Source organism: Xyrauchen texanus, chromosome 48 (genome assembly GCF_025860055.1).
Source record: "Xyrauchen texanus isolate HMW12.3.18 chromosome 48, RBS_HiC_50CHRs, whole genome shotgun sequence".
Classification (NCBI taxonomy): domain Eukaryota; kingdom Metazoa; phylum Chordata; class Actinopteri; order Cypriniformes; family Catostomidae; genus Xyrauchen; species Xyrauchen texanus.
The window spans coordinates 24179112-24234143 of NC_068323.1; the positions used below are offsets into that span (position 1 = coordinate 24179112).

General features: G+C 37.8%; 1 protein-coding gene across 1 annotated transcript; it reads left to right on the forward strand.

Annotated features, from left to right (window-relative positions):
• Window positions 1-676: 676 nt before the first annotated feature.
• LOC127639837 (inactive tyrosine-protein kinase 7-like) lies at window positions 677-54720 on the forward strand. The gene is made up of 20 exons (XM_052122110.1): window positions 677-982; window positions 29012-29308; window positions 30141-30243; window positions 31193-31377; window positions 31952-32099; window positions 32477-32607; window positions 33027-33293; window positions 34489-34622; window positions 39381-39516; window positions 40095-40214; window positions 42372-42521; window positions 42642-42786; window positions 44422-44549; window positions 47113-47310; window positions 47395-47547; window positions 49098-49327; window positions 51383-51463; window positions 51556-51707; window positions 51910-52088; window positions 53765-54720. The coding sequence occupies exons 1-20, from the start codon at window positions 907-909 to the stop codon at window positions 53923-53925; spliced, it is 3174 nt and encodes a 1057-aa protein (XP_051978070.1). The 5' UTR covers window positions 677-906; the 3' UTR covers window positions 53926-54720.
• The last annotated feature ends 312 nt before the right edge of the window (window positions 54721-55032 follow it).

Genomic DNA, 55032 nt, shown 5'->3' on the forward strand with positions numbered 1-55032 from the left:
GAAGTAAAGAAGCACAATTTATGATTCCAATATTATAAAATTGTATTGCTGATTTGAAATATGTTTTTATTGTAATCTCGACAAACCGTTTTTGAGATTTCGGTCTTTTCCGATTCAAGTATAGGAGCTGCAATGACATGACTGGATAAAGTCTCCTGAGAGCGTTCCAAAAATGTCCGACAGTGGACTGTGACTTACTAGACATACTTTGGTTGAGTTCAAAGCTGTGTTTTCAAAGGTGTGTTCAAACATTGAGATTTCAAAGTTGCGATTCAAAAGTCTTACTTCAAAGTGTATTTATAATAGCATTACTATCATTAAAACGATCTGTTTTCATTTGTTTATAAAAATAAATAAATAAATTATTTTTTATAAGTGCGCCTCAGCACCAGCCAGACTGCTGTAAAAGTCGAACAGTCCGGCCAATAGAGGGCGTAGAGTACACAAAAATCATGATATTAGAGATCAGTTGCTAATTTTGAACACTTGTGTTACCTATGCAGCTATTTAAAGCTCTAAAAATGATTGAGATTAAAACGAATTAGAGACTTTGGGTTAAACTGAGTGAAACCACGTACATCATAGCGAATCACCTCACCTTTCCCCCCCAGTAAAGCCCACCCATCCATCCACTCCCACAGGAGGGAGAAACTCGACTCCTGCTCCCTCATACAAACCCCCAGCTCGGCATACAGCACAGCGGCAGCGGGGCTCTTTGTCTCTATTTCGAGGAGTTTTCTGATTAATTCAGTATGGAGAACTTGACACATCCACAGCCAAAAGAAGGAGAAATCCTGAAGGGAACTGGATTTTAATGCGTACACAACATACCTTAATTTCAGTCTTTGCACATAGTTGAACTTTCGAGCCTTTAATTTTACAACCATCGAGTTTTCTACATCAAACATGGCTTTATGGACCAGAAAACACGAATGCGAACTTTTAAACGCCGTTTTCCTAGTGTGTACTCTCATGTGTGAAGGTAAGAAGAATGGATCCATCCCTCCATGAGTGCTGCTTTACGTGCCATATTTGATACAATGCAACACATGAAACATGTTTGTAGTTTTAGCACTGAAACTTCATATTCGCTTTGTTGTCCGTGTTTTCCAAACGTATTAAGCGTTTATACGTGGATGTGCACGCGACTATCAAAGCTGCTTTACGACTGGTATCTCGAAACTTTTGCACGAGCTTTACCGAAGCTTTCCGTTTGTTGTGTTCTAATCATCTATTTCAAAGCGTACACTTATCAAAATAAAATATCTTTAGTTATTCTTCGGTTGAGCGAACCCTCAAGCACCCTTCTGATAAAGAATCGTTTTTGGCTGTACACGGTTCTTGACTTGGCTACATGAATCTATTAGTTTTTTTTTTTCTTCATTAAAGTTTCTTGAAAATAAGTTAAATTTGAGAAACTTTCTACGGTTCTCCAATGGTATCAGGCTATAAAATCCCTCATTGTTTTAAGTGGCTGCTTTATTTTTCCGTTTTGAAAGTGAATCTTCAACATTGTTACAACCAAACTCCTGAAGACTCGTGTTTGTCGGTGAATGAATGATTAAGTCAACCCACTGACTCAAAGTGAAGTACAGTAAACGCTGCGGAGGCCTTTGAAATTGGCATGCTAGTTTGTAAAAGGAGCCCAAGATCAAAGAAATAGGCTGTATGCAAATATATAAATTATGTAGAAACTTATTGTGAACTTGAGTGAACTTCATGAAGAACGTCTATCACTGAGGTAAAACATGACCTGAATATCAATTACATGAAGCCAAACCACTTGAATATTAACTGGACTTTGCTTGAGTCCAAGTTTATTCATGAAACGCACAATAATACAGCATGTTACAGTCATTTCTGACAGAGAAATGTTAATTCTGCAAGCTCCAGAGAAAGAAAATGAAGATAAAAGCAGAGAGCTAGCTAAAGAATAGCTTAAATGTGTATAAACGGGTAATGTAAGAGACTGTCCTCAATTGAAAAGTGTACTTTAACTTGATTTAAGCATACATGTTCCTATATGGCAGTGGTTCTCAAGCTTTTTTTGATGAACGCCCCCCTACTTAATTCCTCAATATCTGTGGGGGCCTGGTTAGCTCAGCGAGTACAGATGTTGACTACCACACCTGGAGTGGTGACTTTGAATCCAGGGTGTGCTGAGGGACTCTCAGTCTGGCTTCCTAAGCAACCAATTGGCCCAGTTGCTAGGGTGGGTAGAGTCATGTTGGATTAGCTTCCGGTTGCTATAATGTGGTTGCCATGGAGAATAGGTTGAGGCCTCCACATGCACTAGGTCTCCGCAGTAACGTGCTCAACAAGGCACGTGATAAGATGCGTGGGTTGACGGCCTCAGACGCGGAGGCAACTGAGATTTGTCCTCCACCACCCAGATTTAGGCGAGTCACTATGCCACCACACGGACTTGGAGCCTGTTGGGAATTGGGCATGCCAAATTGGGGAGAACCCCTGCTCTATGGCCTTCTCTAGGAGTCCTGAACAATCACATCTATGATTACTTGAGTATGAGTACTACGAATATGAAACTTGTGGTTTATTTGCAGGGAGTGTTGAGGAGGTATTGTAGATTGTTAGACCTGAAGTTTCTCTGTTGTGGTCCATAAAGTTAGACATCTTATAAGAGAAATTCCCAATTGGATGCGTTAAAATTGCCTTTTGAGATAAAAGTGGTCATTGTTTGAGTGGGCGATGGCCTCAGGGTCCATTGAAGATACTGAGGCATTTGCATGAAGACTTCAAAGATAAATGCTGTCATACAGAAACATTTCACAGGTACTTGAGGGCCCTGCTTGATGTCGAGGATGTAGGGGAGCTATCTCCTGGCTTTATTATGCTAATCATGGACTCTGCAATGCTGAGGTGTGACTTGGCAGTTATCTCATGACTATTTGTATATTAGGGTATGGTTTACATGTATTTTACCTGTTGTTTTGTTTTAGTATATTTGATTTGATGCTTGTCAGTTTATTTGCATTAAGCATTTGATTTTGCATTTATTTCATGGTCTTTTTAAATGTCACTCAAAAGGAGAAACGCCAAAACAATACCTCATAAATTATGAATGAGGTTTAAGACTATGGATGAACCGATACAAATTTTGTGTCATCAGATTATTTAGAGCAACACCTGTCATAGCGTTACTGATAGTTTTGGTGGTTGAATGTTCTTCACTTATTGAATTCTAATTCTAAAGTTTGTCCTTTTTTAGATTAAGCTGTTTTAAAACAATTGGCCAGTGTCTGAAAGTGCAGTTAACTGCTTTTATCGGCCAATACTAATGTTTGATCTCTTTTCAACACCTCAACTGAGTCAAATAATTTTGTCAAAAGATAACTTAATGGTAAACAGTTTTGAGGAGTCTGAAAGTTATTTTGTCAAAATTGCTAAATAAAGTATTCGCAATTCTTTTGTTGCGTATAAAAATATAATTTATAGTTTACGGTTGATTGACAGGTGCTTCTTCAACTTTAGCCGTACTTTTATATTTAAAGCTTCAAATTGATTCTTGTTTGCTGAGCGATTTACAAAAAGTACTTAATTTTATTTATTTTTTATTTTTATTGGCAAAATCTGAATGTAGCTTATTTGAAATTGTTATCAACATTCCTATGAGTTATAGTTTGCACTTTTAGGACAAGTTTTCCATGAAAATTAATCAACTCATTATTGTAAAAAAAAATCTCATAATACAACAATAAAACATTTTTTTTTTTTTATTAGAATAAAGAAATTACATTTAGGCCACATCCACACTGTTTTCGTTTGAAAATGCATTCATGAAAAATGTTGCTATGTTCACGTCTCCATTTCTGTACATTTTGGAAAAAGTGAAGTTGGGAAGCCGAAAACTGAGTTTCAACAAAAACTGATTGGTGTGGATGTGGCCCCTGTACAATGAATACTTCCATGATGTATACTAACAATTGTAGTTTACAGCTCCACAATGCAAAAAATCTTAATGGTCCCAAACAGGGTTTGTTTTCTTTATGCAAAATATAATTTCTCTCTTTTTTAAAGGCCTATCACCCACCACTATATATGACCCATCCACTAGACGTCGACTGATATATTGGTTTAACCGATTAATCTATGCCGATAATTGCTTTTCAGAATTGTCGTCATCTGCAAAAATCCACGGTGATGGATGCTGGTAGTTTTTATTTTATATCCAATAAAGTGATTTTAAAAACTATCGGCTGATTAATCAGTAATTGGTCTTTTTCACTATCGTAGTAATCGGTATCAGCCAAATCCGGTATTGTCGACCTCTACCATCCACGGTGAACTGTTGTTGTTTTTTCCCCCTAATGGTTCTTGTTATCATGCTAAAGCTAAGCATCCACATACTTCAAGTGCACTAAGGTCATGAATAATATTTAAGTGGTCAGGTCATCATGAATGGCCTTTTCTCAGTTGTGGCATAGCCACCTGTTGTTGCGGGTTACATTTTTAAATCTTTCATTTGAAAGGGAAGGAGAGAGGTCAGCTCCACTGGAGATGTGCTGATGGACAGTACAGCTGCTTACACATGTGGCCACATGTGACAGAACAATCACAGAATGGTGTGTCGAAGCATGTCTTTAATTTAAAATCCTCCCTGTTGTTGAGATCACATATGGATTTACAGGAAGTTTATGGAGTTGGAGCGCTTTGTAATGTCACTCATTGACCCTTTGTTTGCAAGTGATATGAATCTCATTAAAACATTATTTTCAGCCCAAAAGAAATATGAAATGCTGCCTCGATCACCTCGAATAAACTCAGCGAAGATCGTGTCAAAGCATGTCCCAACAGGATTTGAGGCTGATTAAACGTCTCCATGTTTGGCATACGGCCATATGAAAATGGGTGGGGGGCAGCTGACAGCTCCTTAATTAACTTCTGTAACGACAGCCGCTGTGATATCTTACCGTCACATTCTCTGCTGCATTCTGCCACTCTGAATGGCGGTGATGAAATGCAGTGGACTTGGCATAAAAGTGGAGGCGCGTTTATCTTGGAGTCCTTTCCAGAAATGTGAGCTTGGCTGGTTTTATGATAATGCTTTGCTCATATGATCATTAGCTCACAGTTAAAATGCAAGACTTTTATCAAAGAGTTCAGTTAGACCTGAAAGATCTAAAAGGAACATGTTTAAGATCTGAATTAATCCATCCAAAATAATGGAACTCAAAGTTAATGGAGGGTTCTGGGTTCAGCATAAGTTCAATACAAGCTGTAACGATAGCATTTGTGGCATGTCTATTGCCACAGAAAATCATTTTGACTCGTCTCTCAGTTTAAAAAAAAATATATTTTTGGTTACCGGAATTTACTTATAATGGAAAAAAAACGGGCAACCCAATGAACAATAAAAAACAGTGTTTATACAAGACTTTATAACAGTGTATGGAAATATCTTTATAATACTGTTTACAATGGTGTGATTAAATCACTTACTGACCTTTTCTGTGTACAGTAATATCCTGTCATGATTTTGTAAAAACCAGTAAACCTGGTAAAGGATACAAGAGATGGACTTTGTCAGTTTCAGTGACACATAACTAGAAGTTTGTCTGCCTAGAAATTTAACAATTTACAATTTAAGCATTTTTATAGCTCATTAGTGAACATTTTTGTATGGAGGAATGGGGTGGGTTATATTTTATTTATATATATATATATATATTACAGAGTTGTAAGTTACCGAAAATAGTAATCCACTACAAATAACTAATTATCTAAAATTATAAGCGGATTACATTTCTGATTACTTAATGGGAAAAGTAATCACTGTGACGAGGAGGAGGGCGTGGCCTGGCCGTGATGGTGCATGGTTGGCGCGGAGTAACCTAATTAGCTGGGAGGGGGATAAAGATGAGCCGGAGGCGCCAGTTCGAGAGCGAGACATACGCGGCTGCTGTGTGTGTTTTTATGTTATGTTTAAGTTTTTTTGTGTAATTTAAGTTATATTGACTGTTCTGCCGGTTCCCGCCTCCTTGCCCATCCTTTATCCATTACAATCATATTTCTAGTTACTTTATTTTTACAAAAATTGTATTACAGAATATAAATTTTGCCCTGATTTTTTTTTTTTATTATTTGTTAATTATTTTTTTTTCTTTAACTTAAGTCAATTATGGACGTTGGTTCCACACAATGAAAATGTGTTTGCTTAATATGAAATTAAAATGTAGGCTCCACTCACATGCTTTTGTGTTGCAAAAACCTAAACGAATTGAGTTAACCTCAACAATACACCTTAGCATATCATTTATCTCTTTTTTTTTTTTTTACAGATGACAAGTGTGGTGCTTCTGATTGTTTACTGATCTTTCAGTATGTACCTCATGATTAGAGCAATAACCTCTGTCAGTAGTCATTTTCCTATCAGAGGCCTAACTATTAGCTCTACTCTTCTTCACAACGATAACCTTCTAAAAAAATACAACATGACAGAAACTCCTCTATATCCCAACATAAACAGAACATTAAACACTAACAAACCACTTTTTTCATTTAGCATAGAAATACATTAAAATAACACAAAATCTACTTCCTCAAATCAATCCAGGCAAAGCATGATGGGAAATGTAAATCCCTGCCCAGTTTCAGAAATAGATGAATGACAAATATTTTTCACATAGTCGCAACACAAATGAATAAAAACATGTGACTCAAAAACTGAAAAGTACATTTATTTAAAAGTAAATAATGAAAAGTATAATGAAAGCACTTTCATCAAAGACTGAGATTTAGGCAATTTAATGCAAAAAAAAATTATAAGCAATATAATGATTATTTGTATAGTGCGACCTAGTCCCATCCTAAATTTACCCCATTGGTTGAGCCAGTGTCGTTACGCTGGCCCAGTCGGGCGCTCAAACAAATAGATTGCAGTTCTCTTGCTGCAGACATTATACACTTCACCTTGTTTTCACAGTTCTTTACCTGTTGTCCTAATGTTGTTCCACCCATCCACTGAAACCCAGTGAAGCAGAAGAACCAGCTGTCTGCTCTCATGTTTTACTGTAAATCAGGTTTTGCCAAATCTTACAAGGATTCTCCAGTGGTCTGTCACAAGCCAGTGATTTAATCCAAAACCATAATTAAATAATTCCATCATCAGGAAAATTTGTTTGACCAAATTATTATCTGGTCATGATGCATACAGCATATGTGAAAGTTTCCTATCAACTGTATGTGATGCCACAAAGAGATTTATTTTTTATTTTTTTACTAAACCATAAACCGTAATGAACTGTTCTTTGCTAGTAATATTGAATGAGTTATGGTTGATTTTTGGGCAAATCTCACAAAAAAAACATGCCAGGTCATATTTCACCCCAAATGCGATGGAAAAAAATAAAGACAATGAAGCAGATTTTTTGGTCCATTAAGATTAGGGCTGGGCGATTATGTCTTAAAAAATTATATCTCTATATTTTTCAGCCTATTGACGATTTTCAATATCTCAATAATTATATATTTTCTCTGAAATGACTCAAAAGTGTTTTTCTTTTATTTATTTTTTGGCATTTCAACCAAAAAGCCATTGTATCCAAGTAGATTCAGTATTTTAAAGACATTAAATGAAAATCTATTAAAAAATAATTAGTTTTTCACTAAATAAACAAAAGGGAGAATGAACTTCGATGATTTTCATTGATATGCGCACTTATATTTAGATTTCATATACAATGATGACATAGTAGCTCAATAAAAAGCCTTATTTACCTTCATATGTTTTATTTATTCCTTCACTGACTATTTTTGAAACCCCAGTTGAACATTTCATAATACTAAGTTACTACTGTGGGACACGACAGGTTGATTATTATAATATAATACTGAATTATCATTATTATTCTGATTATTAGATTGGAGTTATAGACACTGAGGAAAGCCATGAGGCTGTGTTCTCCTGTTCTGTGAGATATAAAATGAAATGTAAATAAAGTCAGAAAAAGGTGTGCAGATTATTTAGTTTTTGAGACTGTGTAAGGTTTGAACTAGTAGAGCGGAGTGATTCCGTGTCTTTGATTTAGATTTGCGTTATACAAAAGTAATATATCTGTCGTATTTACTTCAGCTTCACCTGGGGGCTTTTATTTTGATACAGACAAGGGAACGTGTTTGACCTTTTGCAATGTTCTGCTTTTCCTGAAATGCTGTAATCTACTTTTCTGTTATTCTGTGCTGCATTTGAAGATTTGTATAATAACTTGTGACTCTTACTAATGTTTGGAATTGTGCGAATGCTTGAACCTGCATTACTTTGATTTCACAATTCATGTGAACTGATCTGAGAGCGCCGCCATGCACGTGCACACCGATCAGCGCATCACAGACCCCTTTTATCTGTCTTTAAATCACAGCCTTTTGTGGATTAATAATCGCATATGAACAACTCGCCATTTGGATGTTATTTTGAGTAATTGTGCAGCCCTGAAGGATTGTGAATTACTGTAATGATGCGCTCTTCATGAATCTTAATGACCAAATGAAATCACATTAAATCACGATATTGGTAATTGTTTTTGCCCAGCACTAATTAAGATGTTTTACAATGGGACATTTCTTCATGGGATTCCCTTTTAAATGTTTTTATTTGTGATACTATTGAAGTGTGAAAATAATGAATTTTCCTTTAAAAACACCATTCTATGTAGATGCAGGGCTCCTCAGTGCAAACATTTGCCAGTAAAAATTATGTGCGAGTGACAGCTGATCTAACACCCAAATTTATAAACTTAAAATCTCCCTAATGCAGCTTATCACATATGCAAAGTACTTTAAAAAGAGGCACATTAGATAATTTTGCATTAAAAGTGCCCTCGCTCTCTCACAGAGACCGAGAGAGAATGAAGCTGCATAACAGATATACCTTGTAAAGATGGTTTAAGCTGAGTTTCTTGCTTGTTTTTATCTGTCAGAATGACGACCAGCATTTTGATTAATGGAGGATTGACGGATGTTTTAAAACCATGTTCCAGATTCAGAGAAAAATAGCACAACGCAGCGCAATATGCTTTGTGCCAGTCAAAGATCCATCAAATGTGTGATACCAGTAAGACTTTTATAGAAGAGAAGTTCAACTGAGGGGTTTGAGCCTGTGTGCAGTTGAGTGGTATCATGTCGAGTGGTTCTTTAGTTTTGATACGAGAACGAGAGTGATTACATTGAAAGTGCATATGCTTTACATTACCGTCACTGGTGCCCTCCCCCCATTCTGAATTTAGAATCTCCCTCCTTCACCACAAAGCCAACCAGATGATATTTAATGAAACAAATGTGTGTGGATTTCTCCAGTGGTACTTTTGTACTTTACACTGGTTTCTACCCTCTAATACACACGTCAATCTTTGAACAATTAATGAATGGCACTTATGCCTTATTTTGTTCATATTTAATGAAAAAGTTCATGTTTAGTTTGACCTTCTCAAGGGAACAAGTTTTGTTTAATCCTAACAATAGTTTGAGATTTTTAGTTTATCTCATTGTTTTATTCTGGATGATCTGTTTGTAATGGGGCTCCATTCTGTCTCAGAATCACATCATCAGACGATCTCACTGTTTAAAGTTTGAGTGCAGCATTGCATGTGTGTGAATATCGCACCATATTCCACCACAAATGATCCTGTTGTAATGGGGAATGGTTAATTGCATCAAATTCCACGTCTCACACTGTAAACACGTAGATGGTTATGGGAGGCTGCTAGACTTCCTGTAGACTCTCTGTAGTGAGCCACGACCCCCAGGACTGTTCCACATTCCCACAATGAGTTTTTAGTGAGTCATGTTTGCCCTTGCAGTTAATTAAACAGCTGTTTGCCGAATGTAGTGTGTTTCTTGTCCTATTTATTGTTGTGAGCCTTATTCGGATCGGATTCGTTTTCTAAAAGGCCTCTGTGATTTCATGTACTCAGGGCGGGATTGGGAACGTTGGCAAAAAAGGTCCACGTCCAAAATAAAAGGCGTCCCAATAAGAAATTTAGTTGGGTATTGCAGAAGATTCACATAAATAATATGTACCGCAAATCAGACAATACTGTCCGCTTGGTCATTTTTACCGAGGTTGTGCGAGAAAAACGCAGACATGTTTGGTCAGGACAGGATTAAAAGCACAAAGTATAGATCTATTTGGACGGTAATTGTTTTGCTTGGGGACATGAGGTAATTCCAGCTTTTACAGGAGGTAGTGAGTGATTTTATTGTAGTTTGAATCTAAATTGTAAGTGTTTTTCTCCCACTACCAGCGAGAAAATTTCCGGTAGAATTACCTACATATTTTTATTTTTGGGAAAAGTTTGTGTGGTAATTCATGAAGAGTTTTAAAGCAGGAATCAATCCAAAAGCCATATGGTTACTATTTGACAAGATTCAGTGAAATGTGTGTATTCAATGGAGGCATGTATCAGAGAAATGTTGGATAGTAATCACATTAGTAAAGTTACTACGCAGTGAGAGTGGGTTCTTATGTTGTAGTAAAAGCGAAAAAGTTGTTGTGTTGACCAAACATTTTTTCCCGATATGTTTCACACTTTGTTTTTTCAATTGTTCTTAGTATATGTGGGGCTTCTCTCTCTGCCAAATGTGCTTGGGTTTGTGAGTTTTTGAATGTTTGAGTGAGTGTGAAAGAAAGAGAAATAGCACAACTGAAATGAAACACAAAAGCATGAGCAAAGCGCTCTGTGTTGACTCTTTGCACCTTAGTGTAATTCCAAATATATTTGCATAGCCTATATTTTTAAATGTATTTGCACAAAATACACAGGAAGCAGTTTGTAGACTGAAGAATTTTCCTCCACTATCACCATATGGAACAAACAACTGAAATCATGTCATCCACGACTAGTAGGCACGGACGCAACGTGTTGACTCATGGCAGAACTAGGCAATTGGTCAAATAGATGGTGCAACCCCTATTACAAACATTACATTTGACTGACCATGTGAGAAACAAATTCCCGAATTTTGTACGATTGCAGAACTCTCATCCACTGTGAACTAATAGGCATTCGGATGCTTGAGTTTTATCACAGAGGAGCCATGGAAATGTTCCTCTACAGATGTCACCCTGAGAAACAATTACTGTCCGAATAGAGTTAAGGTCTGTAAAACACAAATTTACCTAATGTCAGGGAGCACTAGTCCTTCGAATAGGGACCTTCAATGGATTAAGGATCCGGACAACCAAAAAAGTAACCCTGAAGTCCTATTAAAACAGTAGTCAAGCTTGCTTGCACCAAATACAATCATAATTGAGTGTTTCCCAACCCTCTTTCTGAAAAGCCTTTTATTTTATTTTTTTGGTCTATTAATGTGAATGAATGTTTTGACACCATTTTCATTTTTTAAATTAAGGATTTGAGGGTTTACATAAGAATATTCACAATCACTATAGTTAGACACAATGTCAAATCACCAGTATCAAAAAATGTGCAGACCCCCTGCTTGATGCCACCACAAATCTGATCAGTTGCCCACATGTGTGCTCTCCAAATGACTCTAAAGTAGGTTAACAACATGGAGACTGAAGGCTCTTCACATCAGGATGACCTTGTGTAAAAGACTCTAGTGTTTCTTCAGTGATTTGGAAATGGCTTGGATTTGAGAGGTCAGATGTTGAACAAATTTAAAATGTAAATGTGAAATGTAATTTTTGTCAAAACTCAGTTGCGGCTAGAAGTGTCCGAGGCTTACAACTAAACGGATTGTTTTTGCTAATTTATCTTTAACTTGTATATTTTGTATTAGCTCTGTTATGATTGGCTAATGTATTTTCATGTTAATTGAGTATTGGCATTTATTTTTTTGTCACGTGCAATTAGCCTAGTTGGTGCTGCCCCATCATACATTAACTAGATTAACTATTGTTCAGTTTAGTTGCATTTTATGTGTATAGTGTTTTTGCAATACATATTTTACCAAAAGCTTTTCAGAAAATAAGAAGAAAAGAAAATAATTGCCCAGTGGGCAAGCCAAAGGAAACAGTGACAAAAAATTCTGTAAGATGTTGAATAGATGAGGAAGGAACTTTTTTGAGTGTTTCAACATGTAAACTGCAAAAAACGCCACTAAGTATAGAAAAACTAAAATATGTAACAGAGGTCCCAAAACATGTCCTGGGGGACCCCCAACAGTACATTCTCTACTACACTCTTCTAATGAGATGATGAGTTGAATCAGCTGGGTTTGATTACGAAGACGTCCAAAATTGTATTGTTCAGGGACCTCCTGGAGAGGTTGTATGAAACGACTTGCCACCATCATGTCGGACAGTTCTGAGCATGGTTCGGTATAATACAATTACCAGCCATTTTTCGTTGCAAAATTTGTTCTACTTGTATCTGGACTTCAGATCTCATTTTTGTATATTTTTTTAAAAATATAACAACTTAAATATTGTTATTACTAATATTATTGACTTTTAGAGTTTTAAATTACAACAGTAATATATTTCAATTGTGCACCTTTAACTTTTAAACCCTCAAGCTTTTATTTTGACATTCTGAACTCTCCAGGAAGTCCTTGCTGTGTCTGTTTGTAGGCAAGTTTACAGTAGTTTAATTTACTTTTTATTCAGTTTCTGGTAAAAAATGCACCCCCGGTGCTGTTCTAAATGCATATTATAAGTGAACCAAACTATTGATCATCTACATCTGAGATGTTGGTAATGTTTAGCGCTCAAATATTGTGTATAATAGCCATGTATAGCAGCTGCAGGTTGTGTGTGCTTACGTTTGAATAAAATGCAAATGAGTCATATGATCTACTGTCTTTACAGTTCTTTATGTAATTTTTGGTAAACTGTGTTTACCAAACATAGATAAACCTTCACTGGTGCCGCCCCCCTTAAACTTAATAGCTTTAGCAGCAACAACTGCAACCAAATGCTTCTGATTACTGGAGATCAGTCTTTCACAATGCTGTGGTGGAATTTTGGCCCACTCTTCTTTGCAGAACTGCTTTCATTGGAGGGATTTCGAGCATGAACTGCCCGTTTAAGGTCCTGCTACAGCATCTCAATTGGGTTCAAGTCAGGACTTTGACTAGGTCACTCCAAAACTTCTTTTGAGCCATTCAGAGGTGGACTTACTCCTAAATTGAAAGACATCAGTTCTACACATGGGTACCAAATGTCAAGTCAATTGGCTCTACGGTTCAAGAGAAGAGTTTTGTAAGTTTCCCCAAATTTTCACTGTACTGGAAAATCCATTTATGTTTTGGATCATTGTCTGGCTGCATAATCCAGCGCTTGAGCTTTAACTCATGCACTGATGACTGGACGCTCTCCTATAGGATTTTCTGATAGAGAGCAGAATTCATGTTTCCTTCAACTATTGCAAGTCACCCTGGCCCTGAAGCAGCAAAGTATCCCAACACCATCACACTACCATCACCATGCTTGACTGTAGGTATGAAGTTCTTTTTGTCAAATTTTTTTGTTTGATTTACAGCAGAAGTAAAAGGATTCCTGTCTTCCAAACAGTTCCACTTTGGACTCATCAGTCCACAGAACATTCTCCCAAAAGCTTTGAGGATCATCAGGGTGTGTTTTAGCAAAATTCAGACAAGCCTTAATGTTCTTCTGGGTTAGCACTCGCCACTCTTCTATGGATGGCATTTTTGGCTAGTGTCTTTCTGATGTGGAGTCATGAACAGTGACCTTTATTGATGCGAGAGAGGTCTGCAGTTGCTTGGATGTTGTCCTTGGCTTTTTTGTGACTTCTTAGTTGAGTTGTCGCTGTGCTCTTGGATGAATATTTGAAGGTTGGCCACTTCTGGGAAGGTTCACTACTGTGCCAATTTCTCTCCATTTGGAGATAATGGCTCTCACCGTGATTTATTTTTTTGGTGTCCCAGAGCCTTAGAAATAGCTTTGTTACCCTTCACAGACTGATGTATTTTAATCACCTTTTTTCTAATTTCTGGAATTTCTTTCAACCGTGAGAGCTTTTAGCCAAATTCATGTTGCTGAAAAAGTTCTGTTTAGGTTTTGATTTGATTGTACAGGGCTGGCAGTAATCAGGCCTGGGTGTGTCTTGTCCAGCTGAACCACATTATGAATGCAGTTTTATAGATTTGGGGATTTAGTAACTAAGGGGTCAAATACTTTTTCCACACAGGCCCAGTTGGTATTGGATAACTTGTTTTGCTTCAATAAATAATATTCTTATTTAAAAACTGTGTTTTGTGTTTACTCAGATCGCAGTTGATTGTTAGATTTAGTTAGAATTTTTGGAACAATTTAAAAACACAAACTCAGTATGAAAATCAGTATGGGGCAAATACTTTTTCACAGCACTGAATTTAAATGGCTTCCAATAAAAAATCTGAATCCTTTAAAGTCCAGATACAAGTTGAAACAATTTTGCAAAGAAAACTGCTTCTTTTCTACTGATGACTTATACTGGAATTGCAGCACAACTGGAATTGAGCTGCAACATTATCCTGTAGACTAGTTAACAATAAAGTTTTTCTTAAGCTATAAATTTATATTGAAATAATGTGTAGTTAGAGGTTTGTGTTTCTTTACTTATTAAAAGAGTACACTCAATTAGTTCCACACAATAATGTAAAGATATTCTAAAATGAACAACAACACTTGTATTGGATCGGTATCAGCCGATACTGAGACTTCAGATATCGGAAGAGAAAAAGTGGTATCGGTGCATCACTAGTCGCTACGTGTCTCAAAGTGATCATTAAACCACAAAAGCAAAGCCTTTGTGATAGGGAAGCCTACTAGCATAGATTAGCATAATGCAGCCATTCCATAATCATTCAATGGTGGTACACTGGGAAAGAGACAAGAGGATGTTCTTTTTGAATGCATGCCTGTGGAGGAGATGCTTCACAATGCTGAATTAATTATTTTGTGAGGAAACGGTTCAAAATTGTATGTCCGCTAATCTTTAACATGTATTTCACTAAACAATTATTTTGGAATGAACTATGTGTAGTTTAATATGATAAAATTGTGGTTTTATAAAAGAAGTCCCGGACAATTTTTCGACCGGAAGGTGTCGTTTACGACTCTCTCCATTCACTTGTAAAGCTTCAGTAAAATTGTCGTAAAATGCTATTGGACTGTTACAGCCGTTACACTCTTTCCAATGATAGAACCACGAAGGTTGTTATCTCAGTACTATAACATCTCTGGCAAAAGGCTGCTATTTAATTAAATAAGTATGCACTCCTGTATGTGCCTCACGCTACAACGTGAAATCTCACTTTTGAATTACATGCAAACTATATACTTATCTCATTAAATCACAGCTTTTGCAGTTAAATAATCTCACAAGGACATAACGTAATTTTAATTTGTGGGCTGAATGTTTACACAATGACATTTGTACGTCAGATAGGATCGGTTTTTGGTATCGGAGCATTTTTACGAGTACCAGTACATGAGCGTGGTATCGGACCCGATACCAGTATCGTTATGGTGTCATCCCTTGCCGTAACTGTAACATGTTGGATGACAAGTTGACTATCGTTAACCACCCCCAGTTGAATTATTCATTACTTGGAAGGTAAAAAGATTAAAGTTGACCCCCGCTTGCCTTTTGCCAGATAAGAGCTTTCTGAAACATGCTGCAGTTCATCATATATTGATTGTGGCTCACAGAAGCTTAAGGGTTTTACCTTAGAGAGACAAAATGTATCCCTCAAATGTTGTAAGAACTTGAGCCGCCCTTGTGACTGCCTGTATAGTGTCTATAAACATGCCTCTTGTTATTCTCAGGGCTCCACTGCATTAGACCCCCTCTATCCCACCACCCATCACCACACATATAAACACTGTCCTTTTCTTTTGCATGTAAGGCCACTTGTCCTGCTAATGATGTAAGGTGTTGGGTTTCCACAAGTGTGCAGGCTCAGTATGACCTTTCAGTCCTTCTCGTGAATAGCAGTGAACAGTGAATGGAGCACAGTGACAAACTGTGTAATGGGTTTCAGCACTCAATGATTGCTGAGGGCTACATCGGACAAAACATTCAAGGATAATTTTCCCCATACATAAACCAAGTATGGGTGAATCCATCTTAAGACACTCAAGACAGTAGAATGTTTTCCGAACATCTTTGAAGACCTAGATCAGTGTTTCTTTATCTTGCTCTTGGAGATCCTGCAAGACTGCACATTTTGGATGTCTTCCTTGACTGAAAATGTGCAAAGATTGGACCAATAGGGCTACAACAGCTTGCAACTGAGGCAAAACCCTCAAATATACACCCACTGATGGTGCTAATATGTACACTTTTTTTTGTCAAGGTACAATTTTTGCTATTATATGATACTTCAGGACCAGAATTGGGAAACAATGATCCAGTAGGTCAACAGGTCAAGACCAATAGAAAAACACATTGAACTCATGGGCAAATACATCTGCAAACTACGTTTAGGCCTACTATAGCCTTCCTCAGAGAATGCTGTCAATGTATTGATTTAAATAGGAACGGTACATTGCAAGGACATAGAGGAAAAGTGCAAGGCTTTGGAAAGTGCAACCAAAGCTGAAATGGACTCTGATGGTCCTAATCTAAATGGCAGCCTTGACGTGAGGTCGGTGTGCATTTTTGCAGAGCCTGCATTGGTACAGTCTTCACAGCAAACTATTGCCTAACAATCCATGCAAAGTGTAGATTTTGAGGTCAGTTTGAATTTCTGCTTGATTTCAAACTGACCCGATTCTTTCCATAACCTCAAAAGCAATATTATGAATTCCTTTCGGTCAAACACTCATCAGAATTCAGAACTTTCTCCAGTGTGTAGGCAACCTAATTGCAATAACACAAATGCAATCGTAAAGCCACTGTTTCAAGATTTCGATGATAAATCTGCCTCACTATGACTGTATATTTTTCCACATTTGTTTTAACTTAAAATGTTGTTGTCACACTCAAGTCTGTTTATAATTCTTGTCTCTTAAGATACTGTGTCCATCAATAACTGCAAATAATTGTACATAAATAATGAATCCCAAATCAGCACCATGGGTTTCTAATGTTCTGTAAATAATTCCATCTTGGCGCCTGGCACCTCCACCAGCCAACCCAACCCTAATCAGACTGTATTTACTGTGACTATTTCATTAACCCCACCCCATACTGCGAGTGCCCATGCATGCATCAAGACATGCTGCAAAATGAAAGCTGCTTCTCATGGATGGAGCGACACCTGTTGGGCCATATCCGAGCAGAATAGGACGACTGTGATTTGGAGAACAGCTGCAAAAACAGCTAGCTTCCAGCATGAAATGAATCTCCTACCTATTTAATGGGTGATGGAGCACCTTGCAAATCTCCCTGTTTTGGACCAGGCAGTTTAGAGCCAACAGCCATTGATATCTGGTTTCCCTTTGGGAGGGAAACATCTAGACACCAATTATGTCTGTAAATGCTCATGGCTACACAGCCCTTTTTTGCATTAAGTTTCCTTGTCTTTGAGTAGCAATTGCTTTTTACATTTTAATGAGCACCAATACGCTAATAACGCTATGCCAAAAATCAGCTTATTCAAAACATTTCAAGAACAATATAAGAAAATCACGTATACATGAGACTTAAAGTTAATGGGTTATTTTCTTCTTTTGACATCAAAACAAATACTTGCACTCTTTGGATAAACCGGTAATAATGTTGGTAAAGGTGTTTACATGCAGATCGAAATCAGGATAATAGGCAATAACATACATATGCCAAATGGTTTTTGCTTAAACCGTTTGATATTACATGACCTAATACGTTGTTGGCTTAAGTATAATCAGTATAAGATTACGCATGTAAACATGCTCATCGTTGAGACTGTATATATGGTCTTTTCTTAGGATTTCCAAAACTGTACTCTTGTGTACTAAGTAGTGGTTTACCGATGGTATCCACAGGCTATTTAATCCGATAAAAATTTTGACATTTTGAGATTATTGTCATTGGCCATGAACTCTGCCAGCTTGGTATGTTAACAGAAGTGTAAAATAAAATATCCAAAAAAGTGATCACATCACTGATGGGTCGACGTCTCGGTGCACCTTTCTCATGGCCTTGGTTCACTTTAACAGCCCAATTAAAAGGCTTGTTTTAAGAGGACAGGTGGAGTTTATCAGCACTGAATGATGAGGGGATGTTCATGCATCCTTGCCTTCTAACCTCAGCTGTCTCAAAATCTGTGGGCTGCACAATATGTGGAGTAGCTATGAAATTACAGCACTGCACGCCCACAGTGTTCATTTTGTAAGTTTACCATGATCCTCTTTTCATATGACCTAAATGGCATGGAAACATAAATTTACTACTCGATCCATTTACTAAAGTATCCTCCGCAGCATGCTGTTTAGCTAAATGTGGTTCATGTTGTGCCTTAAATGTGTTTTGAACAGAGAATTGCTGTCTAAAATATGGAGTTTATAATGGAAATCAGCAGGGACCTGGCAATATGATAATCTCTCAATATGTCAGGGTCAGGATACAATAATATAGTCCTTAATCCTGTCAGGCTTTATTTTGCTCTAAAAACCATTTGACTGTACATTATCCCTTACTTGTCTAATGGCACTTTTCCACTGCACATTACGGTTCGACTAGCCTCGCCTCAACTCGACTCGTTTTACTTTTCTGAGCTTCATTTCCACTGGAGTTTAGTGCCACCTCAACGTGGGTGTGATTATAGGCTGATCGTCATATTTGTGTCACCTCTACTGCCGTGACATCATTTTAAACATGACACAAACTGACCAAAACAATAACACAACCGCTAGCTGTTAGCTACTAGCTCATTGTGCTGCATAAAGCAGTTGTTGCATGGTGATTTTACACAAGTGTAACAGTTAAATTGGCCTGGTTGTTTTAGAAGCAAGCTTCCAGTAGCTGGTCAACTAAATAAAGTGAAGCTTTCAAGCAGAGTATAGAGTTAACATAACAAAATGTACCATCGTGAACTCCAACAACATCGTGGAGCTCAGGTCACTCTCCCTCCCATTGCTCACCAGACTAGATAGCGTCCATTTGGTCGAACCACTTCCAATTTTCCTTGATGATTTTGTAGTCACTTAAGTTTATTTAACTTTTCCCTACACTGTTGGTAGGTCCGGTGGTAGCCGTGTGCGGCCAACAGCTGAGATACTTCCTGAGGAACTTTTTTTTTTTCACTCATCGCTAACGAGAGGACCGTCTGCTCCTCGTTTATTGACCATGGTGTAGTTTTGCGCACAGCCATTTATTTTTTCACAATTCGAAAAGTCACGTGAACAAATGATACTGTTATCGCTATTGCTAACTTGAAAACTAGTGGGTTGATGTCCCGTGTCGGAAATCCAGTGATGCTGGTAGTGACTATTCTCCCTGACCAATTAGTCATCTGCAGGATTTTGACATCTCATTTAGTACCTGCTCGGCTCGGCTCACTTGGAACCTCAACCAAGGTGGTACTAAAAAAGTATCAGGGACAGTGGAAAACCCCCAAAAACCGAGCGGAGTCGAGTTGTACCGTGCAGTGGAAAAGCCCCTTAATGTAAAATTGGGCATGACAGAGGTTGATTAGTGGTTCAATTCTTCTTTCCTGGAGCAAGTTACCAAATTTTCCAGAGGTGGATTGGAGTTTTACCGCAGACGCGCCTTATAATGTTCTGCACAGTGGTGACTGCCTGGCATTAAAGCCACCCATTGTTTGGATGGTGACCGAGTTGTGTGGAAGGGAAGAATGTAAGCTTGTAGAGACAGCTTGAACATCTAAATTTATTCTTTTGTGTTTGTCACGTCTTGGTTTTTTAAAGTTGTGTAAGTTAGTTTATGCCGAGCACTGTCAGAATGGTTTTGTGATGACCGTCTTGACAGTTCAACCAGTTTGGTCCACCCAGGATGTTGAAAGGCACCAATTTTGACACCTTATGATGATGTTAGAACGCAACCCGTGCTCTCTTGTGAGGTTTTGTGACCATGCCTAGTTTGCACATAAAGTTTATATGTGTTTAAGATATTTTAGCCAATCAGGTTCCTTTCCTGGTTCTTCCCCTGGCTTGTTAGTTGTAGAGAGTGCATGAATGGCATCTTTGTCCCAAAAACTTCAAATTCCTCCACAGGAATCCAGGGAAGATTTTTTTGTAACTTTACTGCTCTTTGCTCTTACACGAAAGCATCCAACTCGTGTAAGAGCAAGTGAAAACTGGCCAGATATCAACTGCTTTTGAGGACTGCCATTCAACATATAACACAACATAAATGGATGCTTTCAAACATTTGAAAAATTGGTGCCATTTCAACGTTTAGTGATACCTATAAGCTGAACAACGTCTTTGAGATGTCAGTTCTCTTACTATTTAATTCACGTCAAAACATAATTTACTTTTCATGTACTTCTTTAAGCCCTTATTGAAGAACAGTAATGTGTATGGAAACCCATGTTCTTCAGATTAGCACTTTCAAGCAGTTCAGTAGCTACCCATGTTCAACCTACCCTTGTTCAGACCTACTTGGAGTCTTTCTATAGATTTCTCTAGATGCCTCATGCCTGTTATTTTAAATATATTGCTGATTTGATAATGCTTTCAGCTACCAATAGTAACTGTAGTGCAGTACTCTCAGTTCTGTTTAACATATCTTATCATGCGAGTTGTTTTACATTAAATGTCTACATGGTTTTCCACAAGTTCATCAGTACAATTAAGAAAATGCCTTCTCTCACTATACAATCCTATGAAAGTAACCCAATTATTTTTTTTAGAAATATTTGAAAAACCTTCCTTTGTATATTCAACTCCTGGGACATGAAATTGCCTTAAGTTGAGGAAACACCCAATATAAACTTGGGCTTCAAAATCCAGTAAACACTGTAAATTGTTGTATGATGTCCACAGAGGGGTACCAGATAGAGTTGTGCTATATCTACCTGTAAAACACTGTTTACATGGAGAAAAGCCATCCACAGGAATTACACTGGTAAAGCCAAAGTCCCTTTCAAGGCAAGTCAGGTATCATAAACTGTGCTTCTTTAGCACAGATCAAGCTAAAAAAAACACTGTATTTCAGGCTGGTCCAGCATATGCACATGCACATTCTTGAATTGATTGACGGGTGATGTCTGTACCTAAAAGGTGATTGGCTTTTACATGTAAGGTGGGTTTCTTTTTTACACCCACCATATTTGGCTTTCCAATGTCTTCCATTCATTTTAATACGAGTGGTCCATCTTGGTCTAAACAGTCTCTGGTAACATTCATCTGCATTGAAAAGTAGTCCCGCTGTTACAGTTTAGACAATTTTACAGCTCAAATTACAGCTCTTCCTACTGAAAATTTAATGCAAGTGCTTTTTTGAAAATATAAGCTCGACATTTCAAAGCCTACTGTACCCTAGTACCCTAGACCCCTAGACTTCCATTGTAAGTGCATTACTGTAAACTTACTACATACTGCAAACATTTTTATAAGAATGGTTTTGCAACAATTCATGTTTAAAGTTATAATAATAGAATTAGAAACTGGGTGAAGTTGTATTGTTATGCACTGTCAAATACCACAGAATTTCCTTTTTTTTTTTTTTTTCATTTTAAAGTAATTCATTTTTTCATTTTAACCAACCACTTTCTCTTCAGCTACATTTGGGGTCATCAAGTCTCTTCCCCTGTGATATTTAAGCTTTTAATTGTGTTCGGTCATGGTCAGTTGGATTGTGTAGCACATGTAGTAATAGTCAGAGCAGCTGTGTGCTTCCTGTTGAGTGGTGAGTTCTTTCTAATGAGAGCAAACACACAAGGTCTTCTGGTCATGTAGAGCAGCAGTTACTACAGGACTATATTTGTTTTCCTGATGAAGCTTTAGATGGAAAAATGTGTGACACCACTGTGTGTATCAGAGAGAAAATATCCATGGGTTAATTTGTTGAACTGTGTTTGTGGTTATTTTGTCTGTGTTGTATATCTTGAGTATTTGTAGTTAGGTTTCTTCATCCCACTATGGATGGTGTGGGATCTCACTTTGGTCGCGTCATGAACATAAATCTATTTTTAGGACGCTGTGTCAAATTAAACGTAGTTAGAAAATGTCTTGAGATCCCTGCATTTGGGATTTCATTCCATCCAGATATGTTTTAATGCAGGAATGTGTTTGGTTATCACCTTGTCCTGTCTCAAGTGTCAAACAAGCCTGAGTGTGGTTTGTTCTCTGTACAGCTGCATGTTGCCTGAACAGCTGGAGTGGCACTTTCTGCCCCCTGCTGAAAATGGGTGTTACTTTAAGCTTGAATTGCTCTGATGGTAGGAATATTCATTATTACAGTCTACAGACAAGTTTGAGTTAATATTTTTTTTTTATGCATATAAAAAAAATTCTCTGAATTAATGTTATAATATAATTTCTTTGATTTGTGTAATGCGTAAAAAAATTCACGCAATTAATGCAGTATAAATTGTTTTTGTAACCTAATTATCAATATAATATTGTATCGCCAGTTACCTTGTAATTCCCACCCCTGATCTCTATGCATCGCTTGAAAGTGGTCACTAACTTTCATCTTAACCTGTTTCAAAAGCGAAACTGCCTTGTATGCGATAGAGACAGAAGGATCCGGTCGTTCAGCAAAATGCAGTCAGGTATACTTGTAGAGACTGAACGGCAGCCAGAGAAAATAATGGTTTTGAGATTTTACAAACAAATTAACAAACGATTTAAACTTCAGATTATACTGTATGTATCTAATTATGCATTCAATTCTATTCAATATTTATTATAAAGCACATTTAAAAACAACCAAATTTGACCAAAGTGCTGTGCAAAAAGAAAAATAATAACTACAAGAGACAAAACAGACAACAAAGTAAATAACAAATGCTATGATAAAAGAAAACAGTTCACAATGATCAAGGAATATTGAAGGCCAGAGAGAATATGTATGTCTTTAGAGCAGACTTGAAGGCTGAAAAAGAAGGGGCTAATCTGATATGGAGAGGTAGACTGTTCCAGAGTTCACAAAGGCGTGTTTATTTTTAAAGTCTAGATCTAGGAACAGATAGTAAACCAAGTTCGTAAAGCAATATCTCAGAGTTCTAGAGGGAATATACAGATGGAGCAAATCGGTCAGATACTGAGAGGCCAAATTATTTAGGGCTTTGTGAACAATAAAATCTTAAAACCGATTCTGGAAGCCACTGCATATTAAAATAGGTGTAATGGGCTCGTACTTGCGAGTCCCCATGAGAAGTCTGGCAGCTGCATTTTGATCCAGCTGTAAACGGTAGAGGGAAGACACTGTAGTAAAACAAGCTGTTACAATAGCGTGAATCACAGTTTGAAAGTTACTCATGGATAAGAAGGGTTTTACTTTAGTGAGAAGGTGAAGATGATAAAAGCATGATGTAGAAGGATCTTTGTTTGTGGGCAATGGAGGAGTCCGGAGACAACGAAGCAGGTTCAAGGTCTGTACTTTTATTTTGGCTTTTTTTTTTTCACACAATCGACGGTAACCATCGATAACTCAAGGATAACAAAATAAATGAAAGTAAAACAACGGTCTTTTGTTGCACACACACACTCTCTCTCTCTGTTTGGAGGTGTCATGCTTTCTGGCCACTCTCTTTCCTCTCCGACGCTCTGGCGAGCCTTTTTAGGTCTCCCTCCGCCATCACTATAATGAGAGACAGGTATTAGAGATAATTACGAGCCAGGTGACGAGCCTTACCGCTCTCCCTCTCCTGCAGACCGACACATGGCCACTCCCCCCATGCCGCACATGACTTTACTACAGTATTAATCTGTTTATCAAATTTTTGATTATTATCAAACGGAACACCCAGGTTTCTGATGCAGTGAGTTTTATATGGGGCAAGAGAACCAAGGTCAAGGTCAACAACACAGATTTCTTTAGGCCCAATTAAAATAATTTCAGTTTTATTTTCATTAGGTTTAGGATTTTACTTGAAAGCCATAGCTTGAGTTCTTTTAAACAGGCCATCAGTGGTTGTAAGGTGTTTTTGTCATTATGTTTAAGGGAAGATAGATTTGAGTATCATAAGCTTATAAATGGAAAGTACACACTGTACTTATAAAAATAGAAGCCAGAGGGAGTGTATACAGGGAAAACAACACTGGACCAAAGATTGATCCCTGCGGGACTCCGCAATTGAGAGGTATGCTAGAGGAGGAGTGATTTCCAATGCGAACAGTGAACCACCTGTTAGTCAAATAGGAGCGCAACCACTGTAATACTGTGCCACGAAGGCCCACTGATATCTCCCAGACGGGTCAACAGGACTTCATGGTCGACCAAATGAAACGCAGCACTCAGATCTAATAAGACCCATGGCCATTAATTAAGAAGCCATGGATTTCCCTGAATCAGTCTCAATAAAGATATCAATTGAGACTCTTAAAAAGAGCAGATTCTGTACTGTGTAAAGCTTTTACACCCGATTGAAATATTTAATGGATCGAGTTTACTGTCAAGTAAGATTGTAATTTAATCAGAACAACTTTCTTGAGAATTTTTGATATAAAAGGTAGATTAGAAATGTTGTACTTCAAGGTTCTGTGGGAAATCAAACTAACTAACACCTTATTTCTATAGGCCTAAATATAATATTCAGGAGTTTTATCAGACTTTTTTTTTTTTTTTTTTAATATCCCCTTCCCATTTTGGAATGCCCAATTCCCACCACTTAGTAGATACTCGCGTTGGTGCGGTTACTCGCCTCAATCCGGGTGGCGGAGGACAAGTCTCAGTTGCTTCTGCTTCTGAGACCGTCAATCACGTGACTCATTGTGCATGACACCGCGGAGACTCACTGCATGTGGAGACTCATGCTACTCTCTGTGATTCACACACAACTTACCACACGCCCCATTGAGAGCGAGAACCACTAATCGCGACCACGAGGAGGTTACCCAATGTGACTCTACCCTCCCTAGCAACTGGGCCAATTTGGTTGCTTAGGAGACCTGTCTGGAGTCACTCAGCACAACCTGAATTTGAATTTGCTACTCTAGGGGTGGTAGTCAGCGTCAATACTCACTGAACTACACAGGCCACGGTTTTATCAGACTCTTAATGATTTGGGAATCATTTGACTATAGCATCATCTGAAGGCAAACCAGGCCAGTTTGTTTCCTAATCTCAAACATTATCAAGAAATGTATTACAATATTTTGTTACACATTTATACAAATCCAGACTTGTATTCTACATTTGTACTTGCTGTTATGTTTATCATAGTTCTTTTATTGTTTAACAGTTGCATTTGTAATGCCATAATCACAAGAAACACCATGTCTGGCTTCTCATTACAGTACTTTGGTAGTTAGTCTTTCTTAAAAATAAACACTTTATTTGTTATGAAAAAATTATAGCCTAAACGCAAAGATCAGATTTATCCTAATACAACTATTACAGTAAAAATTCTGTTACGGTTTACAGGGATAAATGTTAGTAAGGGTGTTGTCGATGTGAAAAGTCTTGTAATTGATGCTGGTGCAGGTGTTTTCTCTTTCCCTTGTCAGTGCTGTTCAGAATATCAGTGCTGTAGCCGTGTCAAATGGTTGAATTGCTCCATAGCGCTTTAAAATAGTCAATAACAATTCAAATGAGTCACATGAGGTTTGTTTTGTGCCATTGTATCAAGGGAAGCTCGGTTTAATCGAGAGTGTGATCTGCTGTGTGCTATCCTGGATCTCGCTTATCAAGGGAAGCCCGGTTGACACGTGCACCTGCGTGCTCCAGAAATACAAGATAGAGGAGAGAGGATGACGTGTGCGAGTGATTCTCGGTGGATCAATCAACACACATGTGAATCCAGTCTTCAATCACCATGCATGCATTCACGTTCCACATGAGAAGCATTTTTAGCACTTATAAAGTGGCAAAAGCCAGATGAATATCATTAAATTTGCTTCAGCAAAACTGTTCAATGCAGGAAAAACCTGCAATACATGTAATACTTTGCATAATAGAACTTAATATTGAAAGTCTTCAATTCAGTTTTAATGATTAAAAAGCTGAAATCTGTTTTGATAAAAATAAACTCCTAGGTGAAAGTGCCCGAAGTTGACCAGTATTTACCTTTCAAATGTAGGCTGCAGGAACCAGAAAGAGATGTGATTTTACTATGAAGAAAATTCCATCCACAGGAACTACAATAGTTACCCATAACCAGAAATTCATCCGCATCTAAAGGACAGTTTAGGGGACTTTGTAGCTCAAATAGTGCAGAATGAAGAATTAATAGAAGTGTTTGATTGAAAATACAAGCATCATATTTCTGCTTTGAAAGCCTCTGGTACACTTGCCAATAGACGTCTATTGTAAGTGCATTACTGTAAACATGTTTTAATAAACTGAGGGATGTCAAAATTGTGTACTGTAATCACCAGGATTTTACAGATGCCTTCAATAGACTATAAATTGAATTGAACCCAGAATATTCCTTTAACGCATCAGTGAATGTTAGTATGTGCTTCACAATACCAGCAACACTACAGAACATTAGGCTTTATGTAGACTATAATAGAGCTTGTTTCCACTATTGTTCAAGGACTTGTCATGATTTGCCCCAGACAGATCTCAAAATCTACATAATAGAGAAGTTGAAATGTCACAAAGTGTTTGTTGGCTTTGGAGACATCTCACATGGTCTGGTTCATGGAGGAAGATCTTGTATCCTGGATACCTGCATGTTAAGACATGATTGTGGTTTCATAGAACACAGAGAATACAAAGATAATGGCTGGTGCTTCTAGACTAGACTAGAAATGTTATTTCAGTGTTTCTGTGCTGATTGTGAAATTGTATTTTACAAGTCATAAGAAGATTGGTCATTTTAAAAGCCTATAAATAGTTATTAGTGGTGTTTGCAAAATCAAGCATCACTATCACTATTGGTCATATTCATTTTCTTATCAGTAAATAGAAAATGAATGGAGAGAACCCATAGACATTCACAATGATGAGGTGACCTGAGCCATATCTAGAGACCAGAATGTCAAAGAGCTGTCTAGTATACTTAAACACAGGTGCAATTGTAGATTAAAGATGCATAAGATCTCAACAGATGGCTGTAGAGAAACAGTGTTTCGCTGCATTCCATTTTCTGCTGGAGCAGTGCGGGCTGATGTCGTGTTGACATCATGTCAGAGTAAATTAAAGAGAGGTTATCTCACTCCAGACAGGTGCAGCCCTTTACCCCCTTAAAGGAATAGGTCACCCAAAAATGCCAATTCTGTCATGATGTATATTGTAAACCTGTTTGAATTACTTCACTGGAACACAAAATCTAATATATAAAATGTATCTTCCTAAAAAGCAAAAAAGTAATAAAACTATTAATTTACGCTATATTCCAAGTTTTCTGAAGAGGTACGGAGCCACATTTACATTTGAAGTCAGAATAGTCAAATACATTTAAACTTGAGTTTTTCACAATTCCTGACATTTAATCATAGAAAACATTCCCTGTCTTAGATCAGTTAGGATCACTACTTTAATTTATGAATGTGAAATGTCAGAATATTAGTAGAGAGAATAATTTATTTCAACTTTTATTTCTTTCATCACATTCCCAGTGGGTCAGAAGTTTTACACTTTGTTAGTATTTGGTAGCATTGCCTTTAAATTGTTTAACTTTGGTCAAACATTTTGGGTATTCACAAGCTTCTCACAATATGTTGCTGGAATTTTGGCTCGTTCCTCCAGACAGAACTGGTGTAACTGAATCAGGTTTGTAGGCCTCCTTGCTCACACACGCTTTTTCAGTTCTGCCCACAAATTTTCTATTGGATTGAGGTCAGGACTTTTTGATGGCCTCTTACAATACCTTGACTTTGTTTTCCTTTAGCCATTTTGCTACAACTTTGGAGGTATGCTTGGGGTCATTGTCCATTTGGAAGACCCATTTGCAACTGAGATTGAACTTCCTGGCTGATGTCTTGAGATGTTGCTTCAATATATCCAAATAATTTTCCTTCCTCATGATGTCATCTATTTTGTGAAGTGCACCAGTCTCTCCTGCAGCAAAGCACCCATGACACAACATGATGCTGCCACCCCCATGCTTCACGGTTGGGATGTTGTCTCCAAACGTAATGATGGTAATTATGGCCAAACAGTTACATTTTTGTTTCATCAGACCAGAGGACATTTCTCCAAAAATTAAGGTCTTTGTCCCCATGTGCACTTGTAAACTGTAGTCTGGCTTTTTTTTATGGTGGTTTTGGAGCAGTGGCTTCTTCCTTGCTATTATCAGTCGATATAGGACTCGTTTTACTGTGGATATAGATACTTGTTTCCTTCAGCATCTTCACAAGGTCCTTTGCTGTTGTTCTGGGATTGATTTGCACTTTTTGCACAAAACTACATTCATCACTTGGAGACAGAATGAATCTCCTTCCTGAGCAGTATGTTAGCTGCGTGGTGCTATGGTGTTTATACTTGCATGCTATTGTTTGTACAGATGAACGTGGTACCTTCAGACATTTGAAAATTGCTCCCAAGGATGAACCAGACTTGTGGAGGTTCACAACTTTTTTCTGGTTTCTTTTGATTTTTCCCATGATGTCAAGCAAAGAGGTACTGAGTTTGAAGGTAGGCCTTAAAATACATCCACAGGTGCACTTCCAATTCAGTACACCTCCTATCAGAAGCTAATTGGCTAATTGTCATTTTCTGGAATTGTCCAAGCTGCTTAAAGGCACAGTTAACTTAGTGTATGTAAACTTCTGACCTACTGGAATTGTGATAGTCAATTAAAAGTGTAACAATCTGTCTGTAAACAATTGTTTGAAAAATGACACTTGTCATGCACAAAGTAGATGTCCTAAACAACTTACCAAAACTATAGTTTGCTAATATAGGAGTGGAGTGGTTAAAAAAAATAAGTTTTAATGACTTAAGTCAACCTAAGTGTATGTAAACTTCTGACTTGCAAAATATCTATAAATATATATATATTGAATATCATCAAAAGAAATCTCAAGATATTTGTCTCACTGCCCTAATCATACCTGTGTGTTGTCTTCTCTTAAAAGTGTTCTGCGTGCAGTCGGCATCTTTCTATTTCACCAAGGAGCCGAAATCCCAGGATGCCCTGCATGGGCGCAGTGCCGTGCTGCGGTGTGAAGTGAGTGATCCTCAAGGTGTGATCTACACTTGGACACACAATGGCGAGACAGTCAACAACACGGAGCGACGCTTTTTGGAAGGAGGCAACCTGCAAATCACAGCTATTGACAGATTACTGGACTCTGGAAACTTTCAGTGCATTGCCTCGAAAAACAGCACTGGTGAAGAGGAACGCACCAGCGAGGCCTCCATCAACATCAAGTGTGAGTGTTGCTTAGAGCGGCATGATTGTGACAAACCATATACTTTATATTGTAAGAGCAATTCATAATTTAGATTATTTTAATTTACATTAAAATACAAATTGTGGGGGCCTGGGTAACTCAGCGAGTATTGACGCTGACTGCCACCCCTGGAGTCGCAAGTATGGATGTGGCCTGAACGGCCGCTAGAAATCGGATTTGAAAGGTGATGCCCACTTGCATTGATGCATCACAGTGCATCGATCAGTCAATGAAATTTCGATGCATCTATTACGGAATTTAAGAATCGATTATCATTTCTATATTAATCACAACCCACATGGAGCGGAGCATGCAAAATTGAAAGGAAAGAAAGCGCACTTTGAAATAAAGAAAGTTTATGCAGCCGATTTCACCCTGTAAACCTACACGAGATAAAATGGATGGATGTGTGCGGCCTCTTGAAAATACTTCTCCTGGTATGTAAAAACACATGTGAGCCATTGGCCCATCCTGGCTGGCCCACTTCACTCCCTTTGCAACGACAGAAAGCAAAACAACACCCGCATGAAAGTTATTTTGAGCCAGCAAGTGGAAGCCAGACAAAGCCCCCCTTTATGTCCTATGCCAAGATTAATTGGATGAAATGCAGCGTCCGGCCGCTTGTGTCAGATAACAAGTAAGGTCAACTGAATAGAGTCGCCTGTTTTTGAGGCGGGTTCAAAGCACGACCAGATGGTGTGAATGGGGGAGTTTGTTTTTGATAGTGTGGACTGAGGGTTTTGATAAGGGTTTCATCCATCACCTGATAAACTGTCTGTTGTATTTAGTCTTGAACATTTCTTCCTTACAGGGTTGGAAAGTGGTGCGGTGACCCTGAAGAGTCCAGAATCAGAGGCAGAAATTGAGAGCTCCTCACAAGTGATATTACAGTGCAATATCGATGGACACCCACGGTGAGGAATCGCTCCTTGAACAAACCTTATATGTTGATGTAAAACAGTTAAAGGATGGGAAAGGAGGAGGCGAGAACCGGCTTGATGATATAAATCATAGTTTAATGGAAAACTTAAAAGACAACACAAACACACATGACGGACATGTCCGCTAACGATCTCTCTCTCCCGCACAGCCCTCTGCAGTCGACCTTTAAACCTCACGGAGGCATAATTAGCCTAATACGGGACCGGGTGTGAAGGATCACGACCCGGCCCCGCCCTCCGCCCTGCCACAGTTGAGCTTCTTGGACACTGTATCAGACAAACAGTATTACATAACACAGTGACAGTTCATGGTTCATTTTGAGCTGGACATGGCAAAATAACCATTTCATAAAAATGAATCATTTGGGAATCAGGCTACACTGATTACCTTGTGTGTTTTGCGCTGTAGATTTAAGAGAACCAGTTCATAAAGAGTCATTTGTTTTGGAATTGGACTACACCTGTCTTGATGTATGTTTCGCACTGTAGATTCAAAAGAATCAGTTTGTGGGAGTCATTTGTTTGGGAAGGAGTCTACACTGGACACTGTGTGTTTCATGCTATAAAAAATACTTGCTATTTGTTCGGGCATTGGACTGCACTGGTCGTGAAGTGTTTAACATTGTAAATTCAAAAGAACCAGTTCATAAGAGTCGTTCATTCGGGATTAGGGTTTCAGTGGTATGCTGTATGTTTCGCTCTTTAGAAGTAATTCGTTTGGAAATCGGTCCACATTTTTCACGCTAAAGTTTCCAAAGAACTTGCTCAAAAGAGTAATTTGTTTGGGAATCGAGTTCTGCTGGTTGTACTGTGTGTTTCACATTGTAGATTCAAAAGAACCTGCTCAAGATTCATTCATTCAGGAATCTTTATATTTTAGAAAACTATAAAACTATTTAAACAAATAACCCTGAATCTACAGGCCAATGAATCGGTGGTATAGAGATGGAACAGCACTTACAGAGAAGAGCTACAAAATAAACAACAAAGACCGAACACTTGTGCTGTCAAACGCGAGCCCTGAGGACAACGGTCTCTACTACTGCTGCGCCAAGAATGCCGTGGGCAAAGCGTGCAGCAACGACAACTTCACACTTAACATAATAGGTATGTATTTGACATAGCATGTACTGCAGTATACATGTACTTAAAAACGCTCTTATTGTTTTTATTATTCATCCATTCATAACATCTAGGGGCCTGGGTAGCTCAATGAGTAAAGACGCTGACTACCACCCCTGGAGTCACGAGTTTGAATCCAGAGCATGCTTAGTGACTCCAGCCAAGTCTCCTAAGCAACCAAATTGGCCAGTTGCTAGGGAGGGTAGAGTCATATGGGGTAACCTCCTCGTGGTTGCTATAATGTGGTTCTTGCTTTCGGTGGGGCACGTGCCGAGTTGTACGTGGATGCCGCGGTGGATGGCGTGAAGCCTCCACACGCGTTATGTCTCCACGGAAACACACTCAACAAGCCATGTGATAAAATGCAGGGATTGACTATCTCTGATGCGGAGGCAACTGAGATTCGTCCTCCGCTACCCAGATTGAGGCGAGTCACTACGCCACCTCGAAGACTTAAGAATGACTTGGGAATTGGTCATATCAAATTGGGGAGAAAAAAAATCATGAATTGAATGTATAATGTCCCATTTTGTATTGAATGGTCTGTATCTGTCTGTAGATAAGAGTTACCCTAAGCCGGTGGTGAAGCCAGAGGATTTAGTGGTCTTGAGGAATGAGGAAGCTCTCTTCCACTGTCAGTTCACGGCCGAACCGCAGCCCACTGTTGAGTGGTACCATGAGAATGAGCTGGTTTCAAACAAGAGCCGGTAGTGCACTGCTTTATTTTTTTATCATTTGAAAAGTGATGTGCTCTTGATGAATTTAAATATTATAAATCACATTAAAAGTGATATTAGCATCATATGACTTTCGGGGGGAAAAAAGGATTTTCTCCAAAGAAATAAACTTCAAGACCAAAATGTTATTCATCTTGGTGCTGATTGGTTGGTTCATGGCTTAGATCTCTTTACTGAAGATTTTTTAAAGCCTATGGAGAAAATTAAGGAGAAAATTGCTTCCAGAACAAGACTGCTGCTTGAAAAGTAGACAGTCACTGTTGAGCTCTATAAAGAAATGTTCTTGTGTCTTTGTCAATGAGTGTATTGAGTGGATGTTTTTGACTGTATCTTTCTCTTCTGGCCAGTGTGTTTATTCTGAGCAATGGCTCTCTCGTCATTACTCAAGTGAAGCAGAGGAACACAGGCCTGTATAAATGTGTGGCTCAGGGGCCACGGGGCCCCCCTGTCTCACTCGAGGCCTTCCTGCGACTAGCAGGTAACACACTCACACTTACTCTTGAATAGCTTCACACACAGTTTAAGTATCCAGGACTCTTCGTTCAACAGCTTAAACACTAAAAAAAAAAATGTTTTGCTGTGCTTTCACCAATATTTGGTGGTGATTAAGCAGCATTATGATTGAGTAACATTGTGATCACGCTGATGTTTTTAATTCACTTATTTTGGCCATTCATTTTCCAAAAGAACAGCCCAGTAGACTGACATCCACACTACTCCGTTTCTCGATTTTCAGTTTCTAACGTCATCGTTTTCCAGAGTATGCAGTAATGGAGTGCGTTTCTAAATGCTCAAAAATATACACTTTCCCATCTACAAATATATAAACCTAAAAGTTGAAGACAAATTCTTGTCTATTTGTCAACTTGCATTTCTTTCATCTCCATTTCCCATCAGAAATCGAGGACATGATTGCCAAACAGTCGAGAGTGTTCACTGCAAATTCTCTGGATCGCGTCACGTGCCGCCCGCCTCGTGGGCACCCGGAGCCAGAGGTTTGGTGGGAACATGAGGGACAGCGAGTTCCTGCCGAAGGCAGGGTGTACCAGGACGGGCTGGACCTGATTTTCAGTCCCACCCACAGTGAAGACTCTGGAACCTACACGTGTTTTGCACAGAACAAGGCAGGCCAGAGAACACAGGAGTTGACAGTCACCGTAGCCAGTAAGTTTTACACCAAAAACATTCTACGCAAGTATATTGCAAACTCACAGCCCCTGTTCTACATACTTTATATTCTTGCATTACTGTGATGGTACTTAATGGGTCGATAGAGTTATGTTAAAATGTAGCAGAAGTTGACCTGAAGAAGAACACTGACCTTAAAAGTAGATCATTTATGCTAATGTACTCTTGTGCCACAATGCTGAAAATGGGCACATTTTGCTCGAAAACAACAATGCATAAAAAATCAAGCATACTTCACAAATTTGCGTAGAGTATGTTTCTTGCCTTACTTTTATCTGCTGAATATCTCACAGCCTTCAGATTTTCCTATGACCAGTGTTGCTTACGAATTAAAGGTGAATGTGCCTCTAGTGGCACCAACTGGAATTACAGGAATAATGACTTAAATTAATAAACTTTCTCCAAACACTTCTGTAATTAAATGTAGCACGCTTTATACTTAAAACAAGAAAAAACAAATTGCAAATGAGGTTAGAAAAATAAACTTAACTAAAAGTAAAATATAGCCTCAACTGGCAATTATCGGGGTCAATGCCGTTTTCAAAAGTGGATTAGCAAAATTGCCAAAGTAATTTAATTACGAAGTACTCTAGTTACTTGTTTGGTATGATGTTTGCAGACTTACAAGGATTAGCTAAATAAAACGTATATCTTCGATTTTATAAAACCCTACTTTTTCAAACTCTTCCTTGACTTGTTGGTCTAATTGCTTGTGTCATCTAGAGACCCTAGAAATAAAGAAGTTATCAAAATTTGAGCTGTTCATTTAGTTTCGCTTGACTGGAGAATGCATTTGGTATCTTGCCCATATGGTTGCCAAGTAACTAGCGAAAACGTAAAAGTGTTTATTATAGCGCCATCTGGGGTTGGATTGGGGTGTGTATGAAACTTTGTAGTTTGGGGTAGGGAGGTGGGGGGTTGTATTTGGGACCACTCTGCCAAATTTTAGATCTCTTGGACTTTTTGCTCCACAGACACATTTAATGCAGAAAAAGAAAAATAATTGGTTAATGGACCCCTGTTTTTCTTGTTTTAGGGATTTTTAGATATTTGTATTGAAATCAAGATAGAGAATGAGATTTTGTTTTTTTACACACTGATATTATTTCTACATTTCCACACTGAAATCAATATGAGATTGTCCTCTTAAACATCATCTATGTGTGAACAGCTAAACCAGAGTGGATCCAGAAGCCGGTGGACAGTCATTTAGAGGAGGGCCGGGCTGGGTACATGCACTGTCATGCTCGCGCCACCGAACCTGAGGTCACATGGTACCGTAACATGCAGCCAATCAATGCAGAGGTGAGCGGGACAATGATGTCATACTGTTATCATGTGGTGTAATGCAATCCTTAACTGTGTCCTGAGGAAATTAAAGCTTTTGATGTGTCTGAATGAAGATGTGTTATTTCTGTTGGGGAAAATATGATCTTTTACCTATAATGTGTCGTTGTGCAAATGTGCAGTATATGTGAATGCATCAATGCTTTATTTTAAATTACAAACACAGCACAAGTCATGATGTCCTATTCATGAAAAATTGACTCTTTTGAACCGGGTCTTTTCATGAATCAGCCGAGAAGAACTCTGGGTTTGAACTATGTAGCTCAAGTTAGCTGTTTGGATCAGAGTCACTTTCTCAGCGAATCAGCCTTCAGTGAGTTACAGCCCCATGAGAGTGTATTTCGGGCTTCTTTAGAATGGTTTTTTCCAGAGTGTAATCCGTTATTTTGTATCTGAATCAGAATTTTCAAAGTTTTTTTTGCACAAAGAATTTGTATCGGTGACAGAAGCTTCCAGTGCACAAATAATACAACAATAAGACAGAGATAAAAAAAAAAATAGAATAAAAAGAAGCTAATATAAATGATAAAGTATGTGCACATGTGCAGTTATACTGGGCTTCCCTCGATACCCCATTTGAGAATTTACTATTTTAAAGCACTATGGAGCAATTCAACCATTTCAAATGCCAAGAGAGCTATGCTAATCTGAACAGTATTTACGAGGGAAAGAGAAAAAACCTGCCCTTAACCAGTGTCAATGCACCCTTTGCTATGCTAAACACTCATTTTGATGCTGTGATCTCTTCATTTACTATTGCTTTTACCATGACTTGAATAATTCATAAATAAATTAAGGATCAATAATCTTTGATTTACCTTAGAGAAAATGTGTCCTATCTGATGTTATTCTTGTTCATTTGGGAATCAATATATGATGCTCTTCTCTACATTTATTTAAATATTTTTTTTTCTTCAGTTAACTCATGTCCCTATTACAAGTGACCCAGCAACAACGTTTTTTTTATTTATTTTTTGGATCATTTAAAATCCTGCGTAAAAGTACTCAAACATGCATTACTTCCATAGACTCATTTGAAAATGGCAAATGCCTGTCAGAGTATTGGTGGCCTGGCAACAGTTGTTAAAACAGGATTGGTCAGAAGCGATGCAAAGGGTCAATTACAAGTCTTCACATCTGCTCATCAACACTAACATGCATTTCTGTAAACTGTAACAGAATTTTTCCATAGAACTGTGGAAGTTGTATTATAATTTTTTTAAATGTTAGTGGCTGTACTTTTTCCAGAACAAATAAAGTGTTTATTTTTAAGAAAGAATAACTACCACTGTAATGATGAACCAGACATGGTGTTTCTTGTCATTATGGCATTACAAATGCAACTTTTAAAAATGTATTCTGGCGAGTTTATTCTGGTGAGTGTTTACATTTCTCCACAAGCGTTGTGAATGAAGCGCTGCAACAGATGGCTGATCCCATCACAGACACGGAACAACAATACCCGGACTCACTTCTTATTATTCTCAGTGATTTTAACCAATCACCCGTGAACTGCCAAAATACAAACAGCACATTACTTTCCCCACAAGAGACAGAAATATACTGGATCACTACAACACATCAATAAAGGATGCATATTGCTCTGTCCCTAGAATAGTTTTGGTACTCTCTGATCACTGTCTGGTTCATCTTCTTCTGACCTACAGGCAAAAAATAAAATCAGCTACACCTGTAGTAAAGAGAGTAAAAAGATGGACCAATGAAGCAGAGCAGGAACTACAAGCCTGCTTTGGCTGCACTGACTGGAGTGTTTTGAAGCTGCATCTAGCTCATCTGGATGAGCTCACAGAAACTGTGACAACATATATCAGTTTTTGTGAGGGTATGTGCATTCCTACTAGGACTTATTAACGTTCAACAATGACAAACCATGGTAAAACTCGGGCAGCTTCGTCAGGCCAAAGTGGATGCTTACAGAAGTGGGGATAAAATCTTGTACAAATTTAGGCTGGAAACACACTGACAAATGAGATTAGAGTGGCTAAAAGAAGCTACTCTGAGAAGCTGAAAAACACGTTTTCTGCAAACGACCCTGCATCAGTGTGGAGAGGCCTGAAAGACATTACTAACTACAAGACACCATCTACCAACACTGTAGGGAATCGACAACTGGCTGACGACCTGAATGAGTTTTACTGTAGATTTGAAAAGCCCAGTCTCACACCCCATACCCACTCTGACTTTCACTTCTCACAAACATCAACACCTCCTGCAAACCCCTCCTCCCCTCTCCTGTTTTGACCCGCTTATCTAAAATCCAGTGCTGACCAGCTGGCCCCCATCTTCACAAAGATCTTCAATAGATCACTGGAGTAGTGTGAAGTTCCCTGATGCTTCAAATGCTCCACTATCATCCCTGTCCCAAAGAAACCCAAAATCACTGGACTTAATGACTTATTGACCCATCACTCTGACGTCTGTGGTCATGAAGTCATTTGAGAGACTGTTGTTGGCCCACCTGAAGGACACCACTTGACCCTTTCTGGACCCCCTTCAATTTGCTTATCAAGCAAACAGGTCTGTGGATGATTCAGTCAACATGGGATTACATGATATCCTGCAACATGTGGACAAACCAGGGCCATATGCAAGGATCCTTTTTGTGGACTTCAGTTCGGCTTTTAACACCATCATCCCAGATATTCTCTGGACTATATTAAACAAACTCTCTGTTCCCATGTCTATCTGTCAGTGGATTACCAGCTTTCTGACAGACAAGGATGTGTGCTCTCCCCACTACACTTCTCCCTGTATACCAATGAATGCACTGCCAAGGACACCGCTGTCAAGCTCCTGAAGTTTGCAGACAACACTACTGTCATTGGCCTCATCAAGGATTACGATGAGTCTGTATACATAAGGGAGGTTGAACAGCTGGTTGTCTGGTGCAGTCAAAACAACTTGAAGCTGAACACGCTCAAAACAGTGGAAATTATTGTGGACTTGAGGAGAAACACCCAAACATTTACCCCCCTCACTATCCTAAACAGCACTGTGGCAGCAGTGGAGTCATTCAAGTTCCTAGGCTCAATCATCTCACAGGACTTGAAGTGGGAGACACACATCGACTCCATTGTGAAAAAGGCTCAGCAGAGGTTGTTCTTCCTTCGCAGCTGAAGAAGTTCAAACTGCCACAGGCGCTGCTGATACAGTTCTATTTAGCAGTCATTGAGTCTGTCCTCTACACTTCAATAACTGTCTGGTTTGGTTCAGCTACGAAATCAGTCATCAGAAGACTACAAAGGACAGTTCGGACTGCTGAGCGGATTATCGGGTGCCTCCTGCCCTACCTTCAAGAATTCCACACTTCCAGAGTGAAGAAAAATCTCTCTGGACCCCACTAACCGAGCCCACTGTTTTTTTTTTAACTGTTGCCTTCTGTACGGCACTACAGAACACTGAGCACCAGAAGAACCATCAGGCACAGGAACAGTTTTTTCCCTCAGGATATCCATCTCATAAACAGTTAAAACTGCCCCATTGAGCAATAATTATGTGCAATAAACAGCTTAGTCTATTTATATTTCTCCAACATACCATACCTCTTCTGCCATACATTCCCTTGCACTATCTTTACATAACAGATTTGTATTTGTAAATACAAATATATCGATTTGTTTTCTCTTATTTTGTATTTCTATATATACTAATTTTCTCTATTCACTTATTATTTTTATTCTATTTTTTTTTTAATTGTCTCTGTCTTGTTGTATTGTGTGTGCACTGGAAGCTTCTGTCGCCAAGACAAATTCCTTGTATGTGTAAACATACTTGGCACAAAATCTCATTCTGTTAAAATAATTATGATAAGCATAACAGCAAGTACAAATGTAGAACACAAGTCTGAACTTTTATACATTTTGAACAAAGTAATGTGTAATATTGTAATACATTTCTTGATAATGTTTGAGATTAGGAAACAAACTGGCCTGGTTTGCCTTCAGATGTTGCTATAGTCAAATGATTCTCAAATCATTATGGGTCTGATAAAACTCCTGAATATTATATTTAGGCCTATAGAAATAAGGTGTTAAGTTAGTTTGATTTCCCACAGAACCTTGAAGTACAAAAACGGTTGAATTCAGAAGTTTCTAGATGCTCTGATGATCAAAGTATTAATATTCATTACAAACATGAAACGCAACAACAAATCTTAAATATTAATTGCAATCATGTAAAAAAAAAAAAGAAACATTTTTGTGCGTTTTCCAAGGTTTGAGTGCCTATAACACCAGAGTTATTACATATATCTTAATATCCTTGTAGATTATAATTCAGAATGTAGTATATGCGACTCTATGGGACTCTGAATGTGGCTCCATTTGTAAATTGTTAAAGTTTACCCATTTTCAATGGTCGAAAACCAAATGTGGTTCACACGGATAAAATGTTATTTTCTTGTCCAGTAAAACAAAGGTTTGAAGTACAAAATAGTGTTGAAACTAGAAATGTACCTTTATTCACATAAATTGTCAATCTCGAATTTCTTTTTTGTTGTTAGGGAGAGATTGTCTGTTTGTCCAACCAGTGGAAAATGGAGTGTGTTCGGGAAACCAATTTGAAAACAGTCATTATTTTCGCAATTTATTTTGGTGACGTTTGTGGCTCAAAAAATACACACTTCAACTGGAAAGACTTGACTAGATAAACTGATATCATGAATGAATGCACTAAACTCTCTTTGTTTTTTGAAAGGATGTTCGCTTCAAGCTCTTCTCCAATGGAACTCTGCGTATAAATAACGTGGAAGTTTATGACAGTCACCTGTACATCTGCGAGAGCAGAACAGAGGCAGGAAAACTTCGCGCACAGGCACGAGTCTATGTACTAGGTGAGGAACGTTTGTTGTATCCCATTTTGTTTTCAATTCAGCTACTGCATTTGTTGACCTCAAAACTGGCCTAGCCGTTGCTCTTTAGTCCAGTGGTTTTTGAGAGTTTGCTGTTGCGCAATGTTTGGTTTAATCTGATTACAAAGAAATGAATTACTTTAATCAACTTTTTTAGTGCAAAAAGTAGTGTCTCACATTGCATTTTAAATTCCTGTAATCAGATTACAAGTTACTGACTCTAAATGAATACATTTTAAGTAAAATACTTCGGTTGCACATAGGTCTATTTCTAAAATAATAAAATGAATATAGAATATATATAAACATGAATTATTTTCATATTTCAAGTCATTGTAAAGTAAAAATGTGTTGTGCTATGTACGCAGGCCGCATGCAACAATGAAAATGGAGGAAATATAGGCATTATTTTGAATTAGTTAAGAGGTAAAACAAAAGTGTGAATTTTAGAAAGTAACTTAGTAAAGTCAGTAATCTGGTTACAATTTCAGAGATGTAATTTTCCATTGGTAGTGGATTACTTTTGAGTAACTTAACCCAAAACTTGTGGTGTGTTTCAGAGCGCCTGAAGTTCACACCGACACCGCAGGCCTATCAGTGTCTGGAGCTCAATAAAGAGGGAAACCTGCAGTGCTCTGCTAAAGGCCGACCAACCCCCACCATAAGCTGGATAAGAACAGGTGTGCATAAAGAGAAACAATGTGAATATTGATACACTAAGATTGTAAAAACAGCTGTCAAAATCAAGATTATGAGTAAACCTCATCCCAAATATCTGCCTTTATAAAAATGTTTGTCTATCTATACAGTGTTTGGACACTGAAGTTAGACTTAAAATTGTCTGAATGTCATTGCATTAGATATAATGTCAAAGCAACTAACATTTATTGTAAAGAAAGATGACACAAACACACTATTTTAACGTTTTTTTAAAGGGGTCATGACGTATATATTTTTTGTTATTTTAAAGTGTTCATTGAGGTTCACCTTTAATATTAGTTAAGTAGTTTGCATAAAAAACAGTCATGTATTTGTAAAGCATGATCATTTTTCACCCTCATTCTGACCCTCTGTCAGAAACGCTCAGTTTTGGTGCTGCTTCTCCTTTAAGACCTGACAGTAAATGCCCACTGATTGGCTCTCTACTCTTGACTGACCTGCCATCTCACTGCTCATCATTACTGGGCGGGGCTACGGAGGTGATACGTTTAAGTAAGCATTGATATGTTGTTGTGGAGTGCACAGAAATCTGTCTAGAGGTCTGCACGGGCCTTAAAATGAAACCCTACCCGGCCCGAACAATTCGTCAGATTTTAAGCCCAACCCGAAATCGCTTGCCATCTCATTTCTTGTAGTATCTTCTCCTAGTATAGCTGTATTTTATGTAAGCATATAGGCAACATTCTTAACAGTACTGAAACCGTAAACATACTGTTTTAACAAGGCACAGCAGCCCCTCAGTGCACTAGAGCAGAAGTGGGGAGTATGGCCTTAACGTTAATGCGCTGAAGCTTCACTTGGTGCAGAACAATCTGGATTAATATGAAACAATGCAACTATCCCCCGTATGCAGCCTGAACTTGAGATTGTTGAGTCTTTGTGACAACTGTGCTAAAAACAATCTAGACGCAGCGCAAAGAATGAAACAGCGCTCAAGTGTCTCGACATGCGTTGTTGAAAATCTGAAGTTCTTTTTAACTTGACATGATGTTTAAACAGTTCTGGTCCTGTGTGAGACGCAGAAGAAAAAGCAAGATGCGGTGAAAATGTCAAATACATTCATCCAGCAAGTGTTTAAACAATGAGAACACTGAACAGATGTGCGCAAAAACACATGCGGTGTGAACGGCCCCTAACTCGTCCGTTCGTGCATGTATGTGAGTGAGAGCGCATACATGAAACAAGATCAGCGGGCCGGTTTATTTGTTCATTTATTACAAACCTGAACACGACCTGAAACAGACACAGGGTTGCAGACATTTAAATCTGCCTAATAAAACATATGCTCCCCTGTGAGATTTGTTGTTTGAGATAAGCATTTATTTATTTTCACAAGTATAAGTAGCATTCATGTAAATACTGGCTAAAGCATTTCTTCCAGTAACTATTCAGACAGACGTGTTTTCGCCCTAAAAACAATTCACTGTAAAGAACCGACTCAAATGAATTATACATTCACAAATATATTCTTTTAAAAAGCCAACAGAAAGCCGGGACACATTTCATGATTGATGAAATATTCTGAGAATAAATATTTCTCAGGTCAGTCGGAGCGCTCATGGTACTCACGGTGCATACGGCCGTACAGCTGCAGGTGCCACTGGTGGAGGCGGTCAGATGCAAATGTCTACCACAGTGTGACATCACAATGTGGAGGAAGTACAGAACGAGTCGTTTTGGCAGTCTGGTTTCAAAAAATGCTCTTATTGTAGTGTGGAGGACGTTTTGAGTTCTGAAACTCACAGTATGTTTTTATTGTACAGTGAAATCTTACAGGTCAATAGGTCAAGGAAAATGTAATTCCTCATGTCATGACCCCTTTAAACAAAAAGGTAACATTTTACAATAAGGTTTTATTTATTAATGAATGTAATAAACAACTTAGAATGTCTGTCAACCAATCCAGAATCAAGCATTCAACAGTAGTTCTTGCATCATTTGTTTGCAGATGCCACTTTTTTGATATTTTTTTAATCTAATACAGTTACAGGCAGAAATTTTTTAAGTATTAAATACTTTTTGGGGCCACTGTACCTGTTAGACTCTTAAATATTTTGAAAAAAACGTCATTATCATGTTGTAGTTGATATGTGTGCACTGTCTCTCTGGCACTGCAGATGGCAGTGATATCCCAGCGTGGGTGGGGCAGCACGGGAGTACACTGCGCTTTACTGCAGTGACTCGGGCAGACGCGGGCAACTACACCTGTCTCGCATCCAACAGTCAGCAGGGCGAGATCAGAGCCGTCGTGCAGCTCACTGTCGCAGGTGCAAAAAGAAAATATTTAAGGTGTCCACTTTAAATGTATTTGTTTGCATAGATTGTATTAAACATTTCTGTGTCTTTGCTTTGTTTTGCTCTTTTTCGGTCTCTATCCTGTTCTTTAGTTTACGTGGTGTTTAAACTGAATCCAGAGAATACCACAGTATATCAGGGTCACAACGCAGTACTGCATTGTCAGGCCACTGGAGATCCTCCTCCCTTTATCCAATGGAAGAAAAAAGACAAATTTTTGGAGGCGGGCTCGAGCAGGTAAAGCCAAAATATCACGAAAATGGAACTGATTTCAGTTCTCTTCAGTTAAAATGATCATAACTACTGTGGGTTTGTTTGGAAAAAGATTATTTGCTCTAAAGAATTACGCCGATATAATTTTCTCGTTTAACATGAAAAATTCAAAACACCCTTTAAACAAGAAGCATGTGCTTCACAAGCAAAATTGCTATGGGGCTTTTCCACTGCACGGTACAACTCGACTCCGCTCGGTTTTTGGGGGTTTTCCACTGTGGAAAGTACCTGATACTTTTTTAGTACCACCTTGGTCGACGTTCCAAGCAAGCTGAGCCGATACTGAATGTGACATCAAAACCCTGCAGATTACTGACTGGTCCGAGAGAATCATCACTACCAGCGTCACTGGGTTTGCGACACGCAACATCAACCCGCTAATTTTAAAGGTAGCAACAGCGATACTGTGTCGTGTTTAAGATGATGTCACATAGAGGCGGCACAACTATGACGATCAGTCTATAATCACACCCACGTTGAGGTGGCACTAAACTGCAGTGGAAATGCAAGCTCAGAAAAGTAAAGCGAGTAAATTGTCGAACCGTAACGTGCAGTGCCATTTGTTTTCTTACCCCACTGACAAATAGTTTTCCCATGTTTTAACCTCTTTAGCTCTGTTGCATATTTTGTCTGCTGCTTGCAGTTTTTCACACCCAATTTTAAAAGCCCACCTTCTATACATACAGTCTACTAATCGCAAAATATTGGTCTCAATTTACCCCCCAAAAAAGTGTCAAAGTAATCCAATATTTCATTAATAATGTTGCGTATGTTTGCAGTCTTATGATGAACACGAATTTATTTATATTAAAAATAATGTTTTTATTCTGTCTTTGAAAGTCCGTAATTCAGGCTCTGTTTGCTCTGTGTCCCTGCAAACGTGTTAGTTCATTCCACTAAATGGCAGAAAGTACCATGTAAGATATATTTTTCTCAATTGTCTTCACATTAGACAGATCTGAAATGTAGGTGGTGCTCTAACGCAACTGAGCACTTGCTTGTCCATAGACATTCAGTCTATTTTGTGATCATCACACCTTCCCCACTGTGTTTTTGTATATCTTGGCCTCTGAGTGGACTAGAAGCTTAATCTAGGGGTCATTGGAAGTTGGTTAATATTTCATCATTGATAGTCAAGAACATATTTTATAGATGATTTGTTTATAAAGTTTATCTTCAGGGTGGGGCTCATTGGTTATGGAAAGATTTTCAGGTATTATTTTCTATAACATAAATCCAAACGTGTCAGTTCAGTAAAAAATACATTAAATTCTAAACTTTGAAATGGTACAACAAATTACTGTTTTAGAGGTACTTTTACATTTAAATTGCAAACATTTACACACTCCTGGTACCACCCACGAAACGTATGTATATATAAACCTGACTAAATTTAGTTAGATTTAGCTTAAAACAAGAAATAAGTTTGTCAATGGGGTGAAAACATTTATTGAGTATGTATTCTCTTAAAACAGTTCTATTTTAAATTGTTCTAGTATATGTACCTTATTTTAAGGATGTAAACATGTTTTTACTGAACAACAAAACAAAAATACTGGTTTGCAATGAAACCGACTCTCTGGGTTGTTTCTGATTCAGGTTTCAGAAGATGGCCAATGGCTCTCTGGTCATTTATGACGTCAGCACAGAGGACACAGGAAGTTACACCTGCATTGCAGGAAACAGCTGTAACATCGCAGACACCTCAGCCGAGCTCTACGTCGTGGGTGAGTTTGTCATCTTCAGCACTGTTACATTGCAAGAAAAACTTTTTGTCTTTGTAATCTTTGATTCAAATGTATTAAGTCCACATTTCAACATTGAGCTGCATTCATTTGCCACCCCAAACTAACTTCAGCACATCTCATGTTGTAGTTTTTTGTGATACCAGCTCAATTTCATTATGTTGAATTAGAGCTGCTTTGAGTGCAGTGGCCTTCATTGACCTCAGAGAGGCACATGAAAGTGTGTTCAGCACGGTCACATCCTAATTGAATGTTCATGCCAGTGTCACTGTATTCCTGTGAGACTCTAAAGACTGCTCCAGTACATGATCACACACTCTCTATATAAATCACAAATAATTCTCATTAACACTACTTTCATATCCTTACTTAAACATGAACCAAAACTTTAAGCATTTAGACACACAAGAAAATGTTCACAATTATAACATTACAAATCTGATCATTTATCCTTACATCAACCATTAGACAGTTTGGATTAATCTGAAAAATATTTTTTAAAAGCAGGTGTGAACGTTGTTGGTGTGTTTCTGTAATGAGATACATTTTTATTTAAAAATGTAAAAAATAAATACAGCTTCTCCGATTTTATTGAGGATTGTTCAGGACATGCTCCAGAATTATGATTTTATTTATTTTTTACCCCCTTTTCACCCAGTCTTGGAATGCCCAATTCCCACTACTTAGGTCCTCGTGGTGGCGCGGTTACTCACCTCAATCCGGGTGGCGGAGGACAAGTCTCTGTTGCCTCTGCTTCTGAGACGTCAATCCACACATTTTATCACATGACTCGTTGTGCATGACACCGCAGAGACTCACAGCATGAGAGGCTCATGCTACTGTCCGCGATCCACACACAACTCACCACACGCCCCATTGAGAGCGAGAACCACTAATTCCGACAATGAGGCGGTTACCCCATATGACTCCACTCTAGGAGACCTGGCCGGAGTCACTCAGCATGCCCTGGATTCGAACTTTCGACTCCAGGTGTGGTAGTCAGCGCCAGTACTCGCTGAGCTATTAAAGTATTTTTGAATAATTTCATATATCTGGACAAATAAATGAGTGTCATGTCATTGACTCATAATCAAAACTTATTAAAAAATTTTCCACAATTGTTTTATTAATTTATTTATGTTTAATCATTATTCTGAAGGGGCCTGGGTATCTCAGCAAGTAAAGACGCTGAGTACCACACCTAGAGACGAAGGTTTGAATCCAGGGTGTGCTGAGTGACTCCAGTCAGGCTTCCTAAGCAACCAATTGGCCCGGTTGCTAGGGTGGGTAGAGTCGCATTTTCGCGTGGTGAGTTGTGCGTGGATGCTGCGGAGAATAGTGTGAAGCCTCCACACACACTAGGTTGCTGCGGTAACACGCTCAACAAGCCACGTGATAAGATGCGCGGATTTACGATCTCAGACGTGGAGGTAACTGAGATTCACCTCCGCCACCCGGATTGAGGTGAATCACTACGCTAACACAAGGATTTAGAGCGCATTGAGAATTAGGCATTCCAAATTGTGGGGAAAAAAAATAACCAAAAATAAAATGTAATTCAGTTACTTGAAATCATATCTTCTACGAAAAAACATGTTTTCAAGTCATTTTGATATTGTTTCTGGGTCCTTAAAGAAAAAAATATAATGTGGTGTAACTGTAAAGACTGTAAAAAAAATAATAATAACAATAATTGTCTTTTTAAAAGCTGAAATTCTTGGAAAAAGAAATGTTGGCATAAGAACTGCATAATAATCTTTTATTATTATTTTGTGGGGGGTGGGGTTCACTTATAAATAAATCAGCATTGAAACAATTTTGTTTTAAAATGAGTAATATTTAAAAGCACTTGCCCAACAAATCAATGTCAGCTGTAACCAACATGTAGATATCCATTTTGTTGTAATGTGACAAAAAAGGTATAAAACAGAGAGATCCATTTAGACCCTTATCACTGTGTATTATTTTATATACACTGGTGGCCAAATGTTCAGAATAATGTACAGATTTTACTCTTATGGAAAGAAATTGGTACTTTTATTCACTAATGTTGCATTCAACTGATCTCACTCTATAGTCAGAAAATTAATAGCATGAGAAATTACTATTACAATTTAAAAAAAATAAATCAGAACTTCCTTAAACTACTTCAAAGAATTCTCATCAAAAAAATCCTCCATATGTAACAATGACAGCTTTGCAGATCCTTGATATTCTAGCTGTCAGTTTGTCCAGATACTCAGGTGGCATTGCCATAGATGTGTCTGTCTTGTCGGGCACTTCTCACACACCTTACAGTCTAGCTGATCCAACAAAAGCTCAATGGGGTTAAGATCCGTAACACACAAAGTCATGGGCGTGTTATTCTACAACTACCCTACTACTAAATTCCTCTGCTGTGCGTTCTTCATGTTCCAATTCAGCGTCCTGTGGGGGCATGTCCAAGTCAATTCAAATTCACACTCATGAATTATAAGGGAGTAATTTAATCAATTCCTCATTTGTCCCGTGTTGTCTAATGTATTTAATGTGTTATATTAAACAGAAAAGCCAGTGCAGCACTCATTGGCAGATGATGAAAAGACCCCTTATAAAATGATCCAGACTATCGGTCTGTCGGTTGGGGCAGCTGTCGCTTACATCATCGTTGTGCTGGGACTCATGTTTTACTGCAAGCAGAGACGCAACAAGAGACTGCAGAAGACAGAGGACGGAGACGAGCGAGAGGTCGAATGTCTTAATGGTGTGTGCTGTAAACATTTATCATACCTTAAACAAAAGTTTTGAAGATGCAATGTCCTCATGCAGTTCTCTGATTAACCTGTAGGTGGCGGTGTACATCAGAACGGTCACACCACAGCAGAGATACAGGAGGAGGTGGCGCTGACCAACATGGCTGCCGCTGGCAACAACAAACGCCACAGCAGTCACGACAAGCTTCAATTCCTCCGAAACAACCTGCACGCGATCACCACACTGGGTACATAACATGAACTATACAAAACACCACACAAACCCCCACTAAAACTTTTTGTGGAACACAAAATATCACGGCAGGTTTGACATTACTGATGCCAAACACCACTGGTCCTCGCGTGTCCTGGAAAGTCTAGTTCAAACCACACAACTCAAGCTCATTGCATATGACTGTCCCATTTCACCTCCTAGTGGCAGTTGTGCTAAATTTGCTTGCAATGGATTGTTTTTTATACAAGGGTAAAGGCACTTTCGAAGTCCGATGTCAGCACGTGTTAGTCCCTTGAGACATATAGAAAGATAAATAAAAATTATATGGCTCTATACTTTGCTGTCTAAATTCAAAATGAACGGCTCATGTGGGTCATTCATTCGGGAATCAGACTACACTGGTCGTGCCGGATGATTTGCGCTGAAAATTCAAAAGAACCAGTTCATAAGAGTCATTTGTTCGGGAATGGAACTAGACTGATCACACTTTGTGTTTTGTGCTATAGATTCAAAAGAACCAGTTCATAAGAGTAATTTGCTCCGCAATCTGACTACATTGATAACAATGTGTGTTACGCATTATAGATACAAAAGAACGGGCTCATAAGAGTCATTCATTTGGAAATCAGACCACTGATACCCATTTATGTTTCAAGCCGTATGTTTCACCCTTTAGATTCAGAAGAACGGCTCATAAGATTAATTTGTTTGGGAACCAAACTATACTGGTCACACTGTATATTTCACACAGTAGATTCAAAAGAACCGCTTCATAAGAGTCATTTGTTCGGGAATCGGACTAAACTGATCATGATGTATATGTTTCATGCTGTAGATTCAAAAGAACCAGTTCATAAGAGTCGCCTGTTTGGGAATCGAACTGTCACACTGTATGTTTCGAACTGAAGATTCAACAGAACTGGCTCATAAGCACCATTTGTTCGGGAATCGGACTACACTGGTCAAGCTGCGTTTTGTGCTGTACATTTAAAAGAACCAGCTCATAAGTGTAATTTTTTCAGGAATCGGTCTACACTGGTCACATTGAATATTTTACACTGTAGATTCAAAATAACCATCTCGTAAGAGTCATTTGTTCGGGAATCGGACTACACTAGTCACACTGTATGTTTTATACTGTAGATTCAAAAGAACTAGCTCATAAAGAGTCATTTGTTCAGGAATCAGACTACACAGATCGTGCTGTAGGTTCAAAAGAGCCAGTTCATAGGAGTAATTTGTTTGGTAATCGGACTACACTGTCATGCTGTAGATTCAAAAGTACGGGCACATAAGAGTCATTACTTTGGCAATGCGGATTACACTGGTCACGCTGTGTGTTTCGTACTGTAAATTCAAAAGAACCAGTTCAGAGTAATTTGTTCTGGCATTGGACTACACTGGTTGTACTGTATCTTTCGTGCTGTAGATTTGCTAACCTTTATAGGAAACTTTTTTCATTTGCCACAATTATACCTCATTTAATTGTAAATTTGTTTTTAATAAACTGTTTTAAAAAATGCTTCCATGAATGTAAGATGGCTGTTTTTATGCTGGTTGTAGGTAAAGGGGAATTTGGTGAAGTGTTGCTGGCTAAAGCACAGGTCGCTGATGAAGAGGAGGAGACTGTTGTGCTGGTTAAGAGTCTGCAGACGCGCGATGAACACGTACAGCTGGATTTCCGCCGCGAGTGTGACATGTTTGCCAAGCTCAGTCATGCTAATGTCACTCGTCTGCTGGGCATGTGCAGAGAAGTGGAGCCGCATTACATGATACTGGAGTACACTGACATGGTACCTTCTGATCAATACACCACTTTCTGTTCTCCCTCCACTACCACTGAAGTCCGTAGAAATTGAGTTTTATGAGCTTGCCTAGAAAGGTTGCCTAGTGGTTTCTTTTGTCCTAGTTGCTTTGAAATGTTGCCTCATGGTTAGGATTGTAATTCTCATCCATACATTTCCATATACTGTATAAGCATCCTGGGATATTCCTATATATGCTGAACACTTGTGGGCTGTTTTACTTCACTATTCACTCCAACTTATCCAATAAAACATGTATTTTAGTTTTGTAAAGGAATTCATAGGCAAGAACTATTTGTCTACCATGATATTTACACATTTAAGCACAAGCCTTTAGATCAAAGGTTTTCAAGATCATACAAAATATAAATTCATAAATGCATGGTAATGTATGTGTGTTTACTATTTGTATGATATTATGTTGTAGTTAAGATAATATTAGGGTTATATATGATAATTATAAATGTACTGTAAATAGAAAATAAATAGGATAAACTTAGACTCTTGAAAACGTTTAAAGAGCACCTATTATGGTTTTTAAACATGTCTAATTTTGATTTAAAGATCTCATAATATATATTTACATGCATACAAGGTCAAAAAGGTCTCTTTAATTTGCTCATAATTGAAATTGCAGCATTACCTTTTTTTTCCCCAGTGTCAAAAACGACTCGTTCAATGATCCGTTCTAAAGGATTCATTCTAAACTCCTCCTTTCAGAGAGTCTACTCTGCTCTGATTGGTCAGATGTCCCATTCTGTTGTGATTGGTCTACCGATTTCAAGTGTTCAGAATCGGTTCTTTCTTTTGGAAGTCAATAACTCCATTTGTCCTGCACTTTGATTTTTGAAACTTCGCAGACTTTTTTTTACATCCACAAACAGCTGTATTACACACTACATGAAAGGTCATATTTGTAAAACCATAATAGGTGCTCTTTAATATTGCTTGAATTGTTGCTGTTTTAGTGTATTTCTATCTTTATACTGTTGAAAACTTAATTTATAAAATGTAAAAAAAATTAAGTTTATTTTGAGACAAATTTAAGCACTTTTAAAATCTGTGATTAATCACAATTAACTGAAAAAACAAGAGATTAATAGCGATTTAAATATTTGAATTGGCAGAGCAATAATGCAGTATTTATTGATGAATATATATAAAAATATTATTTATTTATTTATATATGTGTGTGTGTATGTATGTATATATATATATATATATATATATATATATATATATATATATATATATATATATATATATATATATATATATATATATATATATATATAATTATAAAATAATACTTTTTATACAGTACTTTTATTGTAATTATTTAAATGTAAATAATAATAATAAAATTTGCTAGAGCTATAAGCAATGAATCTTGAACATGTTGAAATTTACCTCTAAAATGATATTGAATTCAGTCCTCTGACTATATAGATATTATGTTATAAATATACAAGTAATGTATATCTGTTTAGGATGATTTTGTAAGGTTAATGATAATATATTTTATAAGAATTTCATATATATTAAAATTCAACAAAAAATTATATTTATTAATACAAATGATTTTAAATTAAAATAATTATGCAATGAATTAATTAATCTTGAACTGTTTAAAATTTGCCTCGAAATATATGTATATTGAATTCAGGTCCTCTTATAAGAAGAGAAAGCAAGTTATGTGTCCAAGATGTTTTTTTGATGTCGCAAAGTCAAAAGTCCTCTGGCGGTCTTCTAATTAAATGTTAAAACCATTAACAGTGTGTTTTGCTTCCATGATAATTCCACCATACAAATAACATAGACTTTTTGTTAAACATCCTATATAGATTTTACTTCTAAATAAATGACCCATTTAGAAGATTTGTCTTTTTTGTTTTCTGTATTGATCATAGTGTGACCAGTCTTCAGAAGTCTCACAGAATAGAATGAAACCGTAACAATGTCTTCTTGATGTAATATACTAGGATGTATACTACTATTATCAATAATTATACTCTGGTTTGCTTTGCTGTATATCATTTCAAGGGTGATTTGAAACAGTACCTGAGAGTGTCCAAGAACAAAGATGATAAGGTCAAAGTTCAGCCACTCAGCACCAAACAGAAGGTAATTCAGGACTGTCTGTAGTCTCACACACACACACACACACACACACACACACACACAAGGACAGAAGCTCACACACTGTCTTTCTGTAGGTGTCAGTGTGTTTACAGGTGGCTCATGGGATGGAGCATCTGTCCAATCAGCGCTTTGTTCACAAAGACCTTGCTGCTCGCAACTGTCTCATTTCATCCAAACGACAGATCAAAGTGTCTGCCCTCGGCCTCAGCAAAGACGTGTACAACAGGTAAATGCATGTATGATACATGCTACTGTATTTATAATAATCAGTTTTATAAAATTAGGATTTACTTGGGAGAAGAATGTTGAAACCCAAGAGAGTCATGTATCTTAATGCCGATTGATTCCAGAAGTGGATGTATTACATTGCACAGTGCTTCCACCTTGTGGCAACACAGTTGTCATTGTGTCTGTGTTTGCACACCCAGTGAGTACTATCACTACCGGCAGTCGTGGATTCCTCTGCGCTGGCTCCCATCTGAAGCTGTGTTTGAAGATGATTTCTCCACTAAGACAGACGTGTGGTCATTTGGAGTCCTCATGTGGGAAGTGTTCGGGCTCGGGGAGCTGCCGTATGCAGAGCTCGCTGATGACAAAGTCCTAGAAGGTACAAGATTGAGATCATCGCACAAAACATTTCAAATGGTTGTCTCTCTAGGATTTCACCGTTTAAAATTGACCCTATTCTTAATACACGTTTCTGGTCTTATTGTTCATAATTCATTGGAACACTATATTCTAAACAAGAATCAAATATTAGTCTTCCAAAATTCCGAAAGACAACTTTCCTTTTCGGCTAATGTCAAGATGGCAAGAAATAATGCTTTCCAATGGCCAAATAGCTATTTAGGCATTGTTTTAGGCAACTGTTGTAGGTAATGCAGCCTGTAAATTAAAGATGGATTTGAAAAATATAATTGAGATAAATTGAGATACATGGGTGATTCTTACAAAATCTGACGAAGTGTCCTTGTGATTTTTAACCATAAATCATACAAAAATAAAACAATTATATTTTGCACAAAAAAAGAAGCCTACTTATAGGACCATTACGATATTTTGCAGTGTTACTGTATTTTCAGGACATCTAAGCACATTTACCCCCCAATTCTCATTACCGCAAATCTTCTGGACACTTTACTTTTCCCATTGTATTCATTGATGATTCTAATTACTGTAACACAGTTATGTTTTTACTGTATTTCATTAAAATAAATATGCTGTTGTACAATGATTTTCTTAATTAAAATGTGTACTATGTAAGGCAGTACCTAGAGGGGAACTACCATTATGTAAAAATATTTATCAATTTAAAAAAAAAAAATTATGTTGCGGTAATGATAATATCATAATGTCCTTTTATCTGCATTGTGGTAATGAATTTAATTTAATTTTTTTTTATCACATTGAGGTTATGAAAATATCATAATGTCCTTTTTTCTGCATTGTGGTAATTAATTATTATTTATTTTTTTCAATCACATTGCGTGCGGTAATGAGAATATCATAATGTCCTTTTTTCTGCATTGCGGTAATGAAATTTTTAAAAACTAATTTAAATCACATTGTGGTAATGAGAATATCATAATGTCCTTTTTTAGCATTGCGGTAATGACAGTAAATAATAAAAAAAATTGCATTGTGGTAATGAGAATAAAAAAAATAGCATTTCGGTAATGAGAATAAATATAATTCTAATATGTAATGCCCACTTTTTACCATCCAATCAATTTTTATGGATGGATTAAATGTTCTAGAAATGCTCCACATTACGGAAGGAAAATGGGTTGCAAATGTTGTTTCATGTTGATTTAGAAGACCCATATGGTGCAGTTTATGCACACTTACAATCAAACCGGTGTGATTACACTTAGCTGGGCTCAAAAATAAAACAAAATAAAAGTTTAAAGCCATCCGAGCTGGCTTTTGCAGCGATGCGGTGATGTTTTCTGATGTACATACTAGTTAGCCACTTGAGTCTTCTTTCGTTCCATCCGTCACTCGTTCTCACCACTTCCTTTTTAACAAGTGCACACATAGTGGGAATCGCTGCTTATCAAAATCAATCATTTGTAAAATGACATTATAAGTTTGATGATATACAATCTGTATTCCAGTGTGTCTGCTGTGACGTGTTAATTGGCATTTCTTTTTAAACGGCGTGAATTTCAGAACTTGTGCTGGGAGATCCGTCAGTACAGAAAAAAACATGCGTGACAAAGGGTTAAACGGGACATTTTAAGGTTTTGATTTGATGTTAACTGTCTTTATTTGTGTCTGTAGCTCTACAGGAAGGGAAGCTGAAGCTGTGTCCTCCTCAGGGCTGTCCATCACGTGTCTTCAAGCTGATGGTGCGCTGTTGGGCCGGAAGCCCTAAAGACAGACTTTCCTTCAGCGATGTAGTCTCTGCCCTCAGCGAGCTGCCCTCCGAGAGCAAAGTGTGATGCCTCCAAGCCATGATATAAACCCCTTAACCCCGAACATTCATGTTCACATGTCTGGCCTTATAATCAAAAACAAAAGATGTGAGTGTAATTGGTTTTAAGTTCATCCCTCTCTCTCTTTAATATATATGTTTAATAAAGTGCTCCGAAGATTTGAAGATTCCTCAAAAATAGCCGGAGAGGTAAAAGCAATTTAGTTCATGATGAATGAACTATTCCTTTAATGGGGTTTGTAAAAAGGTGCCCTATCATTTCGTACTTTGAGTTTCCCGCTCAAAACGAAGAGATTGCGAAGCGTCGTGTGAAGCGTCGTGCGAAGATATAGTGTGTTTGTAATAGTGCATCAAACCATGCACTGATTAGTTCTCTATTTTAGAAGGATTGTCCCGGGATCCTCTTAATTTATTTAAAAGGTCCTGATTTCTATGTACAGAAAGGTACTGTTTATATGACTTTTTTATGATGTTTATGCATTAAGACTTTTATATAATTCTGAAGTACTCGTAGAAACAATCTGTTGAGGAAAAGCTTATAAGGTGACTGTTGTCACGGAGTTTCAAGTGCCTGTAAAATGAAGGATGTCTTGATTTTAGTATGCTGTATGTTATGACTTTGGAAATGCCTTAAATGTTTTTTTTTTATTTTATACGTTTATAGTGTTTTATTGTGTAGGAAGAGCTCAGTGTTTTATCTTGTAATTGCTACCAACACGTTGCATATTGGTTTATATAAAAATTCAGAGGTATTCTTGACTCTGAAGAACAAATTGTAAACACAACTTCTGTTGCAATAAAATGTTACTTTTGACAAAGCTTGTCTGATTTTGCTTGATTTTAAACGCTACCATAAAATAATGTGTATCTCTTTCTCTCTCTCTCTCTCTCTCTCTCTCTCTCTCTCTCTCTCTCTCTCTCTCTCTCTCTCTCTCTCTCTCTCTCTCTCTCTATATATATATATAAAATAGTGTTATTTCTTTTTTTACTGTTATATGAAGGTCACATAACTTTTTACCAGGCATTCGTCATTTATTTTTGGTACTTTTCAAATGTATGTTTTACTGTTTTAACCTGCATTTAATTACACTGTTAACCTTACCCCTAATCCTAC

Bases quoted from the DNA above. Each gene is read 5' to 3' on its own strand.
- LOC127639837 (XM_052122110.1), top strand. From the start codon at position 907: ATGGCTTTATGGACCAGAAAACACGAATGCGAACTTTTAAACGCCGTT. The intron at 42,787-44,421 runs GTAAAGCCAAAA...TTTCTGATTCAG, and splicing joins TTGGAGGCGGGCTCGAGCAG to GTTTCAGAAGATGGCCAATG. The intron at 47,548-49,097 runs GTACATAACATG...TGCTGGTTGTAG, and splicing joins GCACGCGATCACCACACTGG to GTAAAGGGGAATTTGGTGAA.